General features: G+C 43.7%; 2 protein-coding genes and 1 long non-coding RNA gene across 4 annotated transcripts; all 3 read right to left on the bottom strand.

The window, feature by feature from the left end:
- Nucleotides 1–46,033: 46,033 nt before the first annotated feature.
- On the bottom strand, nucleotides 46,034–47,602 carry LOC115187758 (uncharacterized). Of its 2 annotated transcripts, none has more exons than XR_003876128.1 (3): nucleotides 46,885–47,602; nucleotides 46,426–46,519; nucleotides 46,034–46,309 (listed from the first exon to the last, which is right to left on the bottom strand). It is a non-coding gene; the product is annotated as an uncharacterized LOC115187758 (long non-coding RNA). The 2 variants fall into 2 exon arrangements; XR_003876129.1 differs by having other exon boundaries at nucleotides 46,034–46,219.
- Nucleotides 47,603–49,218: 1,616 nt separating this feature from the next.
- LOC115187754 (E3 ubiquitin-protein ligase NHLRC1-like) lies at nucleotides 49,219–51,341 on the bottom strand. The gene has a single exon (XM_029746779.1). It carries the CDS (start codon nucleotides 50,569–50,571, stop codon nucleotides 49,324–49,326), a length of 1,248 nt encoding a protein of 415 aa, XP_029602639.1. The 5' UTR covers nucleotides 50,572–51,341; the 3' UTR covers nucleotides 49,219–49,323.
- A 2,059-nt stretch (nucleotides 51,342–53,400) lies between these two features.
- Nucleotides 53,401–61,623, bottom strand: LOC115187599 (phosphatidylserine synthase 1). The gene is made up of 4 exons (XM_029746552.1): nucleotides 61,457–61,623; nucleotides 60,126–60,194; nucleotides 56,872–56,932; nucleotides 53,401–55,709 (listed from the first exon to the last, which is right to left on the bottom strand). The coding sequence occupies exons 1-4, from the start codon at nucleotides 61,511–61,513 to the stop codon at nucleotides 55,615–55,617; spliced, it is 282 nt and encodes a 93-aa protein (XP_029602412.1). The 5' UTR covers nucleotides 61,514–61,623; the 3' UTR covers nucleotides 53,401–55,614.
- Nucleotides 61,624–72,089: the final 10,466 nt, after the last annotated feature.

Below are 72,089 nucleotides of genomic sequence, written 5' to 3'. Positions count from 1 at the left end.
GAGGTAGATAGTATAGGGGTAAGGTGACTATATACAGGGTCAGTTCAGTACCATATTAACAATGTACAGGGATACTGGAGTGATAGAGGTATATAGTATAGGGTAGGTGACTATAGTACAGGGTCAGTACCATATTAACAATGTACAGGGATACTGGAGTGATAGAGGTAGATATGATAGGGGTAAGGTGACTATATACAGGGTCAGTACCATATTAACAATGTACATGAGTGATGGAGGGTAGATATGTATAGGGGAAGGTGACTATATACAGGTCATTTCAGTACCATATTAACAATGTACAGGGATACTGGAGTGATAGAGGTAGATATGTATAGGGGTAAGGTGACTATATACAGGGTCAGTTCAGTACCATATTAACAATGTACAGGATACTGGAGTGGAGTAGATATGTATGGGGTAAGGTGACTATTACGGTCAGTACCATATTAACAATGTGCAGGGATACTGGAGTGATAGAGTAGATATGTATAGGGTAAGGTGACTATATACAGGGTCAGTTCAGTACCATATTACAATGTACAGGGATACTGGAGTGATGGAGGTAGATATGTATAGGGGTAAGGTGACTATATACCGGGTCAGTACCATATTAACAATGTGCATGGATACTGGAGTGATGGAGGTAGATATGTATGGGTAAGGTGACTATATACAGGGTCAGTTCCAGTACCATATTAACAGTGTACAGGGATACTGGAGTGATGGAGGTAGATATGTATAGGGTAAGTGACATACATGGTCAGTTCAGTACCATATTAACAATGTACAGGGATACTGGAGTGATAGAGGTAGATATGTATAGGGGTAAGGTGACTATATACAGGGTCAGTTCAGTACCATATTAACAATGTGCAGGGATACTGGAGTGATAGAGGTAGATATGTATAGGGGTAAGGTGACTATATACAGGGTCAGTACCATATTAACAATGTACAGGATACTGAGTGATAGAGGTAGATATGTATAGGGGTAAGGTGACTATATACAGGGTCAGTCAACCTATTAACAATGTACAGGGATACTGGAGTGATGGAGTAGATATGTATAGGGTAAGGTGACTATATCAGGGTCAGTACCATATTAACAAGGCAGGGATACTGGAGTGAGGAGGTAGATATGTATAGGGGTAAGGTGACTATATACAGGTCAGTACCATATTAACAATGTGCAGGGACTGGAGTGATAGAGGTAGATATGTATGGGGTAAGGTGACTATATACAGGGTCAGTACCATATTAACAATGTGCAGGGATACTGGAGTGATAGAGGTAGATATGTATAGGGGTAAGGTGACTATATACAGGGTCAGTTCAGTACCATATAACAATGTACAGGGATACTGGAGTGATAGAGGTAGATATGTATAGGGGTAAGGTGACTATATACAGGGGTCAGTACCATATTAACAAGTGCAGGGATACTGGAGTGATGGAGGTAGATATGTATAGGGGTAAGGTGACTATATACAGGGTCAGTACCATATTACAATGTACAGGGATACTGGAGTGATAGAGGTAGATATGTATAGGGGTAAGGTGACTATATACAGGGTCAGGTCAGTACCATATTAACAATGTACAGGGATACTGGAGTGATGGAGGTAGATATGTATAGGGTAAGGTGACATATACAGGGTCATTCAGTACCATATTAACAATGTACAGGGATACTGGAGTGTGGAGTAGATATGTATAGGGGTAAGGTGACTATATACAGGGTCAGTACCATATTAACAATGTACAGGGATACTGGAGTGATGAGAGGTAGATATGTATAGGGGTAAGGTGACTATATACAGGGTCAGTTCAGTACCATATTAACAATGTACAGGGATACTGGAGTGATGGAGGTAGATATGTATAGGGGTAAGGTGACTATATACAGGTCAGTACCATATTAACAATGTGCAGGGATACTGGAGTGATGGAGGTAGATATGTATAGGGGTAAGGTGACTATACCAGGGTCAGTCAGTACCATATTAACAATGTACAGGATACTGGAGTGATGGAGGTAGATATGTATAGGGGTAAGGTGACTATATACAGGGTCAGTTCAGTACCATATTAACAATGTGCAGGGATACTGGAGTGATAGAGGTAGATATGTATAGGGGTAAGGGGACTATACAGGGTCAGTTCAGTACCATATTAACAATGCAGGGATACTGGAGTGAAGGTAGATATGTATAGGGGTAAGGTGACTATATACAGGTCAGTACCATATTAACATGTGCAGGATACTGGAGTGATGGGTAGATATGTATAGGGTAAGGTGACTATATACAGGGTCAGTTCAGTACCATATTAACAATGTACAGGGATACTGGAGTGATGGAGGTAGATATGTATAGGGTAAGGTGACTATACAGGGTCAGTTCAGTACCATTAACAATGCAGGGATACTGGAGTGATAGAGGTAGATATGTATAGGGGTAAGGTGACTATATACAGGGTCAGTTCAGTACCACATTAACAATGTACAGGGATACTGGAGTGATAGAGTAGATATGTATAGGGGTAAGGTGACTATATACAGGGTCAGTTCAGTACCATATTAACAATGTACAGGATACTGGAGTGAGGAGGTAGATATGTATAGGGGTAAGGTGACTATATACAGGGTCAGTTCAGTACCATATTAACAATGTACAGGGATACTGGAGTGATGGAGGTAGATATGTATAGGGGTAAGGTGACTATATACAGGGTCAGTTCAGACCATATTAACAATGTGCAGGGATACTGGAGTGATAGAGGTAGATATGTATAGGGGTAAGGTGACTATATACAGGGTCAGTACCATATTAACAATGTGCAGGGATACTGAGTGATGGAGGTAGAGATGTATAGGGGTAAGGTGACTATAACAGGGTCAGTACCATATTAACAATGTACAGGATACTGGAGTGATGGAGGTAGTAGTATAGGGGTAAGGTGACTATATACAGGGTCAGTCAGTACCATATTAACAATGTACAGGGATACTGGAGTGATGGAGGTAGATATGTATAGGGGTAAGGTGACTATATACAGGGTCAGTTCAGTACCATATTAACAATGTACAGGGATACTGGAGTGATGGAGGTAGGATATGTATAGGGGTAAGGTGACTATATACAGGGTCAGTACCATATTAACAATGTACAGGGATACTGGAGTGATGAGGTAGATATGTATAGGGGGTAAGGTGACTATTATACAGGGTCAGTACCATATTAACAATGTACAGGGATACTGGAGTGTAGAGGTAGATATGTATAGGGGTAAGGTGACTATATACAGGTCAGTACCTATATACAATGTACAGGGATACTGGAGTGATAGAGGTAGATATGTATAGGGGTAAGGTGACTATATACAGGGTCCAGTACCATATTACAATGTGCAGGGATACTGGAGTGATAGAGGTAGATATGTATAGGGGTAAGGTGACTATATACAGGGTCAGTAACCATATTAACAATGTACAGGGATACTGGAGTGATAGGAGGTAGATATGTATAGGGGTAAGGTGACTATATACAGGGTCAGTTCAGTACCATATTAAACAATGTACAGGGATACTGGAGTGATGGAGGTAGATATGTATAGGGGTAAGGTGACTAGATACAGGGGTCAGTTCAGTACCATATTAACAATGTACAGGGATACTGGAGTGATGAGGTAGATATGTAATAGGGGTAAGGTGACTATATACAGGGTCAGTTCAGTACCATATTAACAATGTGCAGGGATACTGGAGTGATGGAGGTAGATATGTATAGGGGTAAGGTGACTATATACAGGGTCAGTACCATATTAACAATGTACAGGGATACTGGAGTGATGAGGTAGATGTATAGGGGTAAGGTGACTATATACAGGGTCAGTACCATATTACAATGTACAGGGATACTGGAGTGATGAGGTAGATATGTATAGGGGTAGGTGACTATATACAGGGTCATACCATATTAACAATGTACATGTACTGGAGTGATAGAGGTAGATATGTATAGGGGTAAGGTGGACTATACAGGGTCAGTTCAGTACCATATTAACAATGTACAGGGATACTGGAGTGATGGAGGTAGATATGTATAGGGGTAAGGTGACTATATACAGGTCAGTTCAGTACCATATTAACAAGTACAGGGATACTGGAGTGATGGAGGTAGATATGTATAGGGTAAGGTGACTATATACAGGGTCAGTTCAGTACCATATTAACAATGTACAGGATACTGGAGTGATAGAGGTAGATATGTATAGGGGTAAGGTGACTCTATACAGGGTCAGTTCAGTACCATATTAACAATGTACAGGATACTGGAGGATGATGGTAGGGGTTAATGTATGTAGTAGGGGTAAGGTAGACTAGGCATCAGGATATATGATAAACAGAGTAGCAGCAGTGTAAATGATGACTGTGTGTGTGTGTGTAGAGTCAGTATAAATGTGTGTGCATGTTGTGTGTGTGTGAGCAGAAAGAGAGGGAGAGAGAGAGAGAGAGAGAGAGAGAGAGAGAGAGAGAAGAGACAGCAGAGAGATCAGAATAGATATGTGAGATGAGAGTGAAAAGGGAAAAGAGAAAGGGAGAGGAGAGAGGGAGAGAGAGAGAGAGAGAGAGAGAGAAAGGGAAAGAGAAATAGAGAGGAGAGAGAAAGAGAGAGAGAGAGTGAGAGAGCAGCTGCAACTCTCACAGTAGGAATCCTCTGTTGTCTATGTTGACCCAAAAGATCACACTGAATGGAAGTGTATTAGTCTCTAGCCAGGCTATACATTGGGACATAGACAACTAAGTGACATCACAATAGAGCAGGTGTTTACAACATACCTGTATAGAGCTATGTCATTAACCACATAGAAAACTAGTGACATCACAATAGAGCAGGTGTTTACAACATACCTGTATAGAGCTAGTCATAACCACATAGAAAACTAAGTGACATCACAATAGAGCAGGTGTTTACACATACCTGTATAAGCTATGTCATAACCACATAGAAAACTAAGTGACATCACAATAGAGCAGGTGTTTATAACATACCTGTATAGAGCTATGTCATAACCACATAGAAAACTAAGTGACATCACAGTAGAGCAGGTGTTTACAACATACCGGGTATAGAGCTATGTCATAACCACATAGAAAACTAAGTGACATCACAATAGAGCAGGTGTTTACAACATACCTGTATAGAGCTATGTCATAACCACATAGAAAACTAAGTGACATCACAATAGAGCAGGTGTTTACAACATACCTGTATGAGCTATGTCATAACCACATTGAAAACTAAGTGACATCACAATAGAGCAGTATTTAGAGCATACCGGTATAGAGCTATGTCATAACCACATAGAAAACTAAGTGACATCACAATAGAGCAGGTGTTTACAACATACCTGTATAGAGCTATTGTCATAACCACATAGAAAACTAAGTGACATCACAATAGAGCAGGTGTTTACAACATACCGGTATAGAGCGATGTCATAACCACATAGAAAACTAAGTGACATCACAATAGAGCAGGTGTTTACAACTTACCGGTATAGAGCTATGTCATAACCACATAGAAAACTAAGTGACATCACAATAGAGCAGGTGTTTACAACATACCGGTATAGAGCTATGTCATAACCACATAGAAAACTAAGTGACATCACAATAGAGCAGGTGTTTACAACATACCTGTATAGAGCTATGCCATAACCACATAGAAAACTAAGTGACATCACAGTAGAGCAGGTGTTTACAACATACCGGTATAGAGCTATGTCATAACCACATAGAAAACTAAGTGACATCACAATAGAGCAGGTGTTTACACATACCGGTAATAGAGCTATGTCATAACCACATAGAAAACTAAGTGACATCACAATAGAGCAGGTGTTTACAACATACCTGTATAGAGCTATGTCATAACCACATAGAAAACTAAGTGACATCACAATAGAGCAGGTGTTTAGAGCATACCTGTATAGAGCTATGTCATAACCACATAGAAAACTAAGTGACATCACAATAGAGCAGGTGTTTACAACATACCTGTATAGAGCTATGTCATAACCACATAGAAAACTAAGTGACATCACAATAGAGCAGGTGTTTACAACATACCGGTATAGAGCGATGTCATAACCACATAGAAAACTAAGTGACATCACAATAGAGCAGGTGTTTACAACATACCGGTATAGAGCTATGTCATAACCACATAGAAAACTAAGTGACATCACAATAGAGCAGGTATTTACAACATACCGGTATAGAGCTATGTCATCACCACATAGAAAACTAAGTGACATCACAATAGAGCAGGTGTTTACAACTTACCGGTATAGAGCTATGTCATAACCACATAGAAAACTAAGTGACATCACAATAGAGCAGGTGTTTACAACATACTGTATAGAGCGATGTCATAACCACAATAGAAAACTAAGTGACATCACAATAGAGCAGGTATTACAACTTAACCGGTATAGAGCTATGTCATAACCACATAGAAAACTAAGTGACATCACAATAGAGCAGGTGTTTACAACATACCTGTATAGAGCTATGTCATAACCACATTTAAAAAATTCACTCATCCATCCAACTACCTCATAATTCACTTCACACATCACTGCTGTAGTCATTTTTCTTCTTGCATTCCTCTCGTTCATTCATTCACATGCCTCGTTCCTTCATTGAGGTCTAGGCAGGCGTTGTTTTCTGGTGCTGCTGCTGTGAAAGGCCTCAATAAATTGGGGCGGTGGAGCGTGAGGAAGGGAAGAGATTTAGGATTCAATGTCCCACTGACTCTGTTGGGTAAACTAGACTAAAGCCTGGGGACTTAACCAGGGAGGCTGGGGAAGGGAGGGGAGGGAGGCTGGACTCAGCTCTGTGTGTGTGTGTGTGTGTGTGTGTGTGTGTGTGCCTGCCAGGGAGGTTAGGCTAGGATAGAGGATGGATGTAGATTACCACTACACAGAATATGTCCAGTGACACCCAGCAGTCAGGAATATAAGGAATATGGAATATAGTGTGTCTAATATCAAAACAGACCTCGGCTACGAGATGACATCCACATTCCCAAGGTGTAAACATAAACTAGGACTTGTCTACTATTCTGACCAATAACATTGTAAGGTTCTGCTTTCTTTTCTTAGTCAACCTTATGTTCTTTTTCTTTGTGTTCTGGAACGTAGCCCTGCTTCTTTGTGTTCTGGAACGTAGCCCTGCTTCTTTGTGTTCTGGAACGTAGCCCTGTTTCTTTGTGTTCTGGAACGTAGCCCTGCTTCTTTGTGTTCTGGAACGTAGCCCTGTTTCTTTGTGTTCTGGAGCGTAGCCCTGCTTCTTTGTGTTCTGGAACGTAGCCCTGCTTCTTTGTGTTCTGGAGCGTAGCCCTGTTTCTTTGTGTTCTGGAACGTAACCCTGTTTCTTTGTGTTCTGGAACGTAACCCTGTTTCTTTGTGTTCTGGAACGTAGCCCTGTTTCTTTGTGTTCTGGAACGTAGCCCTGCTTCTTTGTGTTCTGGAGCGTAGCCCTGTTTCTTTGTGTTCTGGAACGTAGCCCTGCTTCTTTGTGTTCTGGAACGTAGCCCTGTTTCTTGTGTTCTGGAGCGTAGCCCTGCTTCTTTGTGTTCTGGAACGTAGCCCTGTTTCTTTGTGTTCTGGAGCGTAGCCCTGTTTCTTTGTGTTCTAGAACGTAGCCCTGTTTCTTTGTGTTCTGGAACGTAGCCCTGCATCTTTGTGTTCTAGAACGTAGCCCTGCTTCTTTGTGTTCTGGGCGTAGCCCTGCATCTTTGTGTTCTGGAACGTAGCCCTGTTTCTGTGTTCTGGAACGTAGCCCTGTTTCTTTGTGTTCTGGAACATAGCCCTGTTTCTTTTTAGTTCTGGAGCGTAGCCCTGTTTCTTTGTGTTCTAGAACATAGCCCTGTTTCTTTGTGTTCTGGAACGTAGCCCTGCTTCTTTGTGTTCTGGAACGTAGCCCTGTTTCTTTGTGTTCTGGAACGTAGCCCTGTTTCTGTGTTCTGGAACGTAGCCCTGTTTCTTTGTGTTCTGGAACGTAGCCCTGCATCTTTGTGTTCTAGAACGTAGCCCTGCTTCTTTGTGTTCTGGGCGTAGCCCTGCATCTTTGTGTTCTGGAACGTAGCCCTGTTTCTGTGTTCTGGAACGTAGCCCTGTTTCTTTGTGTTCTGGAACATAGCCCTGTTTCTTTTTAGTTCTGGAGCGTAGCCCTGTTTCTTTGTGTTCTAGAACATAGCCCTGTTTCTTTGTGTTCTGGAACGTAGCCCTGCATCTTTGTGTTCTAGAACGTAGCCCTGCTTCTTTGTGTTCTGGGCGTAGCCCTGCATCTTTGTGTTCTGGAACGTAGCCCTGTTTCTGTGTTCTGGAACGTAGCCCTGTTTCTTTGTGTTCCGCAGCGTAGCCCTGTTTCTTTGTGTTCTGGAACGTAGCCCTGTTTCTTTGTGTTCTAGAACGTAGCCCTGCTTCTTTGTGTTCTGGGCGTAGCCCTGCATCTTTGTGTTCTGGAACGTAGCCCTGTTTCTTTGTGTTCTGGAACGTAGCCCTGTTTCTTTGTGTTCTGGAACGTAGCCCTGTTTCTGTGTTCTGGAACGTAGCCCTGTTTCTTTGTGTTCTGGAACGTAGCCCTGCATCTTTGTGTTCTAGAACGTAGCCCTGCTTCTTTGTGTTCTGGGCGTAGCCCTGCATCTTTGTGTTCTGGAACGTAGCCCTGTTTTCTTGTGTTCTGGAAACGTAGCCCTGTTTCTTTGTGTTCTGGAACATAGCCCTGTTTCTTTGTAGTTCTGGAGCGTAGCCCTGTTTCTTCTTTGTGTTCTAGAACATAGCCCTGTTTCTTGTGTGTCTGGGAACGTAGCCCTGCTTCTGTGTGTTCTAGAACGTAGCCCTGCTTCTTGTGTTCTGGACGTAGCCCTGCAGTCTTTGTGTTCTGGAACGTAGCCCTGTTTCTGTGTCTGGAACGTAGCCCTGTTTCTTTGTGTTCTGGAACATAGCCCTGTTTCGTATGTGTTCTGGAACGTAGCCCTGTTTCTTTGTGGTTCCGGAAGCGTAGCGCTGCTGTTTCTTTGTGTTATGGAACGTAGACCCAAATGTTCTTGTGTTCTAGGAAATGTAGCCCTTTCTTTCGGTGTTCTGGGACGTAGCCCTGTATCTTTGTGTTCTGGAACGTAGCCCTGTTTCTTTGTTGTTCGGGAACGTAGCCCTGTTCTGTGTTCTGGAACCGTTAGGCCCTTGTTTCTTCTGTGTTCCTGGAACGTAGCCATAGTTTCGTTGTGGTTTCTGGAACGTAAGCCTGTTCTTCTTTGGGTGTTCTGGAAACGTAGCCCTGTTCGTTTGTGTTCTGGAACGTAGCCCTTGGGGTTTTTTGTGTTCTGGAACGTTAGCCCTGTTTCTTTGTGTTCTGGAACGTAAAGCCCTGTTTCTTGTGTTCTGGAACGTAGCCCTGCTTCTTGTGTTCTGGACGTAGCCACTGTTTCTTGTTGTTCTGGAACGTAGCCCTGTTTCTTTGTGTTCTGGAACGTAGCCCTGTTTCTTTGTGTTCTGGAACGTAGCCCTGTTTCTTTGGTGTTCTGGAACGTAGCCCTGTTTCTTTGTGTTCTGGAACGTAGCCCTGTTTCTTTGTGTTCTGGAACGTAGCCCTGTTTCTTGTGTTCTGGACGTAGCCCTGTATTCTTGTGTTCTGGAACGTAGCCCTGTTTCTTTGTGTTCTGGAACGTAGCCCTGTTTCTTTTGTGTTCTGGAACGTAGCCCTGTTCTTTGTGTGCTGGAACGTAGCCCTGTTTCTTTGTTTTCTTGGAACGTAGCCCTGTTTTCTTTGTGTTCTGGAACGTAGCCCTGTTTCTTTGTGTTCTGGAACGTAGCCTGTTCTTTGTGTTCGGGAACGTAGCCCTGTTTCTCTTGTGTTCTGGAACGTAGCCCGGTTTCTTTGGTGTTCTGGAACGTAGCCCTGTTTCTTTGTGTTCTGGAACGTAGCCCTGTTTCTTTGTGTTCTGGAACGTAGCCCTGTTTCTTTGTGTTCGGGAACGTAGCCCTGTTTCTTTGTGTTCTGGACGTAGCCCTGTTCTTGGTCTGGTAGCCCCTGTCTTTTGTGTTCTGGAACGTAGCCCTGCTTCTTTGTGTTCTGGAACGTAGCCCTGTTTCTTTGTGTTCTGGAACGTAGCCCTGTTTCTTTGTGTTCTGGAATGTAGCCCTGTCTTTCATTTTTGTTCATTGATTTCACCTGTTTGTTTCTCACCTGGTCTCATCAGCTCCCTGTTTAGTTCAGTTCTTTCTGTTTGTATGTTGTGAGGAATTATTTGTTTTTGACTGCCTACCTGTGTTTGACCATTGGCTGCCTGTGACCACGATTCCTGCCTTCTGGGAAGGCTTAATAAACATCTGCCGCGCTCTGTGTGTGAATCTACTCCTTGTTCTCTCTGAGTATGCATTACAAAGATGACAAACACAGGACTTACTGTTCTTCACTTGGAAGCTGAACTCACAAGATGCTGGTATCTGGGATGAGAGATAACGTCACAGCAAAAACAACTGCTCTAACCCAGGCTTCATGGTGTGAAGAGATTGTTTTCTGTCATCAGTGATACCTGAAGAACGACCCTATGAACAAACTATTAGAACTACTAGGCTGTTACTAATAACAGATATGAATCAGCGTGTACAGTATGTCTCTCAGTCCCATGGACAGGCTGTGTGAATAGAGTCTACCTGGCAGCACCGACATGCTCCACGACAGTAATAACATTCCCCAGCTGACAGTCACCTGCGGGCATCGCCCCGACCCCTCAGTGACCCTACAGTTGGCACACACGGGTGGCCAATCGGCAGAGCCCTCCAGAAGAGAGAGAAACAGAGAGAGAGAGAGAGAGTGACAGAGATGGAGAGGGGGGGGTGACGAGAGAGAGAAATAGGGGGAGAGAGAGAGAGAGAAAGAGAGATGAGAGAGAGGAGGGATGGAGAGAGGGGATAAGATCCTGGCAGTGCCACACAGGTGGGCATCACCTTCACTAAGCAACACAGCAGAGCTGGCAGCCACCACGGCAAGAAATAAACACTGGAATGTAGCCAGCCACATGGACTGAACTCAACCAGGTAGACTAGTCAGCCAGGTTGGCAGAGTGTACACAGTACATCACACACCTCATAATAAACGGCTTGGTGCTGTATCAGACCATACTGCTCCATGGGTGTATGGTTTCTACTGAGGGCAGATAGAAAGTAGTACTGACACTAAAAACAGAGCAACAATAAAAACCAACTGGCTGGAGCTGTCAACAGTAACATCTGTCTCTCTGGGCTGGAGCTGTCAACAGTAACATCTGTCTCTCTGGGCTGGAGCTGTCAACAGTAACATCTGTCTCTCTGGGCTGGAGCTGTCAACAGTAACATCTGTCTGTCTGGGCTGGAGCTGTCAACAGTAACATCTGTCTCTCTGGGCTGGAGCTGTCAACAGTAACATCTGTCTCTCTGGGCTGGAACTGTCAACAGTAACATCTGTCTGTCTGGGCTGGAGCTGTCAACAGTAACATCTGTCTGTCTGGGCTGGAGCTGTCAACAGTAACATCTGTCTCTCTGGGCTGGAGCTGTCAACAGTAACATCTGTCTCTCTGGGCTGGAACTGTCAACAGTAACCTCTGTCTGTCTGGGCTGGAGCTGTCAACAGTAACATCTGTCTGTCGTCTTGGAGCTGCAACAGTAACATCTGTCTGTCTGGGCGGGAGCTGTCAACGTAACATCTGTCTGTCTGGGGCTGGAGCTGTCAAACAGTAATATCTGTCTGTCTGTGGCTGGAGCTGTCAACAGGAAGCATCTGTCTGTCGGGGCCGGAGCTGGTCAACAGTAACATCTGTCGGTCTGGGCTGGAGCTGTAAACAGTAACATCGGTCTGTCTGGGCTTGGAGCTGGTCAACGAGTAACATCTTGTCGGTACTGGGGCTGGAGCTGTCAACAGTAATATCTGTCTGTCTGGGCTGGAGCTGTCAACGAGTAACAATCTGTCCTGTCTGGGCTGGAGCTGTCACAGTACCCTCTGTACTGTCTGGGCGGGAGCTGTCAACAGTAACATCTGTTCTGCTCTGGGCTAGGAAGCTGTACAACGTAACATCTGTCTGTCTGGGCTGGAGCTGTCAACAGTAACATCTGTCTGTCTGGGCTGGAGCTGTCAACAGTAACACCTCTGTCCTGTCTGGGCTGGAGCTGTCAACAGTAACATCTGTCTGTCTGGGCTGGAGCTGTCAACAGTAACATCTGTCTCTCTGGGCTGGAGCTGTCAACAATAACATCTGTCTGTCTGGGCTGGAGCTGTCAACAGTAACATCTGTCTGTCTGGGCTGGAGCTGTCAACAGTAGCCTCTGTCTGTCTGGGCTGGAGCTGTCAACAGTAACATCTGTCTGTCTGGGCTGGAGCTGTCAACAGTAACATCTGTCTGTCTGTGGACGATATGAGGGAGGGCCATTCTCTGTGAGTGAGTGAGACAGAGATACAGAAAGAGAGAGAGAGAGATATAGAGATATTTCCTTAAAAATCAGCCTTTTCCAGTTACAATAGTCAAACAAGGACATTTCTAAGTGACCACAAACTTTTGAATGGTTGTGTATGTGTGTGGACTAGCCCCAGCAGTCAGTCCACATGGCCAGAACCCAGGGGAACACCTACCCCAGCAGTCAGTCCACATGACCAGAACCCAGGGGAACACCTACCCCAGCAGTCAGTCCACATGACCAGAACCCAGTGGAACACCCACCCAGCAGTCAGTCCACATGACCAGAACCCAGGGGAACACCTACCCCAGCAGTCAGTCCACATGACCAGAACCCAGGGGAACACCTACCCCAGCAGTCAGTCCACATGGCCAGAACCCAGGGGAACACCTACCCCAGCAGTCAGTCCACATGACCAGAACCCAGGGGAACACCTACCCCAGCAGTCAGTCCACATGGCCAGAACCCAGGGGAACACCTACCCCAGCAGTCAGTCCACATGGCCAGAACCCAGGGGAACACCTACCCCAGCAGTCAGTCCACATGACCAGAACCCAGGGGAACACCCACCCAGCAGTCAGTCCACATGACCAGAACCCAGGGGAACACCCACCCAGCAGTCAGTCCACATGGCCAGAACCCAGGGGAACACCTACCCCAGCAGTCAGTCCACATGGCCAGAACCCAGGGGAACACCTACCCCAGCAGTCAGTCCACATGGCCAGAACCCAGGGGAACACCCACCCAGCAGTCAGTCCACATGACCAGAACCCAGGGGAACACCCACCCAGCAGTCAGTCCACATGACCAGAACCCAGGGGAACACCCACCCAGCAGTCAGTCCACATGACCAGAACCCAGGGGAACACCCACCCAGCAGTCAGTCCACATGACCAGAACCCAGGGGAACACCCACCCAGCAGTCGGTCCACATGACCAGAACCCAGGGGAACACTCACCCAGCAGTCAGTCCACATGACCAGAACCCAGGGGAACACCCACCCAGCAGTCAGTCCACATGACCAGAACCCAGGGGAACACTCACCCAGCAGTCAGTCCACATGACCAGAACCCAGGGGAACACCCACCCAGCAGTCAGTCCACATGACCAGAACCCAGGGGAACACCCACCCAGCAGTCAGTCCACATGACCAGAACCCAGGGGAACACCCACCCAGCAGTCAGTCCACATGACCAGCCTTCCATTAGCTCCAGTGCTGGAAAAGGGATGGGGTTAATGTGGTTCCCTGTGTGTATCTGTGTGTGTGTGTGTGTATTACTGGTTATGGGGGCCTTACTGTATGTGTAGTCATCAGCATGGTGAGGTTCAGTCAGTCTGTCCTAGGGAACCTCATGGGTGACTGATTTCACTTTGGACAGAGTAGCATACTGTATTCATGAGGAGAAGTCCCTGTGGTTATGTGTTTAGGATTAAGGCCAGTGGGTTATTATGGCACACAGAGCTCTACTCTGATTTATGCCCCTGCAGAAAATGGCCCAGATTATATGATCACTGAGTGGCCCACCTGCCGAGAGAGAGAGAGCGAGAGCGAGAGAGAGAGAGAGAGACATTATTTGTCTTTGACCAGCTGCCAAAACCTGCCTTCAGTCTAAATGGTGACAAAGTAATAACTTCTGGATTTAACCAACTATATGCTTTAGAGGTCGACCGATTATGATTTTTCAACGCCGATACCGATTATTGGGGGACCCAAAAAAGCCCGATGCCGATTAATCAGCCAATTTTTTTATTTCTTTATTTGTAATAATGACAATTACAACAATACTGAATGAACACTTATTTTAACTTAATATAATACATCAATAAAATCAATTTAGCCTCAAATAAATAATGAAACATGATCAATTTGGTTTAAATAATGCAAAAACAAAAAGTGTTGGAGAAGAAAGTAAAAGTGCAATATGTGCCATGTAAGAAAGCTAACGTTTAAGTTCCTTGCTCAGAACATGAGAACATATGAAAGCTGGTGGTTCCTTTTAACATGAGTCTTCACTATTCCCAGGTAAGATGTTTGAGGTTGTAGTTATTATAGGAGTTATAGGACTATTTCTCTCTATACGATTTGTATTTCATATACCTTTGACTATTGGATGTTCTTATAGGCACTTTAGTCTTGCCAGTGTAACAGTATAGCTTCCGTCCCTCTCCTCGTTCCTACCTGGGCTCAAACCAGGAACACATCGACAACAGCCACCCTCGAAGCAGCGTTACCCATGCAGAGCAAGGGAAACAACTACTCCAAGTCTCAGAGCGAGTGACGTTTGAAACGCTATTAGCACGCACCCCGCTAACTAGCTAGCCATTTCACATCGTTTACACCAGCCTAATCTCGGGAGTTGACAGGCTTGAAGTCATAAACAGCGCAATACATTGCAAAGGACTGCTGGCAAACGCACGAAAGTGCTATTTTGAATGAATGCTTACGAGCCTGCTGGTGCCTACCACCGCTCAGTCAGACTGCTCTATCAAATCATAGATGTGATTATAATATAATAAACACACAGAAATACGAGCCTTAGGTCATTAATATGGTCGAATCCGGAAATTATCACGTTTATTCTTTCAGTGAAATACGGAACCGTTCCGTATTTTACCTAACGGGTGGCATCCATAAGTGTAAATATTCCTGTTACATTGCACAACCTCCAATGTTATGTCATAATTACGTACAATTCTGGCAAATTAGTTCGCAACGAGCCAGGCGGCCCAAACTGTTGCATATACCCTGACTCCGCGTGCAATGAACGCAAGAGAAATGACACAATTTCACCTGGTTAATATTGCCTGCTAACCTGGATTTCTTTTAGCTAAATATGCAGGTTTAAAAATATATACTTCTGTGTATTGATTTTAAGAAAGGCATTGATGTTTATGGTTAGGTACAGTCGTGCAACGATTGTGCTTTTTTCCGCAAATGCGCTTTTGTTAAATCATCCCCCGTTTGGCGAAGTTGGCTGTCTTTGTTAGGAAGAAATGGTCTTCACACAGTTCACAACGAGCCAGGCTGTCACGTCCTGACCAGTATAGGGGTTATTTGTATTGTAGTTTGGTCAGGACGTGGCAGGGGGTATTTGTTTTATGTGGTTTGGGGTGGTTGGTTGTGTTTGATTTATTTTTCCGGGTTTTGGGCTATGTTATATGTTTTGTATTTCTATGTTCATTCTAGTATTAGTATTTCTTTGTTTAGGTCATTGGGTGTTGGACTCTCAATTGGAGGCAGGTGTTTCTAGTTGCCTCTGATTAAGAGTCCTATATATAGGTATGTGTTTGTGTTGGTAGTTTGTGGGAGATTGTGCTAGGTATAGCCTTTATGCCTTACCGGCCTGTTATTCGTCATTGTGTTTTGTGTACGTGTTTATTTTGTTTTTTTCCTTCTTTGCCAATTTAATAAAAGAAGATGAGTACACATAACCCCGCTGCGTTTTGGTCCGACAATGATTTCTCTTTATCATCTGACGAAGAAGATTGTGACACAGGCGGCCCAAACTGCTGCATATACCCTGACTCTGTTGCAGAGTTGACACATTTTCCCTAGTTAAAAGAAATTCATGTTAGCAGGCAATATTAACTAAAGATGCAGGTTTAAAAATATATACTTGTGTATTGCTTTTAAGAAAGACATTGATGTTTATGGTTAGGTACAAGTTGGAGTAACGACAGTCCTTTTTCGCAAATGCGCACTGCATCGATTATATGCAACGCAGGACAGGCTATATAAACTAGTAATATCATCAACCATGTGTAGTTAACTAGTGAGTTTGATTGATTGATTGATTGTATTTATAAGATAAGTTTAATGCTAGCTAGCAACTTACCTTGGCTTCTTACTGCATTCGTGTAACAGGCAGGCTCCTCGTGGAGTGCAATGTAAAGCAGGTGGTTAGAGCGTTGGACTAGTTAACCTTAAGGTTGCATCCCCAAGCTGACAAGGTAAAAATCTGTCTTTCTGCCCCTGAACAATGCAGTTAACCCACCGTTCCTAGGCCATCATTGAAAATAAGAATGTGTTCTTAACTGACTTGCCTAGTTAAAAAAAAAAAAAAAAAATTAAAAAAATGTTAAATCGGCAAATCGGTAGCCAAAAATACCGATTACCGATTGTTATGAAAACTTAAAATCGGCCCTAATTAATCGGCCATTCCGATTAATCGGTCGACCTCTAATATGCTTAATTTTAATCAAATGAAATAACACCCATGGTGTGTCTCCACGTCTCCTTTTCTATCACGTGCTGTAGTGTAGTGCACTACTTTAGACCAGGACCCATTTGGGAATGTAGGGAATAGGAAGCCATTGGGAATGCAGGCTTTGTGTCCTGGTGTCAAATTCAGCAGTACCATGTTGCAGAGATCTGGGAGACTCAGACTGTCTCTGGTGTTCTAAAGCTTTATGACAGAGCTCTGGGAGGCTCAGACTGTCTCTGGTGTTCTACAGCTTTATGACAGAGCTCTGGGAGGCTCAGACTGTCTCTGGTGTTCTACAGTTTCATGACAGAGCTCTGGGAGGCTCAGACTGTCTCTGGTGTTCTAAAGCTTTATGACAGAGCTCTGGGAGGCTCAGACTGTCTCTGGTGTTCTACAGCTTTATGACAGAGCTCTGGGAGGCTCAGACTGTCTCTGACGTTCTACAGCTTTATGACAGAGCTCTGGGAGGCTCAGACTGTCTCTGGTGTTCTACAGTTTCATGACAGAGCTCTGGGAGGCTCAGACTGTCTCTGGTGTTCTAAAGCTTTATGACAGAGCTCTGGGAGGCTCAGACTGTCTCTGGTGTTCTACAGCTTTATGACAGAGCTCTGGGAGGCTCAGACTGTCTCTGGTGTTCTAAAGCTTTATGACAGAGCTCTGGGAGGCTCAGACGGTCTCTGGTGTTCTACAGCTTTATGACAGAGCTCTGGGAGGCTCAGACTGTCTCTGGTGTTCTACAGCTTTATGACAGAGCTCTGGGAGGCTCAGACTGTCTCTGGTGTTCTACAGCTTTATGACAGAGCTCTGGGAGGCTCAGACGGTCTCTGGTGTTCTACAGCTTTATGACATAATTCTGTTACATTTCCTTCCCCAGACTGAGTCCCAAATCTAATATGTACAACAGAGCCCCCCCACGTAGAGTTACACACAAACGACATACATGTGTAACTGAAAGCAGCACGCCATGGGCAGAGAGTTACTGTGGCCTGGCACACCACATCCAGAGCTGGCATTGCCCTCCCCAGTGTGTGTGCCCTTCCCCCAGATGTAGTAATGCCCATCCCAATCTGTAGCCGATTATTATCCACAAATACCCTACCCCCAGATTTACTATGCCTCCAACCCCCTTTAACCTCCTGTGAACCACACACACACACACACACACACACACACACACACACACACACACACACACACACACACACACACACACACACACACACACACACACACACACATTTTCCCCTCTGCTTGGCTGTCAACATGGCTCTAATTCTCTGATTCTACACCACCAATTAGGAGTGGTGTAAGTGTGTGTGTGTGTGTGTGTGTGTGTGTGTGTGTGTGTGTGTGTGTGTAGCCTTAGTGTTGGGTTACAGATGTCTGTCCTCTTTAGTTTCAAGCTGATATTTCAGATGGTCTTCCAGAGTGCATTGTCCAGAACAGAGCTCAGTGCTCCCCACCCACTCAAGCCATAGGTCACCTTGTGGTAGTGCTGTGTGTGTGTGTGTGTGTGTGTGTGTGTGGTGTGTGTGTGTGTGTGTGTGTGTGTGTGTATGTGTATGTGTATGTGTATGTGTGTGTGTGTGTGTGTGTGTGTGTGTGTGTGTGTGTGTGTCTGTTAGTGCTGTGCAAGTTAGTCACACTCTAGAACTCAGTCCTAAAAGTCCATTAGAGTCTATTCCATGTTATGATGTAGTGTTGAGTCTTTGTTTTGGATGTAATGTAAGTGTCTTAATGTGTTTGGACCCCAGGAAGAGTAGCTGCTGCCTTGGCAACAGCTAATGAGGATCCTAATAAACATAGCCAAAGAAACCCAACTGGACTGATAAACAAATATCACTAATCTGATGTAAAGCTAAATGTATTGGACTGACTTTAATATGTTGTTCACAGGTTTGAACCTTTATTTAACCAGGCAAGTCAGCTAACAACTCATTCTTATTTACAATGACGGCCTAGGAGGGAACAGCCGACCACTGCAGTCGCACCGGTCCCCCCTTCAGCAGTGAGGTAATGGGAGCTGCTACCTGACCAAAGCCCCAGATAAACCTCCGGTAGTAGTTGGCAAACCCTAGAAACCGCTGCACTTCCTTTACCGTGGTGGGAGTCGGCCAATTACACACGGCTGAAATGTGGTCACTCTCCATCTAACCGTTCAGTTACTGGCCCAACACTCTAACCACTAACCTGCCGTCACAGGTTTAGGATATGTTGCACACATCCCAAATGGAACCCTATTCCCTATATAGGGCACTACTTTAGACCAGGGCCCATATGGCTCTAGTCAAAAGTAGTGCACTATATAGGGAATAGGGTGCCATTGGGGCAGATATTCCTCTGGTCTGGATACCAGTCTGTTTCAACATTAGCCCTAGTCAGTCCTTCATTACTAGACAGGGCCAAAGGAACAGAATGATAGCAGAAACACTAACTGCAGCATGATCCACTGTTAAAGCTTTATGGAAACAGCTAACAGGCTCAGACCTACCTAACTCTTTTATGAAGCTGAGCCCTCATTTCAAACCAAGGTAGATGAAGGTTGGGAAAAGTTAACATCAATCCACAGAAAGTTGTTTCAGACTAATGAAACAATGTGAATGTCAACCTCAGGGGAGTCAGGGGGGAATGAGGTGTTTTGGTGGTGATTCACCGTAGAGATGTCAACCTCAGGGGAGTCAGGGGGGAATGAGGTGTTTTGGTGGTGAGTCACCGTAGAGGTGTCAACCTCAGGGGAGTCAGGGGGGAATGAGGTGTTTTGGTGGTGAGTCACCGTAGAGATGTCAACCTCAGGGGAGTCAGGGGGGAATGAGGTGTTTTGGTGGTGAGTCACCGTAGAGATGTCAACCTCAGGGGAGTCAGGGGGGAATGAGGTGTTTTGGTGGTGAGTCACCGTAGAGATGTCAACCTCAGGGGAGTCAGGGGGGAATGAGGTGTTTTGGTGGTGAGTCACCGTAGAGATGTCAACCTCAGGGGAGTCAGGGGGGAATGAGGTGTTTTGGAGGTGATTCACCGTAGAGATGTCAACCTCAGGGAAGTCAGGGGGGAATGAGGTGTTTTGGAGCTGAGTCACCGTAGAGATGTCAACCTCAGGGGAGTCAGGGGGGAATGAGGTGTTTTGGAGCTGAGTCACCGTAGAGATGTCAACCTCAGGGGAGTCAGGGGGGAATGAGGTGTTTTGGTGGTGAGTCACCGTAGAGATGTCAACCTCAGGGGAGTCAGGGGGGAATGAGGTGTTTTGGTGGTGAGTCACCGTAGAGATGTCAACCTCAGGGGAGTCAGGGGGAATGAGGTGTTTTGGAGGTGAGTCACCGTAGAGATGTCAACCTCAGGGAAGTCAGGGGGGAATGAGGTGTTTTGGAGCTGAGTCACCGTAGAGATGTCAACCTCAGGGGAGTCAGGGGGGAATGAGGTGTTTTGGTGGTGAGTCACCGTAGAGATGTCAACCTCAGGGGAGTCAGGGGGGAATGAGGTGTTTTGGTGGTGAGTCACCGTAGAGATGTCAACCTCAGGGGAGTCAGGGGGGAATGAGGTGTTTTGGTGGTGAGTCACCGTAGATCAACATGTTTTGATCAGATGGAAGATATGCAACTGTGATTCATAACCAATCCTGCTGGTAGAATCCTGCCCAAAACTAAGTCTCCGTCCCAAAACGGAACCCTTTTCCCTCTATAGTGCACTACTTCTGACCAGGGCCCTAGAGTTCTATGTGGGGAATGCGGTGTCACTTGGGATGTGACCAAAATAAGCTCAGGAGGGCTATTTCTCTGCACAGTCATAGTTCATGTTTAAAAGTAGCCTTCTGTGAAAGAGCTGAAAAGGGCAGAAAAGAGACGAGGGTGTCTCTCTCTGGCATGTGACTGTTTTATATGGTGTTGGGGCAGTTAGGCTCCTGACTTGGTTCTCATAATTCCAGAACTCTGCTGAATCCTGGCTGCTGAAGCTGTTGCCAGGCAACTGATAAACATAGAACCCAGACAAGGAGGTCGGAGCTATGAGTCAAAGTTCCAACAGAAAAGTCAAGCAGCACAGGATCCCCCAGCAGGCCTAACAAACAGCAGTTCCCTGAGCAGTGAACACTTCACATTAGGCCCCTACAACTACACAGGCCTGTTACACCAGCAGGTTACCACAATAAACAACGTCTAACACCAACATTAGCAACGTTCTGTCAGCATAGACAATACAGTTCAGTTATGCCAAGCAACAGACAGACAGCTATCATCTGCCCCTATCATCGCCAAGCCTATCTCTGACCTTTTAAACGTGTCTCTCCTCTCTGGGGAGGTTCCCATTGCTTGGATGGCAGCCACGGTTCCTCCTATTTAAAGGGGAATCAAACTGATACTAACTGTTAGAGGCCTATTTCTATTTTGCCCTGTTTATCAAAAGCGTTGGAAAAACGTTCTTGATGTCTATAGTATTCTCTCTGGTGTGCAATCTGGTTTCCGATCAGGTTGTGGATGTGTCACTGCAACCTTAAAGGTCCTCAATGATGTCACCGTTACCCTTGATTCTAAGCAATGTTGTGCTGATATTTTTATTGACTTGGCCAAAGCTTTTGATACGGTAGACCATTCCATTCTTGTGGGCCGGTGTAGTGGTCTGGCTGTAGCTGGTGCAGAGCAGTCAGGCGCAGGACAGCATAGATGAGTAACACAAGTAACTTTACTCAAATATTCCAATAACATGTCGTAATACCGAACATACATAAAACAATCCTGCACAAAAACCATGGGGAAGACAGAGGGTTAAATAATGAACATGTAATTGGGGAATTGAAACCAGGTGTTTAAAACAAAGACAAAACAAATGGAAAATGAAAAGTGGATCGGCGATGGCTAGAAGGCCGGTGACGTCGACCGCCGAGCGCTGCCCGAACAAGGAGAGGGACCGACTTCGGCGGAAGTCGTGACAGCCGGCTAAGGAGTATTGGTGTCTCTGAGGGGTCTTTGGCCTGGTTTGCTAACTACCTCTCTCAAAGATGTGCAGTGTATCAAGTCAGAACATCTGCTGTCTCAGCCACTGCCTGTCACCAAGGGAGTACCCCAAGGCTCGATCCTAGGCCCCACACTCTCCTCAATTTACATCAACAACATAGCTCTGGCAGTAGGAAGCTCTCTCATCCATTTATATACAGATGATACGGTCTTATACTCAGCTGGCCCATCCCTGGATTTTGTGTTAAACGCTCTACAACAAAGCTTTCTTAGTGCCCAACAAGCTTTCTCAACCCTTAATCTTGTTCTGAACACCTCCAAAACAAAGGTCATGTGGTTTGGTTAGAAGAATGCCCCTCCTCCCACAGGTGTGATTACTACCTCTGAGGGTTTGGAGCTTGAGGTAGTCACCTCATACAAGTACTTGGGAGTATGGCTAGACAGTACATTGTCCTTCTGTTCCTCTCAGCACATATCAAAGCTGTAGTCTAAAGTTAAAACTAGACTTGGTTTCCTCTATCGTCATCGCTCCTCTTTCACCCCAGCTACCAAACTAACCCTGATTCAGATGACCATCCTACCCATGCTAGATTCTGGAGACGTAATTTATAGATCGGCAGGTAAGGGTGCTCTCGAGTGGCTAGAAGTTCTTTAACATTCAGCCATCAGATTTGCCACCAATGCTCCTTATAGGACACATCACTGCACTCTATACTCCTCTGTAAACTGGTCATCTCTGTATACCGTCGCAAGACCCACTGGTTGATGCTTAGTTATAAAACCCTCTTAGGCCTCACTCCCCCCTATCTGAGATACCTACTGCAGCCCTCATCCGCCACATACAACACCCGTTCTCCCAGTCACATTCTGTTCAAGGTCCCCTAAGCACACACATCCCTGGGTCGCTCCTCTTTTCAGTTCACTGCAGCGAGCGACTGGAACGAGCTGCAACAAACACTCAAACTGGACAGTTTTATCTCAATCTCTTCATTCAAAGACTCATGGACACTCTTACTGACAGTCGTGGCTGCTTGGCGTGATGTATTGTTGTCTCTACCTTCTTGCCCTCTGTGCTGTTGTCTGTGCCCTATAATGTTTGTAAAATGTTTTGTGCTGCTACCATGTTGTGTTTCTACCATGTTGTTGTCATGTTGTGTTGCTACCATGTTCATGTCATGTTGTGTTGCTACCATGTTGTTGTCATGTTGTGTTGCTACCATGTTGTTGTCATGTTGTGTTGCTACCATGTTCTTGTCATGTTGTGTTGCTACCATGTTGTTGTCATGTTGTGTTGCTACCATGTTGTTGTCATGTTGTGTTGCTACCATGTTGTTGTCATGTTGTGTTGCTACCATGCTGTGTTGTCATGTGTTGCTACCTTGCTATGTTGTTGTCTTAGGTCTGTCTTTATGTAGTGTTGTGTTGTCTCTCTTGTCATGATGTGTGTTTTGTCCTATATTTATATATGTATATAATCCTGAGGGGGAGAGAGAGACAGGCTTGATGTCACTGGAATCCTGAGGGGAGAGAGAGACAGGCTTGACATCACTGGAATCCTGAGGGGGAGAGAGAGACAGGCTTGATGTAACTGGAATCCTGAGGGGAGAGAGAGACCACGCCCCTCTCTGACCCTCCCTATCCCCTATTACTGCCAGACCACGCCCCTCTCTGACCCGCCGTCTCCTATTACTGCCAGACCACACCCCTCTCTGACCCTCTCTGTCCCCTATTACTGCCAGACCACGCCCCTCTCTGACCCTCCCTGTCCCCTATTACTGCCAGACCACGCCCCTCTCTGACCCTCCCTGTCCACTATTACTGCCAGACCACGCCCCTCTCTGACCCTCCCTGTCCACTATTACTGCCAGACCACGCCCCTCTCTGACCCTCCCTGTCCCCTATTACTGCCAGACCACGCCCCTCTCTGACCCTCCCTGTCCACTATTACTGCCAGACCACGCCCCTCTCTGACCCTCCCTGTCCACTATTACTGCCAGACCACGCCCCTCTCTGACCCTCCCTGTCCACTATTACTGCCAGACCACGCCCCCCTGACTGTTGGACGAATCAGAAGAATAGATTAGAAACACAGGGTGGGCCAGACCAGAACCATACATTTAGTCTAGTAAATATATAGCTTTGTGATGGGCCATTCATAGAGACATTACACAAGTCAGGTATGGCTGCATCCCAAATACTATCCTATTCCCTATATAGTGCAGTGCACTACTTTTGAACAGAGCCCTGTGCTATATAGGGAAAAGGGTGCCATTTGGGAGGAATCCTATATTGAATGGTCCTTACTTCAATGGGCAAAAATGTGTACTTTATGTGCCATGCTTACTTTGCTTAGGCAATGGAAATCAATCTGAACAGCACACATTTAGTACCATCCAAGTGTCTTCCAGTACCTTCTCAGACAGAGACAACGTGAACCTGGTTTGCACTGTTTGTGTCTGGCTCCATTCAGACCCAATAAGGCTGAGGGTAACAGAACAACCACAATGCTATTTCCCAACTACCAACTCCATCTCAACACCGTACTAAAATCAACCTAAACACTAAATAAAACTAAGAAAACTTCAAAAGCTCCAATTCAATTAGGAGAATCATCTAAGTAGGAAAACCAAAGTAGTTATCATAACACACTGAAACAAATACGCTGATGAAATGGTTTTATTAAAGTCTGTCTTCAGAAAGTATAATCACATCTGAAGTAGAAGACAGTCAGGCTTGACATCACTGGAATCCTGAGGGGAGAGAGAGACAGGCTTGACATCACTGGAATCCTGAGGGGAGAGAGAAAGACAGAGAGAGAGAGAGAGATAGAGAGAGAGAGAGAGAGAGAGAGAGACAGGCTTGACGTCACTGGAATCCTGAGGGGAGAGAGAGACAGGCTTGACGTCACCGGAATCCTGAGGGGAGAGAGAGACAGGCTTGACATCCCTGGAATCCTGAGGGGGAGAGAGAGACAGGCTTGACGTCACTGGAATCCTGAGGGGAGAGAGAGACAGGCTTGACATCACTGGAATCCTGAGGGGGAGAGAGAGACAGGCTTGACATCACTGGAATCCTGAGGGGAGAGAGAGACAGGCTTGACATCACTGGAATCCTGAGGGGGAGAGAGAGACAGGCTTGACATCCCTGGAATCCTGAGGGGGAGAGAGAGACAGGCTTGACGTCCATGGGAAAGGTGGATTATTGGTACTATCAGAGAGGGAGAGACAGGGGAAAGGTGGATTATTGGTACTATCAGAGAGGGAGAGACAGGGGAAAGGTGGATTATTGGTACTATCAGAGAGGGAGAGACAGGGGAAAGGTGGGTTATTGGTACTATCAGAGAGGGAGAGACAGGGGAAAGGTGGATTATTGGTACTATCAGAGAGGGAGAGACAGGGGAAAGATGGATTATTGGTACTAGCAGAGAGGGAGAGACAGGGGAAAGGTGGGTTATTGGTACTATCAGAGAGGGAGAGACATGGGAAAGGTGGATTATTGGTACTATCAGAGAGGGAGAGACAGAGGAAAGGTGGATTATTGGTACTATCAGAGAGGGAGAGACAGGGGAAAGGTGGGTTATTGGTACTATCAGAGAGGGAGAGACAGGGGAAAGGTGGATTATTGGTACCATCAGATAGGGAGAGACAGGGGAAAGGTGGATTATTGGTACTATCAGAGAGGGAGAGACAGGGGAAAGGTGGATTATTGGTACTATCAGAGAGGGAGAGACAGGGGAAAGGTGGATTATTGGTACTATCAGAGAGGGAGAGACAGGGGAAAGGTGGATTATTGGTACTATCAGAGAGGGAGAGACATGGGAAAGGTGGATTATTGGTACTATCAGAGAGGGAGAGACAGGGGAAAGGTGGATTATTGGTACTATCAGAGAGGGAGAGACAGGGGAAAGGTGGATTATTGGTACTATCAGAGAGGGAGAGACAGGGGAAAGGTGGATTATGGTACTATCAGAGAGGGAGAGACAGGGGAAAGGTGGGTTATTGGTACTATCAGAGAGGGAGAGACAGGGGAAAGGTGGATTATTGGTACTAGCAGAGAGGGAGAGACAGGGGAAAGGTGGATTATTGGTACTATCAGATAGGGAGAGACAGGGGAAGGTGGATTATTGGTACTATCAGAGAGGGAGAGACAGGGGAAAGGTGGATTATTGGTACTATCAGAGAGGGAGAGACAGGGGAAAGGTGGATTATTGGTACTATCAGAGAGGGAGAGACAGGGGAAAGGTGGATTATTGGTACTAGCAGAGAGGGAGAGACAGGGGAAAGGTGGGTTATTGGTACTATCAGAGAGGGAGAGACAGGGGAAAGGTGGATTATTGGTACTATCAGATAGGGAGAGACAGGGGAAAGGTGGATTATTGGTACTATCAGAGAGGGAGAGACAGGGGAAAGGTGGATTATTGGTACTATCAGAGAGGGAGAGACAGGGGAAAGGTGGATTATTGGTACTATCAGATAGGGAGAGACAGGGGAAAGGTGGGTTATTGGTACTATCAGAGAGGGAGAGACAGGGGAAAGGTGGATTATTGGTACTATCAGAGAGGGAGAGACATGGGAAAGGTGGATTATTGGTACTATCAGAGAGGGAGAGACAGGGGAAAGGTGGATTATTGGTACTATCAGAGAGGGAGAGACAGGGGAAAGGTGGATTATTGGTACTATCAGAGAGGGAGAGACAGGGGAAAGGTGGATTATTGGTACTATCAGAGAGGGAGAGACAGGGGAAAGGTGGATTATTGGTACTATCAGAGAGGGAGAGACAGGGGAAAGGTGGATTATTGGTACTATCAGAGAGGGAGAGACAGGGGAAAGGTGGGTTATTGGTACTATCAGAGAGGGAGAGACAGGGGAAAGGTGGATTATTGGTACTAGCAGAGAGGGAGAGACAGGGGAAAGGTGGATTATTGGTACTATCAGATAGGGAGAGACAGGGGAAAGGTGGATTATTGGTACTATCAGAGAGGGAGAGACAGGGGAAAGGTGGATTATTGGTACTATCAGAGAGGGAGAGACATGGGAAAGGTGGATTATTGGTACTATCAGAGAGGGAGAGACAGGGGAAAGGTGGGTTATTGGTACTATCAGAGAGGGAGAGACAGGGGAAAGGTGGATTATTGGTACTATCAGAGAGGGAGAGACAGGGGAAAGGTGGATTATTGGTACTATCAGAGAGGGAGAGACAGGGGAAAGGTGGATTATTGGTACTATCAGATAGGGAGAGACAGGGGAAAGGTGGATTATTGGTACTATCAGATAGGGAGAGACAGGGGAAAGGTGGGTTATTGGTACTATCAGAGAGGGAGAGACAGGGGAAAGGTGGATTATTGGTACTAGCAGAGAGGGAGAGACAGGGGAAAGGTGGATTATTGGTACTATCAGAGAGGGAGAGACAGGGGAAAGGTGGGTTATTGGTACCATCAGAGAGGGAGAGACAGGGGAAAGGTGGATTATTGGCACATACTAGCAGTCAAAGAGGGAGAGAAAAGAGACTAACATGGAAAGACAAAGGGATGCATTCCTGAGGGAAGCCACTGGACAACAGGCCCTCACTGTGACAGAGAGAGAGAAAGAGGGAGGGAGAGAGGGAGAGAGGGAGGGAGAGAGAGAGAGAGAGAGAGAGAGAGAGAGAGAGAGAGAGAGAGAGAGAGAGAGAGAGAGAGATTGTGAATCACTAAAACAATACAGAAATACACTAAGGAAAAAGAAGGAACAGCACGTCAGAAATAAGCTCAATGTAATTGAAGAATCAATAGACCAAACCACTTCTGGGAAAATTGGAAAACACTAAACAAACAACAACACGAAGAATTATCTATCCAATACGGAGATGTGTGGGTAAACCACTTCTCCAATCTTTTTGGCTCTATGACAAAGAACAAACAGCAAAAACATATACAGGATCAAATACAAATCTTAGAATCAACTATTAAAGACTACTAGAACCCACTGGATTCTCCAATTACATTGAATGAACTACAGGACAAAATACAAACCCTCCAACCCAAAAAGGCCTGTGGAATTGATGGTGTCCTCAATGAAATTATAAAATATACAGACCACAAATTCCAATTGGCTATACTAAAACTCTTTAATATCATCCTCAGCTCTGGCATCTTCCCCAATATTTGGAACCAAGGACTGATCACCCCAATCCACAAAAGTGGAGATAAATTTGACCCCAATAACTCCCATGAGAAATGGTCAACAGCAACCTTGGGAAAATCCTCTGCATTATCATTAACAGCAGACTCATACATTTCTCGTACAAATGTCAAATTGGCTTTTTACCAAATGATCGTACGACAGACCACATATTCATCCCGCACACCCTAATTGACAAACAAAAAACCCAAAACAAAGGCAGTCTTCTCATGCTTTGTTGATTTCAAAAAAGCCTTCGGCTCAATTTGGCATGAGGGTCTACAATACAAATTGATGGAAAGTGGTGTTGGGGGAAAAACATACGACATTCTAAAATCCATGTACACATACAACACGTCTGTGGTTAAAATTGGCAAAAAAAACACACATTTGTTTCCACAGGGCTGTGGGGTGAGACAGGGATGCAGCTTAAACCCCACCCTCTTCAACATATACATCAACGAATGGCGAGGGCACTAGAACAATCTGCAGCACCCGGGCTGACCCTACTAGAATCTGAAGTCAAACGTCTGTTTGCTGATGATCTGGTCCTTCTGTCCCCAACCAAGGAGGGCCTACAGCAGCACCTAGATCTTCTGCACAGATACTGCCAGACCTGGGCCCTGACAGTAACTCTCAATAAGACCAAAATAATGGTGTTCCAAAAAAGGTCCAGTCGCCAGGACCACAAATACAAATTCCATCTAGACACCGTTGTCCTAGAGCACACAACACAACTTTTCATACCTCAGCCTAAACATCAGCACCACGGGTAACTTCCACAAAGCTGTGAACGATCTGAGAGACAAGGCAAGAAGGGCCTTCGATGCCATCAAAAGGAATATCAAATTTGACATACCAATTGAAAAATACTTGAATCAAACCATTGCTCATTATGGTTGTGAGGTCTGGGGTCCGCTCACCAACCAAGAATTCACAAAATGAGACAAACACCAAATTGAGACTGCATGCAGAATTCTGCAAAAATATCCTCTGTGTACAACGTAAAACACCAAATAACGCATGCAGAGCAGAATTAGGCCGTATACCCGCTAATTATCAAAATCCAGAAAAGAGCCGTTAAATTCTACAACCACCTAAAAGGAAGCGATTCCCAAACTTTCCATAACAAAGCCATCACCTACAGAAAGATGAACCTGGAGAAGAGTTCCCTAAGCAAGCTGGTCCTGGGGCTCTGTTCACAAACACAAACACACCCCACAGAGCCCCAGGACAGCAACACAATTAGACCCAACCAAATCATGAGAAAAAAAAAAAAAACTGAGCAAACTAGAGAGTACACAGTGGCAGAATACCTGACCACTGTGACTGACCCAAACTTAAGGAAAGCTTTGACTATGTACAGACTCAGTGAGCATAGCCTTGCTATTGAGAAAGGCTGTCGAAAGCAGACCTGGCTCTCAAGAGAAGACAGGTTATGTGCACACTGCCCACAAAATGAGGTGGAAACTGAGCCACACTTCCTAACCTCCTGCCCAATGTATGACCATATTAGAGACACATATTTCTCTCAGATTACACAGATTCACAAAGAATTGGAAAACAAACCCGATTTTGTGCCATTTGGGACACAGCCCAACTTACTCTAAACAACATTAGTTATCGCCTTACTTCCCTCCAGCTCTGCTCCACTCACACAAAGACATCAATGTTCACAAGCAATCAGCACTTCCTGGTAGCTGGATGGTGCTGAGGGCTTTGACACCTCGGGCCTGGGCTGAGTCCCAAGTAGCAACCTATTCCCTATATAGTGTATAGGCATAGGTATCCTGAGCGTCTTCTTAAATGTATTTAAGCAGCGCAATACGTCCACCATCTTTGTTTAGCCCTATTTGGCTATCCTTTAGACATCTCCTTGACATTGCAGGTTTCTGAGAAAAAGCTTCTGGTCAAAACGCTGAGGAACATCTGTACCAGGGTCAAGAACGCCACGCCAGAATGAAGCATGACAAACAGATCTTCAAGCTTCCAGTCTGCGTTTGACTGGGTGAAAAGCATGACTCACAAAAGCTCTGAAGTAGAGGTCGGCCGATTAATCGGAATGGCCAATTAATTAGGGGTGATTTTCCGTTTTCATAACAATCGGTAATCGGTATTATTGGCTACCGATATGCCGTTTTTTTTTTTTTTTTTTTACACCTTTATTTAACTAGGCAAGTCAGATTAAGAACACATTCTTATTTTCAATGACGGCCTAGGAACGGGGGTTAACTGCCGTGTTCAGGAGGGATTAGGGGGTTTGTTTTTGCAACCTTCTGGTTACTAGTCCAATGCTCTAACCACCTGCCTTACATTGCACTCCACGAGGAGCCTGCATGGCAGGCTGACTACCTGTTACGCGAGGGAAGCAAGAAGCCAAGGTAAGTTGCTAGCTAGCATTAAACTTATCTTATAAAAAAACTATCAATCTTAACATAATCACTATGTTAACATGGTTGATGATATTACTAGTTTAACTAACATGTCCTGCGTTGCATATAATCGATGCGATGCCTGTTAATTTCTCATCGAATCACAGCCTACTTCGACAAACGGGAGATGATTTAACAAGCGCATTTGCGAAAAAAGCACTGTCGTTGCACCAATGTACCTAACCATAAACATCAATGCCTTTCTTTAAAATCAATACACAAGTATATATTTTTAAACCTGCATATTTAGTTACTACTGCCTGCTAACATGAAATTGTGTCACTGTTCTTGCGTTCATTGCCTGGCTCGTTGCGAACGAATTTGCCAGAATTTTACGTAATTATGACATAACATTGAAGGTTGTGCAATGTAACAGGAATATTTAGACTTAGGGATGCCACCTGTTAGATAAAATACGGAACGGTTCCGTATTTCACTGAAAGAAAAAACTTTTGTTTTCGAGACGATAATTTCCGGATTTGACCATATTAATGACCTAAGGCTCGTATTTCTGTGTGTTTATTATATTATAATTACACCTATGATTTGATAGAGCAGTCTGACTGAGCGGTGGTAGGTACCAGCAGGCTCGTAAGCATTCATTCAAACAGCACTTTACTGCGTTTTGCCAGCAGCTTTCGCAATGCATTGCGCTGTTTATGACTTCAAGCCTGTCAACTCCCGAGATTAGGCTGGTGTAACCGATGTGAAATGGCTAGCTAGTTAGCCGGGTGCGCACTAATAGCGTTTCAAACGTCACTCGCTCTGAGACTTGGAGTAGTTGTTCCCCTTGCTCTGCATGGGTAACGCTGCTTCGAGGGTGGCTGTTGTCGATGTGTTCCTGGTTCGAGCCCAGGTAGGAGCGAGGAGAGGGACGGAAGCTTTACTGTTACACTGGCAATACTAAAGTGCCTATAAGAACATCCAATAGTCAAAGATATATGAAATACAAATCATATAGAGAGAAATAGTCCTATAATTCCTATAATAACTACAACCGAAAACTTCTTACCTGGGAATAGTGAAGACTCATGTTAAAAGGAACCACCAGCTTTCATATGTTCTCATGTTCTGAGCAAGGCACTTAAACATTAGCTTTCTTACATGGCACATATTGCACTTTTACTTTCTTCTCCAACACTTTGTTTTTGAATTATTTAAATCAAATTGAACATGTTTCATTATTTATTTGAGGCTAAATTGATTTTATTGATGTATTATATTAAGTTAAAATAAGTGTTCATTCAGTATTGTTGTAATTGTCATTATTACAAATATATATATATTTAAATCGGCCGATTAATCGGTATCGGTTTTTGGCCCTCCAATAATCGGTATTGGTCGACCTCTACTCTGAAGACTACTAACTAAGACGCTGTCTTACTTCAGATAGCGCAACGATTCAAATAGCCTAACGAGTCCTTAAAAAAAGGGCTATTTTTGGATACACTTAACTTCACTAAACTGACCTGTGCTGTGTCTAGTCACTTCAGGACAACACATCAATCAGATTACAATAATATGTCCGTCGAGGAAGCCGGCACAGTTAAGTAAGTAGAGATATGATATACAGGAGCCCCTCGGCTGAAGTACACTTCATCACCAAAAGTATGTGGACACCTGCTATAACAGCCTCCACTCTTCTGGGAAGTCTTTCCACTAGATGTTGGAACATTGCTGCGGGGACTTGCTTCCATTTAGCCACAAGAGCATTAGTGATGTCGGGCATGGATGTTGGGCGTTTAGGCCTGGCTCACAGTCTGTGTTCCAATTCATCCCAAAGGTGTTCGATGGGGTTGAGGTCAGGGCTCTGTGCAGGCCAGTCAAGTTCTCCCACACCGATTTCGACAAACCATTTCTGTATGGACCTCACTTTGTGCACAGAGGCATTGTCATGCTGAAACAGGAAAGGCCCTTCCCCAAACTGTTGCCACAAAGTTGGAAGCACAGAATTGTCTAGAATGTCATTGTATGCTGTAGCGTTAAGATTTCACTTCACTGGAACTAAGGGGCCTAGCCCGAACCATGAAAAACAGCCCCAGACAATTATTCCTCCTCCACCAAACTTTAGAATTGTCTCTATGCATTGGGGCAGGTAGCGTTCTCCAGGCATCCACCAAATCCAGATTTGTCCTGTCTGACTGCCAGATGGTGAAGCGTGACTCATCGCTCCAGAGAACACGTATCCACTGCTCCAGAGTCCAATGGCGGCGAGCTTTACACCACTCCAGGGGACACTTGGCATTGCGCATGGTGATCTTAGGCTTGTGTGCTCGGCCATGGAAACCCATTTCATGAAGCTCCCGACGAACAGTTATTGTGCTGACATTGTTTCCAGAGGCAGTTTGGAACTCGGAAGTGAGTGTTGCAACCAAGGAAAGACGATTTTTACGCACTACGTGCTTCAGCACTCGGTGGTCCCGTTCTGTGAGCTTGTGTGGCCTACCACTTCACGGCTGAGCCGTTGTTGCTCCTAAATGTTTCCATTTCACAATAACAGCACTTACAGTTGACCGGAGCAGCTCTAGCAGGGCAGAAATTTGACGAACTGACTTGTTGGAAAGGTGGCATCCTATGACAGTGCCACGTTTAAAGTCACTGAGCTCTTCAGTAAGGCCATTCTACTGTCAATGTTTGTCTATGGAGGTTGCATGGCTGTGTGCTCGATTTTATACACCTGTCAGCAATGGGTGTGGCTGAAATAGCCGAATTCACTCATTTGAATGGGGAGTCCACATACTTTTGTATGTATAGTGTACTTATGTGAACTTAACTGAAGTAGTTCTGTGAACTCAACTGAAGAAGTTCTGTGAACTCAACTGAAGTAGTTCTGTGAACTCAACTGAAGAAGTTCTGTGAACTCAACTGAAGAAGTTCTGTGAACTCAACTGAAGCAGTTCTGTGAACTCAACTGAAGCAGTTCTGTGAACTCAACTGAAGTAGTTCTGTGAACTCAACTGAAGTAGTTCTGTGAACTCAACTGAAGCAGTTCTGTGAACTCAACTGAAGAAGTTCTGTGAACTCAACTGAAGAAGTTCTGTGAACTCAACTGAAGAACTGAAGAAGTTCTGTGAACTCAACTGAAGAAGTTCTGTGAGCTCAACTGAAGCAGTTCTGTGAATTCAACTGAAGAAGTTCTGTGAACTCAACTGAAGAAGTTCTGTGAACTCAACTGAAGCAGTTCTGTGAACTCAACTGAAGAAGTTCTGTGAACTCAACTGAAGAAGTTCTGTGAACTCAACTGAAGTAGTTCTGTGAACTCAACTGAAGAAGTTATGTGAACTCAACTGAAGTAGTTCTGTGAACTCAACTGAAGAAGTTCTGTGAACTCAACTGAAGCAGTTCTGTGAACTCAACTGAAGAAGTTCTGTGAACTCAACTGAAGCAGTTCTGTGAACTCAACTGAAGAAGTTCTGTGAACTCAACTGAAGCAGTTCTGTGAACTCAACTGAAGAAGTTCTGTGAACTCAACTGAAGAAGTTCTGTGAACTCAACTGAAGCAGTTCTGTGAACTCAACTGAAGAAGTTCTGTGAACTCAACTGAAGCAGTTCTGTGAACTCAACTGAAGTAGTTCTGTGAACTCAACTGAAGTAGTTCTGTGAACTCAACTGAAGCAGTTCTGTGAACTCAACTGAAGCAGTTCTGTGAACTCAACTGAAGAAGTTCTGTGAACTCAACTGAAGAAGTTCTGTGAACTCAACTGAAGCAGTTCTGTGAACTCAACTGAAGAAGTTCTGTGAACTCAACTGAAGCAGTTCTGTGAACTCAACTGAAGTAGTTCTGTGAACTCAACTGAAGAAGTTCTGTGAACTCAACTGAAGAAGTTCTGTGAACTCAACTGAAGAAGTTCTGTGAACTCAACTGAAGTAGTGAAGTGTGTGATAAGGAAGAGATTGTGTACAGAACAGAAGATAAAGCGGTAAATGACAAGCTTGGTTACAGTTGTAATCAGATAGAGACAAACATATTTAGCATCCCAAATGGCACCCTATTCCCTTTATAGTGCCCTATGGACCCCGGTCAAACATAGTGCACTGTATAGAGGATAGGGTGCAATTTGAGACAAAGCCATACACTAATCACCTTGCCCTGTGCTGTAGAGGCAGGGAGTGGTGAGAAACAAAGTGGCTGTCTCCTCAGTCCTGCAGCCCTGCCTAGATGTTGGAAATGAGTCTGCTCCACAGTAACCTGCTGTACTAGATATCACCGCCCTGCAACATCAATCAACTACAGTGGTTTTCTTTCTCTACACTGAATAGACTTAGTAGTCCCACTCATCTGGGGAAAAACACATTTCAAACATCCCCAGCGAATTCAATGGTTGATGGAGCTCCATTCATTTATGGCTTCAGTTCAATGGTACAGTGGGTGGTATCATATTTGTAAGGAGCTAACCTACCATTACCTAAATCCTACCATAAACTAGGTTTCTATTGTTCTGGGTGGATGGACACGTTAGGGCATGAAAGCTGTAATTTGGCCCTATTGTGGGAGCTCAAGGGTATTTCCCTTGCTGCTAATCCCTCTCTCTCTCTCTCTCTCTCTCTCTCTCTCTTGCTCCCCCCTTCTCTCTCCAGACAGCCACCAAAGTGATTCTCTCTCTCTCTCTCTCTCTCTCTCTTGCTCCCCCCTTCTCTCTCCAGACAGCCACCTAAGTGATTCTCTCTCTCTCTCTCTCTCTCTCTCTCTCTTGCTCCCCCCTTCTCTCTCCAGACAGCCACCAAAGTGATTCTCTCTCTCTCTCTCTCTCTCTCTCTCTTGCTCCCCCCTTCTCTCCCCAGACAGCCACCTAAGTGATTCTCTCTCTCTCTCTCTCTCTCTCTCTCTCTCTTGCTCCCCCCTTCTCTCTCCAGACAGCCACCAAAGTGATTCTCTCTCTCTCTCTTGCTCCCCCCTTCTCTCTCCAGACAGCCACCTAAGTGATTCTCTCTCTCTCTCTCTCTCTCTCTCTCTCTCTTGCTCCCCCCTTCTCTCTCCAGACAGCCACCTAAGTTATTCTCTCTCTCTCTCTCTCTCTCTTGCTCCCCCCCTTCTCTCTCCAGACAGCCACCTAAGTTATTCTCTCTCTCTCTTCACTCCATCATTGGGTATAATGCTCTGATGGAAGCAGACTGTGGTTTGAAAACAAAATTGCTTTCCCAGATTCACATTTGAAATCTGCCACTCGTGCCTGTCCAGGATAAGAGGTAGACTGAAAGCTGTGAATGTGAGCATCACTAGCTGCTCGGTGAGGAAATGTAACCTCCATCGCCCTGCAGTCACCTTCAATGTTCCAAGCCGACATCACTGAGATTACAGTTCATGTTTCAGGGGGAGAGAAACAACAGGGAGGGTCACAAGTGCCGATGCAATGAATCATAGTGCCAAAACATACCCCAATGTTCCTAGGACCTGAGCCATCAAAGGAAAAATCTGTATATTTGACACATTCCTTACATAGCTTCCATGTTCACATGGTGCCTGTGGCTTGGTGCTCTTAGAGCAGAAAACTAGAAGCTAAGACCCACAATGGGATCCCTAGGGAAAGGCACCCAATTAACAATGTTCAACCCAATTCACATTGTACAAGACAGCGTTTTACTGCATATAAATGTATTCAAAATATACAATGACTAGTTAGGTTAATTATCTGAGACTTAACCTTAATCCTACACACTCTTGTCAGGATGAAACTGAGTACTTTAATTGTGGAAGGAAGAATGCAATGCTGACGTTCCCATGATTGTGGCCCTGCCTGCATCCATATCTGGCATGCTGATCACCGATGTTGATACATATCAACCACATACAGCAGTCCTGAACAACAGAGACAGAGCCTGAGGGAGCAGCAGTCCTGAACGACAGAGACAGGGCCTGAGAGAGCAGCAGTCCTGAACAACAGAGACAGAGCCTGAGAGAGCAGCAGTCCTGAACAACAGAGACAGAGCCTGAGAGAGCAGCAGTCCTGAACAACAGAGACAGAGCCTGAGGGAGCAGCAGTCCTGAACAACAGAGACAGAGCCTGAGGGAGCAGCAGTCCTGAACAACAGAGACAGAGCCTGAGGGAGCAGCAGTCCTGAACGACAGAGACAGGGCCTGAGAGAGCAGCAGTCCTGAACAACAGAGACAGAGCCTGAGGGAGCAGCAGTCCTGAACAACAGAGACAGAGCCTGAGAGAGCAGCAGTCCTGAACAACAGAGACAGAGCCTGAGGGAGCAGCAGTCCTGAACAACAGAGACAGAGCCTGAGGGAGCAGCAGTCCTGAACAACAGAGACAGAGCCTGAGAGAGCAGCAGTCCTGAACAACAGAGACAGAGCCTGAGGGAGCAGCAGTCCTGAACAACAGAGACAGAGCCTGAGGGAGCAGCAGTCCTGAACAACAGAGACAGGGCCTGAGAGAGCAGCAGTCCTGAACAACAGAGACAGAGCCTGAGGGAGCAGCAGTCCTGAACAACAGAGACAGAGCCTGAGAGAGCAGCAGTCCTGAACAACAGAGACAGAGCCTGAGGGAGCAGCAGTCCTGAACAACAGAGACAGAGCCTGAGGGAGCAGCAGTCCTGAACAACAGAGACAGAGCCTGAGGGAGCAGCAGTCCTGAACGACAGAGACAGAGCCTGAGAGAGCAGGGTATCCTCTATCCTCTTCTATAGACACTAATCACAGGACAGGTTGGAGGACTCAGGAGGAAGAGTTAGAATAACTGAGCCAATCTCAACTCACTCAGCAAGTCAACATTAGCTGCCTTGGTTTTTCCACTTTCTTCATAGAATTCCTGACCTAGAAGTTATTTAAAACAGAGAGAAAGAACTACTACAGCTGAGAACTAAGTGAGTTATGACATGTGTTCATCTTGTTCTGAATCAGAGGGAAATAATACAGAACATAACATCCAGAGAATAATACTGGCTCAGAAAAATACAGTCCAACATCTCAAAACTTCAAAGTTTTTAAGTGACTTTCTAAATTCCAAGAAGAAGAAAGTGAATTGAGACTCTATGCCGGGACTTTAACTAGGCTAAATAACAACTATGAATGTTGGATGGTGAAATGACAAGCTTGCACAGCACATGTATCTTGTGTGACCAGTCCAGCTGTTCTGGGTAGAACCAGACAACAGCAGTCATCAACTCAACCCTGCATCACAACACATGTATCTTGTGTGACCAGTCCATCTGTTCTGGGTAGAACCAGACAACAGCAGTCATCAACTCAACCCTGCATCACAACACATGTATCTTGTGTGACCAGTCCAGCTGTTCTGGGTAGAACCAGACAACAGCAGTCATCAACTCAACCCTGCATCACAACACATGTATCTTGTGTGACCAGTCCATCTGTTCTGGGTAGAACCAGACAACAGCAGTCATCAACTCAACCCTGCATCACAACACATGTATCTTGTGTGACCAGTCCAGCTGTTCTGGGTGGAACCAGACAACAGCAGTCATCAACTCAGCCCTGCATCACAACACATGTATCTTGTGTGTCCAGTCCAGCTGTTCTGGGTGGAACCAGACAACAGCAGTCATCAACTCAGCCCTGCATCACAACACATGTATCTTGTGTGACCAGTCCAGCTGTTCTGGGTAGAACCAGACAACAGCAGTCATCAACTCAACCCTGCATCACAACACATGGAAGGGACATTGGCTTTAGCCTTTCTGAATGGTTGAGAAGTGCAATAGGCCAATGACCTTGCAAGGAAATTCTGACATCTAACATAACGCGGTGGGTGATGTTAACTTAGCCTACATACTGCATGGATAGGAAACAGACTTTTACATCATCAAAATGGGACAACAAATCATACCAGACACTAAATAAACATACAACCCTGGACCCACTAGAAAGCATTGTTCAATATAACGGTGGTAAGATCCCACAGTATTCAATGGTCCATGACAGACAGTCAGTAAGTAGACTAATTGACTATGACCCCCCAGTTAATGTTAACTTTCATTTCCTTGACCCCTGACCCAGACACATGGCTTGTGTTCTATTGTTGCATACTCTAGTCTTGTTCCATGAATGTTAGCTTTAAAGCCTCATTTGCTTAATTGCCTGAAATGGGGCAGTTCTGTGGCAATTTCAGATCTGATAAGGGCCTTAAATATAGTTTAACATGTGGTTAACGTGTGGTTAACGTGTGGTTAACGTGTGGTTACCGTGTGGTTAACGTGTGGTTAACGTGTGGTTAACGTGTGGTTAACGCGTGGTTAACGTGTGGTTAACGTGTGGTTAACATTAACGTGTGGTTAACGTGTGGTTACCGTGTGGTTAACGTGTGGTTAACGTGTGTTTAACGTGTGTTTAACGTGTGGTTAACGTGTGGTTACCGTGTGGTTAACGTGTGGTTAACGTGTGGTTAACGTTAACGTGTGGTTAACGTGTGGTTAACGTGTGGTTAACATTAACGTGTGGTTAACGTGTGGTTAACATGTGGTTAACGTGTGTTTAACGTGTGGTTAACATTAACGTGTGGTTAACGTGTGTTTAACGTGTGTTTAACGTGTGGTTAACGTGTGGTTACCGTGTGGATAACGTGTGGTTAACGTGTGGTTAACGTGTGGTTAACGTTAACGTGTGGTTAACGTGTGGTTAACGTGTGGTTAACATTAACGTGTGGTTAACGTGTGGTTAACGTGTGGTTAACGTGTGGTTAACGTTAACGTGTGGTTAACGTGTGGTTAACGTGTGGTTACCGTGTGGTTAACGTGTGGTTAACGTGTGGTTAACGTGTGGTTAACGTGTGTTTAACGTGTGGTTAACATGTGGTTAACGTGTGGTTAACGCGTGGGTAACGTGTGGTTAACGTGTGTTTAACGTGTGGTTAACGTGTGGTTAACGTGTGGTTAACGCGTGGTTAACGTGTGGTTAACGTGTGGTTAACGTGTGGTGGGCTCTTGAGGCTGGAGCAGAAAGCTCATTACTGGTTAATGTAGAGCTGCTGATTACAAGAGCCACATCAGATGTAGCGTTAGGCTACAGATGAACAAACAGTCTGTCTTCAAGCCCTGCTTACTAGACAGGGCTTTCACTGCTAGATGACGTGTCTTCAAGCCCTGCTTACTAGACAGGGCTTTCACTGCTAGATGACGTGTCTTCAAGCCCTGCTTACTAGACAGGGCTTTCACTGCTAGATGACGTGTCTTCAAGCCCTGCTTACTAGACAGGGCTTTCACTGCTAGATGACGTGTCTTCAAGCCCTGCTTACTAGACAGGGCTTTCACTGCTAGATGACGTGTCTTCAAGCCCTGCTTACTAGACAGGGCTTTCACTGCTAGATGACGTGTCTTCAAGCCCTACTTACTAGACAGGGCTTTCACTGCTAGATGACGTGTCTTCAAGCCCTACTTACTAGACAGGGCTTTCACTGCTAGATGACGTGTCTTCAAGCCCTGCTTACTAGACAGGGCTTTCACTGCTAGATGACGTGTCTTCAAGCCCTACTTACTAGACAGGGCTTTCACTGCTAGATGACGTGTCTTCAAGCCCTACTTACTAGACAGGGCTTTCACTGCTAGATGACGTGTCTTCAAGCCCTACTTACTAGACAGGGCTTTCACTGCTAGATGACGTGTCTTTTGAGTCATTTGAGAAACCAAGGCTATTGAGTCTGCCAATGAGGATGTGGTGATTGACAGAGTCGAAAGCTTTGGCCAGGTCAATGAATACGGCAGCACAGTATTGTTTCTTATCGATGGCGGTTATGATATCGTTTAGGACCTCGAGCGAGGCTGAGGTGCACCCATGACCAGCTCGGAAACCAGATTGCATAGCGGAGAAGGTGCGGTGGGATTCGAAATGGTCGGTAATCTGTTTGTTGACTTGGCTTTTGAAGACCTTAGAAAGGCAGGGTAGGATAGATATAGGTCTGTAGCAGTTTGGGTCAAGAGTGTCACCTCCTTTGAAGAGGGGGATGACAGCAGCTGCTTTCCAATCTTTGGGAATCTCAGACGACACGAAAGAGAGGTTGAACAGGCTAGTAATAGGGTTTGCAACAATTTTGGCAGATAATTTTAGAAAGAAAGGGTCCAGATTGTCTAGCCCGGCTGATTTGTAGGGGTCCAGATTTTGCAGCTCTTTCAGAACATCAGCTGAATGGATTTGGGAGAAGGAGAAATGGGGAAGGCTTGGGCGAGTAGCTGTGGGGGGTGCAGTGCTGTTGACCGGGGTAGGGGTAGCCAGGTGGAAAGCATGGCCAGCCGTAGAAAAATGCTTATTGAAATTCTCAATTATAGTGGCTTTATCGGTGGTGACAGAGCTTTCATGGAACAATTGAGTGAGATAGGTTAGATACAGTATGATAGGTTAGATACAGTATGTCAGATAGGTTAGAAACAGTATGATAGATAGGTTAGAAACAGTATGATAGATAGGTTAGATACAGTATGATAGATAGGTTAGATACAGTATGTCAGATAGGTTAGATACAGTATGTCAGATAGGTTAGATACAGTATGTCTGATAGGTTAGAAACAGTATGATAGATAGGTTAGATACAGTATGATAGATAGGTTAGATACAGTATGTCAGATAGGTTAGATACAGTATGTCAGATAGGTTAGATACAGTATGTCAGATAGGTTAGAAACAGTATGATAGATAGGTTAGATACAGTATGATAGATAGGTTAGATACAGTATGATAGATAGGTTAGATACAGTATGATGGATAGCTTAGATACAGTATGTCAGATAGGTTAGATACAGTATGTCAGATAGGTTAGATACAGTATGATAGGTTAGATACAGTATGATAGATAGGTTAGATACAGTATGATAGATAGGTTAGATACAGTATGATAGATTGGTTAGATACAGTATGATGGATAGCTTAGATACAGTATGTCAGATAGGTTAGATACAGTATGATAGGTTAGATACAGTAGGATAGATAGGTTAGATACAGTATGATAGATAGGTTAGATACAGTATGATAGGTTAGATACAGTATGATAGATAGCTTAGATACAGTATGTCAGATAGGTTAGATACAGTATGATAGGTTAGATACAGTATGATGGATAGGTTAGATACAGTATGATAGATAGGTTAGATACAGTATGATAGGTTAGATACAGTATGTCAGATAGGTTAGAAACAGTATGATAGATAGGTTAGATACAGTATGATGGATAGCTTAGATACAGTATGTTAGATAGGTTAGATACAGTATGATGGATAGCTTAGATACAGTATGTCAGATAGGTTAGATACAGTATGATGGATAGCTTAGATACAGTATGTTAGATAGGTTAGATACAGTATGATAGATAGGTTAGATACAGTATGATAGGTTAGATACAGTATGTTAGATAGGTTAGATACAGTATGATGGATAGGTTAGATACAGTATGTCAGATAGGTTAGATACAGTATGATAGATTGGTTAGATACAGTATGATGGATAGGTTAGATACAGTATGATGGATAGGTTAGATACAGTATGATGGATAGGTTAGATACAGTATGATGGATAGGTTAGATACAGTATGATAGATAGGTTAGATACAGTATGATAGATTGGTTAGATACAGTATGATGGATAGGTTAGATACAGTATGATGGATAGGTTAGATACAGTATGATGGATAGGTTAGATACAGTATGATAGATAGGTTAGATACAGTATGATGGATAGCTTAGATACAGTATGTCAGATAGGTTAGATACAGTATGATGGATAGGTTAGATACAGTATGATAGATTGGTTAGATACAGTATGATAGATAGGTTAGATACAGTATGATATATAGGTTAGATACAGTATGATAGATAGGTTAGATACAGTATGTCAGATAGGTTAGATACAGTATGATATATAGGTTAGATACAGTATGATAGATAGGTTAGATACAGTATGTCAGATAGGTTAGATACAGTATGATAGATAGGTTAGATACAGTATGATAGATAGGTTAGATACAGTATGATAGATAGATAGGTTGGTTGATTATATCCCTCACCATAACTAAGGAACAAAACATTGGGAGAAAAACTTGAGAGCCAGATGCATATTTCCCTCCAGTCTGATGTGTGTTTAGACGGATGGCTGTTTATGTCTGTCTAGGCCATATTATATGGTTTCCCTTTAGAAAGTCACGTTGTGGTGGAACGTGGAAGTGCATCTACTAAAAATAAAAAATACAAAAATTGGCTTAAGCTCTCCTCTTTGGCACCTCAGACACCGGCCACACCGGGCCTTTTAAAACAGAGGTTCTTACTTTCTGCTGATCCACTTCCCCTCGTTCTCCTGTTTCCTGACCGACTGTTGATAAAGCTTCATAGAGAGACAGAGAGACCCAGGGAGCATCCCAAATGGAACCTTGTTCCATATATAATGCACCATATAGGGAATAGGGTGCAATTTGGGGTGGAGACTGGGTTGTACACTCACTCCCAGCATGTGAAACATGAGAGGATGCTTACCTGTCTGTTTACTAGTTTACCTGGCTGGTGCAGCACGGTGCTATAGTGTGCTAGTTTACCTGGCTGGTGCAGCTCGGTGCTATAGTGTACTAGTTTACCTGGCTGGTGCAGCTCGGTCCTATAGTGTACTAGTTTACCTGGCTGGTACAGCACGGTGCTATAGTGTACTTGTTTACCTGGCTGGTGCAGCTCGGTGCTATAGTGTACTAGTTTACCTGGCTGGTGCAGCTCGGTGCTATAGTGTACTAGTTTACCTGGCTGGTGCAGCTCGGTGCTATAGTGTACTAGTTTACCTGGCTGGTGCAGCTCGGTGCTATAGTGTACTAGTTTACCTGGCTGGTGCAGCTCGGTGCTATAGTGTACTAGTTTACCTGGCTGGTGCAGTGCTATAGTGTACTAGTTGACCTGGCTGGTGCAGCACGGTGCTATAGTGTACTAATTTACCTGGCTGGTGCAGCACGGTGCTATAGTGTCCTAGTTTACCTGGCTGGTGCAGCTCGGTGCTATAGTGTACTAGTTTACCTGGCTGGTGCAGCTCGGTGCTATAGTGTACTAGTTTACCTGGCTGGTGCAGCGCAGTGCTATAGTGTACTAGTTTACCTGGCTGGTGCAGCACGGTGCTATAGTGTACTAGTTTACCTGGCTGGTGCAGCTCGGTGCTATAGTGTACTAGTTTTGACTATAGGGCCTGTGTTGTTCTGTATTTGTCTGACCTCATATAACTAGGAAATGAAGCTTCTGTCTGTGAGCAGCATGTGCCTCTGGGTAGGAGGCAGTAGTCTTGCTGAGGAGAAGGATGATACTCTGTGTGCTACTGTTGATACTAGCTACTGTATAATAGGCCAGTGCGTTGATATGGTGTGAGGGATTTCCTTTAGTCATGGTCCTTCTCACTCCATGTACTGTCAGATGATCACTGTTTTAACCACGCTGTCGTAATATAACTCCAATAGACACTATGTATGCATTAGGCTGGCCTACTGAGATTACACGTTGGGGAAATAATCCAGGTTAGTGGCTTGGGGTGGTAGAGCGGTGTTAGCAACTGCCTCGGGATCCCATGTAGAGCTGTGACTATGGGTTTGTATCTGACACACTGCTTTAACACTCTCTCTGCCGTCCTTTCCTCTCTACCTCTCTCTCCTGTTCAATACACATCAAAAATACCAAAAGCATGGCACTACCACTCCTTCAAAAAATTAATCAAGGTTAGCTGCCAACTTCAATATTTACGTAGCATAAAATGCAAGATGCTTCCTCCCTCTCAGCCAATAGCAAGTGGAGGATAATTACTATGGCATGTTAAACTAGTTGTCCATCCCTAAACCACAGCCCCTTTAACACCAAATGTGAAACTCACATGAAAAGTAATGGTGAAGAGAGAGTCATGCCAAGGGTGGTCAGCTGGTATGGAATTGTTTAGCTCTAGAATGAGTAGTTATTATGCTTTGGGTTCTGACTGAGACCACAAATTCGGTTTTGTTGGACACAATATGATATAATAGTATATTGAAATTGGCTTAATTAGCGTAATTTATGTTTCCAGGTCCCGTAGACAATTATTCAATAGATGATTTACATAACAATGGTAAAAAATGATGATGAGGAAAACAGCAAGTCCAGTAAACAGGTAGGGCTGTAATTCAGCCAGCGATGGCCTCTAGTTACTGCATCTATTTATACAGGCTGTTGCGTTGGAATTTTGTCACAGTGCCAGCAGTTGGTTCGCTGTTGATTACTTTGTTGAGGAAAAGGTTGTGATCAGGTCCCCGTCATTCTCAAAGAAAGAAGCAGGGGATTCCACAGGACATTAAAACATCTGGACAATCTAACATAGAATGATCTTAGTTCACTTGCTTGATTTTTAGGAGATCACAACAGAATATAAATACTTCAATCAGCTACAGCGTAGCTACAACAGCAGGCTTCGGGTCCATGGGATGTTATTAGGGCGTTATAGCGGGGCAACGCTGCAGGAAACTTTCTTAAAGAGACAGTGTCGAGAGGAAGTCTAAATGGGGTGCTTGAGACGTCCCAACTCTGAGGTCACCACATTGAAGTTGAAATGTGAAACGGTTAAGGTAAGGGTTAGGTAAGGGGTATGTTTAGGGTTAAGGTAAGGGTTAGGTAAGGGGTATGTTTAGGGTTAAGGTAAGGGTTAGGTAAGGGGTATGTTTAGTGTTAAGGTAAGGGTTAGGTAAGGGGTATGTTTAGGGTTAAGGTAAGGGTTAGGTAAGGGGTATGTTTAGCGTTAAGGTAAGGGTTAGGTAAGGGGTATGTTTAGCGTTAAGGTAAGGGTTAGGTAAGGGGTATGTTTAGCGTTAAGGTAAGGGTTAGGTAAGGGGTATGTTTAGGGTTAAGGTAAGGGTTAGGTAAGGGGTATGTTTAGGGTTAAGGTAAGGGTTAGGTAAGGGGTATGTTTAGTGTTAAGGTAAGGGTAAGGTAAGGGGTATGTTTAGGGTTAAGGTAAGGGTTAGGTAAGGGGTATGTTTAGCGTTAAGGTAAGGGTTAGGTAAGGGGTATGTTTAGCGTTAAGGTAAGGGTTAGGTAAGGGGTATGTTTAGGGTTAAGGTAAGGGTTAGGTAAGGGGTATGTTTAGGGTTAAGGTAAGGGTTAGGTAAGGGGTATGTTTAGTGTTAAGGTAAGGGTTAGGTAAGGGGTATGTTTAGGGTTAAGGTAAGGGTTAGGTAAGGGGTATGTTTAGCGTTAAGGTAAGGGTTAGGTAAGGGGTATGTTTAGCGTTAAGGTAAGGGTTAGGTAAGGGGTATGTTTAGGGTTAAGGTAAGGGTTAGGTAAGGGGTATGTTTAGCGTTAAGGTAAGGGTTAGGTAAGGGGTATGTTTAGGGTTAAGGTAAGGGTTAGGTAAGGGGTATGTTTAGGGTTAAGGTAAGGGTTAGGTAAGGGGTATGTTTAGCGTTAAGGTAAGGGTTAGGTAAGGGGTATGTTTAGCGTTAAGGTAAGGGTTAGGTAAGGGGTATGTTTAGTGTTAAGGTAAGGGTTAGGTAAGGGGTATGTTTAGGGTTAAGGTAAGGGTTAGGTAAGGGGTATGTTTAGCGTTAAGGTAAGGGTTAGGTAAGGGGTATGTTTAGTGTTAAGGTAAGGGTTATGTTAGGCAGCGTTTCCCAAACTCGGTCCTCGGGACCCCAAGGGGTGCACGTTTTAGTATTTGCCCTAACACTACACAACAAATTCAAATGATCAACACTTGTGATTAGTTGATTATTTGAAACGGCTGTGTAGTGGTTGGGCAAAAGACCACAACGTGCAGCCCTTGGGGTCCCGAGGACCGAGTTTACCCTGGGTTAGGATAGGGACGTCCCATGGATCCCGGATAGTACTAACCCTGCCGCGCCGCGAGGTGAAAGAACAAGTGAGCGTTTCATCCCGGGGAGAAAAACATATTTTATTTGAAATTACACAGTGACGATTAATTAATTTTTTACTGTTTTAAAGCTTGAAAAACTTCCCGGGAAAACTCTCCAAAAGTCTACTTTCAGTCCAGTTTCAGCCGGTGTTGAAAGTGTGCGTATGTCCTAATAACACAATCCCAGAAGAGTCCAGTCCAGAAGACTGAGAAAATAAAAAGTGAACATTGTCTTTATATCCATCAAGTTAACTGGGAAAAGTTGGTGCCTCGCAGGACAGGGCTTGAGACGCTCCCTAAATAATAATGTCACACCAAAATAAAAGAAGACGTTCTTCAAATGGGCCACAGGCACAAACAATATATAATAAAGACAGATCACAATGTTGAATAACTGTAAATGTGTTTTTACCTGCTGTTTTCTCCTTTATTGTTTGAAGGCGGTGGATGCAGAACAGTTTGGTTATCCTCCATATCCACCACACATTTCGTATGCAGTTCCGTTTCTGCAGAGTTCAGAGCAAAGATGTCTGTCTTGTTGAGAAAGTTTCCATCCATTTCTAATCAAAGTAGCTAGCTAGTTAGCCTAATGATGTATCTACTTAAACTCCATCTGACTGACACTTGGCCAGTTGGATTTATTTGCCCTTATTTAAGATTAGCGGTAGCTAGCTAACGGTACACTAGCCACATATAAGCAGCCTGTCATTGGGCTAGAGGACCTGGTTACTAACTTTCTATCTGCAGCAAAACATCTATTTGGGATAAAAGGCTAAAGAAGGGGGACTAAAAACAAAAACTAGTTGGCACGTATTAAATACAACTGGAACGTTCGCTGAATTCGGGTTATTTTTCAGTTCTGTTAACTTACCTCTCCGGTTCATGGGTCGGACTCTGACTGCAACTTTTACCTTGGTATCCGACATTTTCATCCACTGTCCTCCCACCCTGGACTACCATCAATGTGTTAGCTAGCAAGCTATGCGCAGGCTATGGCTAGCCGTCTAGCTGTCCCCGGCCCCGAAAACACCACTTTCACTCCACTTTCAGCCGGTGTTGAACGTGTGCGTATGTCCTAATAACACAATCCCAGAAGAGTCCAGTCCAGAAGACTGAGAAAATAAAAAGTGAACATTGTCTTTATATCCATCAAGTTAGCGTCCTATGCAGCTCCAGCACTGTGCTCCGGTCCCAGACAGCATCACAACCGCCATCTTCAAGTGGGAGCAGTTCTCTGGCTGCTGGAAATCCTGCGGTGCCTTAAGGCTATGCAACAACAAAAAGGATTTCTCATAACCCGAACCGAACTGGCCAATATTGGGAAACCCAGCATGGGTGATCGGGAAAAGTCGGAAACAGTATCAATGCACGCGTTTATGGAGTTCCAAGATATTGTGAAATGTGAAATGCAGACTGTGTAAAATATGTAAGAAGAAGAAGAAGAGGAGGAGATAGTAGCCCTCCTCATCAGTGGCCTGAAGTGACTAAACTTTTACTGATGCCCATCAAATATGCTTTCTGTCTGGGACTGGACCGGATAGCTTAGCCTACTTAGTCGATACACCAGGACTATAATCATTAGTCCAAAACGTTTTGCAAAGGAAACCGTTTACTCCAAACGGAAAAAGTTTTACAATGAAAACGAGAGTTTCAATTGGACAAATTCAGGTTGCGTTCCGTTTGGATCAGTTTGGTTCGTAGTGAATGAAACAGAAAATGTGCAAATGACCTCCAAAACAACAATTACATTTACAATATCAAACAAGATAATATAAATCATAAGACAGTTATGTATATTCTTCTGTATATCAAATTATATATACATGAACTTAATTTCCTTTAAAGACTCAGATATTAGTTAGAATCTAAATCTAAATAAATAAAAGCGTTCAAACAAATAGACGTCATTATAAATGAAATAAATTAACCTTACAAGGTCTCCCTTGTAAAATAGATCTTCTGACCTCAATGGGACTTCCTGGATAAATAAAGATTAATGCAATTAAATGTATTGTCTAATTAGCACCAAGCTGTCAATGAAAACATAACCAGAGATGAGCAATGTTCCTTAAATGTTCCTAAAATATGTAATGACATAGGTGCAGTCAGTGTAATCACAGTACAGTTTACAATTAGTAGGCCTAGTTTATTTGCAAATCTCAGAAGTAATTATCCACCTGTCATGACCATGTTATTATGCACCTGTCATTACCATGTCATTATCCACCTGTCATTACCATGTTATTATCCACCTGTCATTACCATGTCATTATCCACCTGTCATTATCATGTCTTTATCCACATGTCATTACCATGTCTTTATCCACATGTCATTACCATGTTATTATCCACCTGTCATTACCATGTCATTATCCACATGTCATTACCATGTTATTATCCACATGTCATTACCATGTCATTATCCACCTGTCATTATCATGTCTTTATCCACATGTCATTACCATGTTGTTATCCACATGTCATTACCATGTCATTATCCACATGTCATTACCATGTCTTTATCCACATGTCATTACCATGTCATTATCCACATGTCATTACCATGTCATTATCCACATGTCATTACCATGTTGTTATCCACCTGTCATTACCATGTCATTATCCACATGTCATTACCATGTCATTATCCACATGTCATTACCATGTTGTTATCCACCTGTCATTACCATGTCATTATCCACATGTCATTACCATGTCATTATCCACATGTCATTACCATGTTGTTATCCACCTGTCATTACCATGTCGTTATCCACCTGTCATTACCATGTCATTATCCACATGTCATTACCATGTCATTATCCACATGTCATTATCATGTTGTTATCCACCTGTCATTATCATGTCATTATCCACCTGTCATTGCCTGGTTGTTATCCACCTGTCATTACCATGTCTTTATCCACCTGTCATTACCATGTTGTTATCCACCTGTCATGACCATGTCATTATCCACATGTCATTATCATGTTATTATCCACCTGTCATTATCGTGTCATTATCCACCTGTCATTACCATGTCATTATCCACCTGTCATTACCATGTTATTATCCACATGTCATTATCATGTTATTATCCACCTGTCATTACCATGTCATTATCCACATGTCATTATCATGTAATTATTCACCTGTTATTACCAGTGCTGTTCACACTCAAAAAAATCCTCTTAAAACATTTGTATAATTTTTATCTGGATTTTATTGTGTTACATCACAACAGGTGGAATCACCAGTCACCAGTATTTTTTCACAATACAAGTCAGCCAGACAGCCAACTCTTCCTACATCATTTTCGGACTAGAATAGCATCCGAGTGAACTGAATACATCTTCACTGCATGGTCTCCACTGTCTAAAACAATCAGCGTGTTCTGTGCTGTGGTGACCAGCCCCACCGGGCGAACCAAGTCTTCACTGACCAGGGGGGTTAGGACCGGGCCGTTCTGGAGCTTTCCCAAACTCCAAATCAACCCACGCTGGGAGTCTATCACCATCACATCCCCGGCCCTGTCAAAGGCCACGGCAGACATGCAGGGCCACACTGAGGCCCCCAGGCTCAGAGTAAAGCTGTCTATCTGAGAGAGCATGTTAAAGTCTTTGTTGAATATTGTCAGTCTGGTAGGCCGGGGGCCATTTGGAGGTTGTGTGGTTGTGAGCCCCAGTGTCTCCACCAGGGCGATGTTCCCAGTCACCCGACAGCAGGCCACTGCCTTGGGCCGCTGGAGGTCGGTTATGACCGCTCGGTTCATCAGAGTCACGCCACGGGCAAAGTCCACCACAACCTGGGAGAGCGTGCCGGCCTGGATGTCAGTGACAAGGATATGTCCACAGCTGTCCACGTCCACCCCCCAGGGCGTCTGGAAGGAGTCCCACACCGCCAGAACAAAACTCCCCCTGGTGGTGAACACTTTCACTGCACTGTCACCGGCATCCGTCACAACCACATACCCGCTGGGAGTCACAGCCACATCCACCGGGTGACACACCTCCCCGTTGCCGCGACCCCTCCGCCCGAACCCGTGCAGCCGCCTGCCCTGAGGCCCGAATACCACCACCCTCCTTTCTCCATCGTGCACCACCACCATGGTCCCAGAGGACCCGAACACGGCCACCCCCGTGGGGTTGATCAGGGACCCCCAGCCCCCGAAGGCTGAGCGAAGTCGCAGAGCTCCAGAGCCCAGACCTCCGACCCAGCCGCTGCCTCCTCTGACCCGATGAGGGACAGGTGACCTGGGGGAGCGGGAGAGCAGAAGATCCTGGAGGTCTGTCAGCGCCTGGCAGTGGGAGGTGCTGTCAACGTCACACAGCTGCCGGCAGAAAGGGCACTCAAGCTTCTTGAGGACGGGGTGGGAGAGCACCCGGACACATTCCAGACAGAGTACATGGCCGCAGGACAGGTTCTGAGGCCGGCGTTCCTTCTGCCGTGGGTTATACTTCTCGAAGCAGACTTTACACTCCAGCAGGTTGACGTGGATCTCTCTCAGGAGGATCCCCTCTGTTCTCAGTGAGGAAGGAGGAACAGGAACATCAGCCATAATAGTGTAGATATCCTCTCTTTTACTTTACCCAACGGCAGTCACAGTGTCAGCTCTGCTGCAGTCTCTTTACCCAACGGCAGTCACAGTGTCAGCTCTGCTGCAGTCTCTTTATCCAACGGCAGTCACAGTGTCAGCTCTGCTGCAGTCTCTTTATCCAACGGCAGTCACAGGGTCAGCTCTGCTGCAGTCTCTTTACCCAACGGCAGTCACAGTGTCAGCTCTGCTGCAGTCTCTTTACCCAACGGCAGTCACAGTGTCAGCTCTGCTGCAGTCTCTTTACCCAACGGCAGTCACAGTGTCAGCTCTGCTGCAGTCTCTTTATCCAACGGCAGTCACAGTGTCAGCTCTGCTGCAGTCTCTTTACCCAACGGCAGTCACAGTGTCAGCTCTGCTGCAGTCTCTTTACCCAACGGCAGTCACAGTGTCAGCTCTGCTGCAGTCTCTTTACCCAACGGCAGTCACAGTGTCAGCTCTGCTGCAGTCTCTTTACCCAACGGCAGTCACAGTGTCAGCTCTGCTGCAGTCTCTTTACCCAACGCAGTCACAGTGTCAGCTCTGCTGCAGTCTCTTTACCCAACGGCAGTCACAGTGTCAGCTCTGCTGCAGTCTCTTTACCCAACGGCAGTCACAGTGTCAGCTCTGCTGCAGTCTGCTACGGCTGGAAAGTATTTTGGAGAAAACACGGAGAAAATATGTTGAAAGTCAGAGAGGGAAAGAGAGAGGAGGAAAGAGACAGAGAGAGTAAAACACAACACCAGTGACATTTTGAAAGTCTGAGAGCACTGGCCTCCTGTAGGCCTAGGCTGTCATGTGACTTTGTGACGCAGTGGGCAGGCTCACTCTGAGGCCCTCTGCTGCCCTCTAGTGGAAAGAGGTGTCACACAGGTCTGAGGAACAATTCAGTGACTTGTGGAATCTCTGAGCCATGCAGTAAAACTTTAACACTAGTCTGGATGGTAATGGGTAGCTTCTGAAAGGACTTCTGTTTGTCAGAATGGACACAAGTACTCAGTGATTTAGAGGGCCCTCTGCTAGTTACTCCACATTACTCTGTGTGACTTCAAAACCATCATCCTGTCATTTCTAGTCTATCGTCAAAGTCATCGCTTTAACTTCTTCCTGACTTGGCAGCAGCATCAATTAACAGTTTGATATCTCTCTCTTTATAAATCAGAACATGGAGGCTATTTCTGTCTGTTCCCTGGTGTGCCGAACGAGTGAAATCGGATCCCTCTGTCTGCTTCTCAAATGGCACCCTACTACCTTTATAGTGCACTACCTCTGACCGGCACCCAACGGGTCCTGGTCAAAAGTGGTGCACTGTATAGGGACTAGGGTGCCGTTTGGGACAGGTTGGTTGAGTGGTGAGGAAGGACAGCTCCAGGATCCAGAGCAGGCCCACTTCCCTCTCCTGCTAGAGAGCAGAGGTCAATCCAGGTAATTACACCTCTTCTACTGGACTAATCTCAGCAACCCAAAAACCAATCTCACTTGAGTGCTGGCCAAGCTACTTCATCGCCACGAGACTCCGGTTTTGTCGACCCAAGGGCCTAATTGGACAGTGGCAAGCAAGTTAAAATAAATACCTGGAGTTGGACAAGCTATTAACTGTAGTGCTTTATACTTAGTGATTAGGCCTGTATGCAGATACTGGACCCTGGATAACAAAAATACAGCTTTGGTGTTTGGAGGAACCCAAAGTAGGGTCCCAAATGTGTTGTATAATTCTTGTGTAAATAGCTCAATATTTTGGACTCACCATGTGTGGCGAACCAGGAAGCATTCCACTATACATTACAATCATTCAGCCCTATTAACCTTTTCAACTCTGTACCCTGAGTCACAAGGGGAGTTAGAGAGAATGGATAAGAACACATAACAAAGGCCTTTATACAAAGGCTATAGGTTTTAACCTCATTAACACAGCACAAGGTATTTCTAATGAGACATACACATATAGTCTACAAGACAATTCAAGAGGAAATACAAAACATTTTTAATAAAGTTTTATTAATTCAGAGTGAAAAAACAAACAAAACACAAGTCTCCTTTTCGAGAGGGATTGTTTTGGCAAACTGTCCTCTTCCTTCCAGAAACAACGTGTATAGAGCCAGGGAGTCTGGTCCATGCTACCTGGGGGTGAGTGTCAGGGGTGGAGATTCACATGAGAGAAATATTTCTGTTGAGATGATGGCTATGGTTGAATACTTCTAAAATGCACCCTTTTATCCTCCCTCGAAATATTCACTTATCTGACAACTGGACGAGTGATAAGAGCTCAGAGTGCCATCGCTAAACTCCATTCGTCAAACCACATTTCTCAGTAATTATATGCAATCTTGTATGCAAAAAAAGTAGCTTAAAAAGACAGTTATGTCAGAACAGCGTTTACTCCAAGGGAGCTATGGCGGAAGGATGGATGCATTCCAAGAGTATTGACCAGACCCAGTGACTGACAAACCTTTACTTAAGCAATAAGGCACGAGGGGGTGTGGTATATGGCCAATATACCACGGCTAAGGGCTGTTCTTAAGCACGACGCAACACGGCGCTTAGCCGTGGTATATTGGCCTTATACCACAAACCCCCAAGGTGCCTTATTGCTATTATAAACTAGTTACCAACGGAATTATACCTGTGGTATACGGTCTGATATAGCACGGCTGTCAGCCAATCAGCATTCAGGGCTCTAACCACCCAGTTTATAATCATCAATAGAACACTGGAATAAGAACTCAAGGAGAAATGTAGTAGGCTGAATACAAACTGCAAAAAAGTGTGAAGTGTAAAAAAGAACAAAACCACATACATACAGGCACAAAGGCGTTGAATTAAAAACGTTTACAGCAACACTGAAAAAAGACATGGTGTGAATACTGGCTTACTGATGTGGTGTGACAGTGACGCAAAGAGCATTTGTTTTCACTACTACTGTAGTAAATCTGTAGCATCCCCCAGTCCCTCAGACACTCAGATCCATTTCCACACTTAGCCATGCTAAATGCCATGAAGGTGATAACGAGAGCGTCCACATCGTAGTAAAACAAAGCTACCTGCCTGCACAGACAGACCAAGCTCCAACTATGACCGACTGGCCTCGTCATTTACTGTAAAAAGACAGCAGCCCGGATGTGAAGGGTGAGGAAGGCTGCATCCTAAATGGCATCAAAATCCCTTTATATAGTGCACTACTTTTCAACCAGGGCCCATAGGACTCTGGTCAAAGGTAGTGCACTATACAGGGAATAGGGTGCCATTTTGGACGTCACATAATAATCACACAAAGGTCATGACGATGATTTCACAAAACACGCAAAACAAAACATTACAGTAAATGTACGGCATCTCCAAAACAACGGAAGTCAACAGCTCGTACGGAGCTGGTGGAGCACAAAGCCAATGTTTTGACCCAGGAGGTCAAACACAAAAAAATTCTAAAACATCCGTCCTTCCATGCCAAAGCAGCTTTGCATTAAAATCCTGGTGCCATATGTACCAAGCATCTCTACTCCGACAGTAGAGTGCTGGTCTAGGATCAGTTTGAGTATTTTAGAGCATAATGAGTACGGTTACATTGACGGGGGTGACCTGATCCTAGATCAGCACTCCTACTCAGATGGTTGATACATATGGCCTCTTCACATTCCTCTCTTTGTTCAAGTCATAAAACCAAAAATGGTGAACACTTACAAATATGAAAACTGATGAAGAGTTGGCCTGATGGAGCAGAGAATAACAACAGCCTTCCAAGACAGTAGTCAACACACGAGTCCAACTTCTGGGATATTACACAGCTATATAATGTCTGCTTCCCAAATGGCACCCTATTGTCTTCTTAGTGCAGTACATTGGACTGGGGTCTGGTCAATCTTAGTGCACTACATAAAGAATAGGGTACCATTTACATACAGTAGTCTGATTGGGGGGGGGGGCTATGTCATAAACCCTCACATTTCCAGAATAGGGTGAATAATGGAAGCCATATTGGTCAGGGAGAAATCCAAACCAGTCTAACTGGAATGAATGGCAGTAGAGGCATAATCCTGATTTGACTTCTACAGGAAAATAAAAGGCATGTGATATCAGAAATGTCTAATGTAATCGTCAATCTAAAATAGTCATAATTATAAACAGTTTATACACATTCTAATATAGCCTCTATAATATATGTAAACCGACCATAGATGTCAAAATTGTTGTTGTTTTCTTGGAGAACTGAGTGCCACTATGATACAATATCAATAGCCAACTTGTTGCATTTACAACTAGCTGAAGTCCAACCAGCCAGCGTATGGACTGTTTGAATGGAATGTTGGCATATTGACAGTTAACTTGACAAATGAATTGAATCATTCCTCTAAAAGCTGTCCGGTGAGCTAGCTAACAAACATACACTGCAGACAAATTCTTCCAATTCATTATTTTACACAATATCTTACCACAGCACTGGCTAACCATGGTGGACCAACTCCCTGACCAAAATGGCTGACAGCCTGTATACCATCATAAGGTTCATAACCATTGTAGTATTCTAATTCCTAATTCAATGGGCTGAAGCACATGAAATATATATGGTATAGGATAAATGTAGTTCTCCAATCACAGTAGTTTACCAACTCCTGTACAATGGAACATGCATTCTTCTGCTCTGACTGAGGAGAAGCAATATTGCCATCACACACACATGCTTATGCAGACACACACAAACTGATCAGCAGTAGGGTAGGTAAGAGCTCTGACCGTGTCAACCACCAGTAGGTATCTGTGGTTCTCTGATCTATAGGCCACACATCCCCTCTCTCCTTCCTCTACAACCCTGCATGGACATGGTGTCTGTCTATCCTGTCCACTGACCATGCCTCTAACCTGGGCCCACTCTCCCCTCTTATGGATGGGTGCTTCTCCGTACGTTAAAATGCACAGGGAAAGTGTTGTCTATCCTTTCTCTTCCGTCTCTCCCAACATGCACCTCTTCCTCTGTGATCCAGGGTTCTGACAGGAGAAGAGGGCGGGACTCCACCCTGGGTGGCAGGGCTAGCATTACTTCTTCCCCAGCCCATTGGTGGATTTGTTCTTCCCTGAGCTCCGCCCACGCTGCCTGGTGGGAGGAGCCTCACCCTCAGAATGCAGTTCTCCTGCAAGGTTTAAGTTTAGGATTAGATAAGGTTTAAGTTTAGGATTAGGTTCAGGTGTATTAGAACATATTGGTACATATCTAGAAAACACATCAAATGTGATGTCATACAATATAAAACAGTAAAAAGATATTGACTGCGTCCTAAATGGCACCCTATTGCCTATAGAGTGCACTCATTTTGACCAGAGCACTATGGGTACTGTGCACTGTAGCGGGAAGAGGATGCCGTTTGAGACGCAACCAAGATGTCTAAATATAGAGACAGTGCACCATCATAAAGTCATACTCAACAATTAGGCATAGCCAAAGAACAGAGTGAGTGAGGGAAAGATTCTCATTGTTTTAATATTGTGTCTGTGTTGAACAATTCACAAAGACATCTCTAATGGATGATACATTTTGATGGTTGAACATAGTTGAAAGTAGAGGTGTGTTTCCATTGGATAAGAGTTCCCCAATCAAACCAGTAGAGGTCAGACTACTACCTAACTATATTTACACTCAACCCTCCCAGTCAACCACTAGAGGTCAGACTACTACCTAACTATATTTACAGTCAACCACTAGAGGTCAGACAACTACCCAACTAAATTTACACTCAACCCTCCCAGTCAACCACTAGAGGTCAGACTACTACCTAACTATATTTACACTCAATCCTCCCAGTCAACCACTAGAGGTCAGACTACTACCTAACTATATTTACACTCAACCCTCCCAGTCAACCACTAGAGGTCAGACTACTACCTAACTATATTTACACTCAATCCTCCCAGTCAACCACTAGAGGTCAGACTACTACCTAACTATATTTACAGTCAAGCACTAGAGGTCAGACTACTACCTAACTATATTTACACTCAACCCTCCCAGTCAACCACTAGAGGTCAGACTACTACCTAACTATATTTACAGTCAACCCTCCCAGTCAACCACTAGAGGTCAGACTACTACCTAACTATATTTACAGTCAAGCACTAGAGGTCAGACTACTACCTAACTATATTTACACTCAACCCTCCCAGTCTCAGATTGGATGAAACTCAAGTTACCCAACAATAGGAGGCATAAATAACAAAAAATGGCATATTACATATGAAAGCCATTCATAATCACCTGCATGTGTTTAACCCAAGAGGATGAAGAAACACCATAGTTACCTTTCCCTTGTTCTGACACAAAGTCCTCATTGTAGTTGCTGTCCTCACATTCAGAGTAGCTCTGTAAAACACAGGAGGGGTCAGAACAGACATGTCAGTGACATATGGCTGAGGGAACGCTACACAGCCAACACATCCAGCCACAGGCAGGAGCCCCAAATGGCATCCTCCCCCTATACTGTATAGTGCACTAGAGTCCTGGTGAAAAGTAGTGCACTAGGCTATATAGGGAGTAGGGTGCCATTTGGGACTATACCAAAGTCACTGGAGTGAAAACAAGGCTAATGATCTACAGATGAAAAACTGACATCCTGTCATATTCTCTACAGATGAAAAGCTGTGACATCATGTCATATTCTCTACAGATGAAAAGCTGTGACATCCTGTCATATTCTCTACAGATGAAAAGCTGTGACATCCTGTCATATTCTCTACAGATGAAAAGCTGTGACATCCTGTCATATTCTCTACAGATGAAAAGCTGTGACATCCTGTCATATTCTCTACAGATGAAAAGCTGTGACATCCTGTCATATTCTCTACAGATGAACCACAAGTCATTTTCCCTGAAGACTAAACTACAAAGTGAGTCAGCTAGTTCTCTAAAAACACAGGTGTGGAAACTGCCATTCACAGCGCGGTAAAAATGAGGGTTAAACAACATTCTACACAAATCATGGTTTCTGTAGAAAAGCCTTCCAGTTGGCTATGAGTATTTCTCAGAGAACTCTCTCAAACCCTCTCTCTGGCCCTGGGACTTTAGGCGGCAGCAAACTTGGCTAGGCAAACTGAACGAGTGTGCTCAGATACTCCCTTAAAAAGACCTTCACTTGAAATACAGCAATACTACCGTTTGTCCATCTTGAGATGCCGTAGCCAGATGCCTCAAAATAGTCTGAATTAATCTAAGAAACTCAAGAAATCTGTAATTAATTTAGACGTTTTTGCAGTAATCTTAGTCGCTCAATTAAGAAAACTAAGTTAGATATATCTATCAACCCCCCCACAAAAAATAAAATGCTAACCTCCCCTGTTATTGTAATGGTGAGAGGTTAGCATGTCTTGGGGGTATGATATAAAATGCTAACCTCCCCTGTTATTGTAATGGTGAGAGGTTAGCATGTCTTGGGGGTACGATATAAAATGCTAACCTCCCCTGTTATTGTAATGGTGAGAGGTTAGCATGTCTTGGGGGTATGATATAAAATGCTAACCTCCCCTGTTATTGTAATGGTGAGAGGTTAGCATGTCTTGGGGGTACGATATAAAATGCTAACCTCCCCTGTTATTGTAATGGTGAGAGGTTAGCATGTCTTGGGGGTATGATATAAAATGCTAACCTCCCCTGTTATTGTAATGGTGAGTGAGAGGTTAGCATGTCTTGGGGGTATGATATAAAAATGCTAACCTCCCCTGTTATTGTAATGGTTAGAGGTTAGCATGTCTTGGGGGTATGATATAAAAATGCTAACCTCCCCTGTTATTGTAATGGTTAGAGGTTAGCATGTCTTGGGGGTATGATATAAAATGCTAACCTCCCCTGTTATTGTAATGGTGAGAGGTTAGCATGTCTTGGGGGTATGATATAAAATGCTAACCTCCCCTGTTATTGTAATGGTGAGAGGTTAGCATGTCTTGGGGGTATGATATAAAATGCTAACCTCCCCTGTTATTGTAATGGTGAGAGGTTAGCATGTCTTGAGGGTATGATATAAAATGCTAACCTCCCCTGTTATTGTAATGGTGAGAGGTTAGCATGTGTTGGGGGTATGATATTTTAGCGTCCGACTTTCTCACTCATCATTATTTTCGATCTGTTCAAGATTATCCGTAATCATGGTAGCATCCAACCAAGTCACAAGCATGATGTGGTCATTGTGTGCTATGAATATGGGACCAAATGGTAAACTTTTGATTACTTTAATACACATAAGTGAATTTGTCCCAATACTTTTGTTCCCCTAAAATGGGGGGGACTATGTACAAAAAGTGCTGTACCTTTTTAACGAGTCACCCGATTCAGATGAAAATACCCTCAAATTAAAGCTGACAATCTGACCTTCAACCTCAGTCATTCGATCATTTCATAATCCAAAGTTCTGGAGTACAGAACAAAAATGTGTCACTGTCCCAATACTTTTGGAACTCACTGTTTCTTCTATTGCATTCCAGGAAACCAATACAACACTATCCCGTACACTACTAGTCTCCTCTTCCTGTTCGCCATGTGTGGTAATGTAACATGTCTGTCTGGTGTGTGGTAATAAAGTGTGGATTGTGTCCCTGTCTCCTGCTGCTCGTTCTACGTCCTCCAACAAGGACCCCAGGACAGTTACACCTACAGTCCATCTAAAGCGGCACCTCTATCAGAGTCCACCACCAGCTGGTGGCACTCTTTCAGTTTCTACAGAATAAAGAGCTGCTGAACAATGACAACAAGACACTACTAGTGCCTGTCATGGCCTGGGATAGTCACAGTTCCAGGGACATGTGTTCTAAATGGCCTGGGATAGTCACAGTTCCAGGGACATGTGTTCTAAATGGCCTGGGATAGTCACAGTTCCAGGGACATGCGTTCTAAATGGCCTGGGATAGTCACAGTTCCAGGGACATGCGTTCTAAATGGCCTGGGATAGTCACAGTTCCAGGGACGTGCGTTCTAAATGGCCTGGGATAGTCACAGTTCCAGGGACGTGCGTTCTAAATGGCCTGGGATAGTCACAGTTCCAGGGACGTGCGTTCTAAATGGCCTGGGATAGTCACAGTTCCAGGGACGTGCGTTCTAAATGGCCTGGGATAGTCACAGTTCCAGGGACGTGCGTTCTAAATGGCCTGGGATAGTCACAGTTCCAGGGACGTGCGTTCTAAATGGCCTGGGATAGTCACAGTTCCAGGGACATGCGTTCTAAATGGCCTGGGATAGTCACAGTTCCAGGGACATGCGTTCTAAATGGCCTGGGATAGTCACAGTTCCAGGGACATGCGTTCTAAATGGCCTGGGATAGTCACAGTTCCAGGGACATGCGTTCTAAATGGCCTGGGATAGTCACAGTTCCAGGGACATGCGTTCTAAATGGCCTGGGATAGTCACAGTTCCAGGGACATGTGTTCTAAATGGCCTGGGATAGTCACAGTTCCAGGGACAAGTGTTCTAAGCAATGAATAAAGGTGCATGTATATGGAGAATGGTTGCAGCAGGACCATCCTGTAGTCAACGAGGTGTAGTTCATATCTAGCCTGGTATGTCGGCATACCTTCTCTTTGGGGCCATAGATCTCTGCATACCACACCATCCCATACAGACACAGGAATGTGATTAAGGCCTGGGAGGAGAGGAGACAGAGTTAAGGACAGTCAGTTCAAGGTCAAGTTTCAGCTTTATTGTCCTAGAGGGAAATTGGTTGAAACAATAGTCAAAACATAAAATACAAAAATGTACATATAGATAGAGATAGATATATCTATGAATACATAGGGGGGAGGGGGGGGGGGACTGAATGCAATGGACTGAATACACCAACGTCAAGTAGTCCCTCATATAGCCAACATGTCAGCCACAAAATGAAAACACATTGACATGCCATAGATAAACTAGTAGACTGTTATCCTGTCACCATCTAATACCAAATACTAGGACAACTACAGCCCTGGTATGTTATCCTATCAATACCAAATACTAGGACAACTACAGCCCTGGTATGTTATCCTGTCAATACCAAATACTAGGACAACTACAGCCCTGGTATGTTATCCTGTCAATACCAAATACTAGGACAACTACAGCCCTGGTATGTTATCCTGTCAATACCAAATACTAGGACAACTACAGCCCTGGTATGTTATCCTGTCAATACCAAATACTAGGACAACTACAGCCCTGGTAGGTTGGTCCAACAGTCACGTGCGCTTAACGATGACTAAGCCATTTATGGTACATTAACTATGACTAGAAACGGACTGGTCTGCTAACATAAATAGTGATATGTACTTTTAGAGACCTGAACAACTGTGTGGAGACTGGTTTGTTTATGTACATAGTAAAACATGACAGCTGTGTGGAGACTGGTTTGTTTATGTACATAGTAAAACTACTTGGACAGGACAGCTGTGTGGAGACTGGTTTGTTTATGTACATAGTAAAACTACTTGGACATGACAGCTGTGTGGAGACTGGTTTGTTTATGTACATAGTAAAACATGACAGCGGTGTGGAGACTGGTTTGTTTATGTACATAGTAAAACATGACAGCTGTGTGGAGACTGGTTTGTTTATGTACATAGTAAAACATGACAGTGGTGTGGAGACTGGTTTGTTTATGTACATAGTAAAACATGACAGCGGTGTGGAGACTGGTTTGTTTATGTACATAGTAAAACATGACAGTGGTGTGGAGACTGGTTTGTTTATGTACATAGTAAAACATGACAGCGGTGTGGAGACTGGTTTGTTTATGTACATAGTAAAACATGACAGCTGTGTGGAGACTGGTTTGTTTATGTACATAGTAAAACATGACAGCGGTGTGGAGACTGGTTTGTTTATGTACATAGTAAAACATGACAGCGGTGTGGAGACCATTCTTACCACACACAGCAGCCACACCAGCACATAGAGGACCTGGGTCTTGGAGAACAGCTCCATTCCAAACTTTATACACGCCAAGGCCTCCAGGAACGCTATGGCCCTGTGATGTCAGAGACACAGACGTCACACACTACAGCTAAGGCTGCTGGGTAATCAGCCAGCTATAGCTGTGTCCCAAATGGCTCCCTATTCCCTCCATGGTGGATAACCTGGTCTAAAGTAGTGCACTATAAAGGGAATAGGGTTCCTGTTGGGATGCACACTATGACACCTGTCACCCGGCTGGGTGGTGACATGACAGAGTGAGGGAGAGGAGGGTGAGGGGTGAGAGACGCAGAGAGAATGTGACAGAGAGAGAGGTAAGCTGAGGCCCATGGAAACATGAAACCAGCCCATCTACATGGTCAGATGTTAACATTGCCAACAGCCTTTACTGTAGTGGGAGCTGGAGGGAATAAGTACGATATTCAGATCCCTGCGAAGCGCTAACCAAAATAAACATACTGACAACAGTACACATGCCACACGCACAATGGAAACATGGATAGACAGCATTTTAATGGGATATACATGGGGGGGAACAAATGATAAAATCACATTTCACAAATGTTTTGTCTACACAAGTTTCTACGATCCCTTATTCCTCTAAACATGTGAAAACACTAGAATATACACACCGAGGGTAGTGCCTATGACCCAGTACATCACTGGGGCCAAGCTTATACTAGGCGGTGTCAGAGGAAGGCCCCAAAAATGTGTCAAACACTCCAGTCCCCCAAGTCATAGACTGGTGTCTCTAAGTCTAGGTCCAGAAGGCTCCTTAACAGATTCTACCTCCAAATCATAAGACTGCTAAACAATGAATCAAATGGCCACCCGGACTATTTACACCAACCCCCCCCCCCCCCCCCCCCCCTGTTTTTACACTGCTGCTACTTACTGTTTATTATATATACATAGTCACTTTACCCCTACCTACATGTACAAATGACCTCCACTAACCCCTTACTGTTTATTATCTATACATAGTCACTTTACCCCTACCTACATGTACAAATGACCTCCACTAACCTGTACTCCTTACTGTTTATTATCTATACATAGTCACTATACCCCTACCTACATGTACAAATGACCTCTACTAACCTGTACCCCCTTACTGTTTATTATCTATACATAGTCACTTTACCCCTACCTACATGTACAAATGACCTCCACTAACCTGTACCCCCTTACTGTTTATTATCTATACATAGTACCTTTACCCCTACCTACATGTACAAATGACCTCCACTAACCTGTACCCCCTTACTGTTTATTATCTATACATAGTCACTTTACCCCTACCTACATGTACAAATGACCTCCACTAACCTGTACCCCCTTACTGTTTATTATATATACACATAGTCACTATACCCCTACCTACATGTACAAATGACCTCCACTAACCCCTTACTGTTTATTATCTATACATAGTCACTTTACCCCTACCTACATGTACAAATGACCTCTACTAACCTGTACCCCCTTACTGTTTATTATCTATACATAGTCACTTTACCCCTACCTACATGTACAAATGACCTCCACTAACCTGTACCCCTTTACTGTTTATTATCTATACATAGTCACTTTACCCCTACCTACATGTACAAATGACCTCCACTAACCTGTACCCCTTTACTGTTTATTATCTATACATAGTCACTTTACCCCTACCTACATGTACAAATGACCTCCACTAACCCCTTACTGTTTATTATCTATACATAGTCACTTTACCCCTACCTACATGTACAAATGACCTCCACTAACCTGTACCCCCTTACTGTTTATTATCTATACATAGTCACTTTACCCCTACCTACATGTACAAATGACCTCCACTAACCCCTTACTGTTTATTATCTATACATAGTCACTTTACCCCTACCTACATGTACAAATGACCTCCACTAACCCCTTACTGTTTATTATCTATACATAGTCACTTTACCCCTACCTACATGTACAAATGACCTCCACTAACCCCTTACTGTTTATTATCTATACATAGTCACTTTACCCCTACCTACATGTACAAATGACCTCCACTAACCTGTACCCCCTTACTGTTTATTATCTATACATAGTCACTTTACCCCTACCTACATGTACAAATGACCTCCACTAACCTGTACCCCCTTACTGTTTATTATCTATACATAGTCACTATACCCCTACCTACATGTACAAATGACCTCCACTAACCCCTTACTGTTTATTATCTATACATAGTCACTTTACCCCTACCTACATGTACAAATGAACTCCACTAACCCCTTACTGTTTATTATCTATACATAGTCACTTTACCCCTACCTACATGTACAAATGACCTCCACTAACCCCTTACTGTTTATTATCTATACATAGTCACTTTACCCCTACCTACATGTACAAATGACCTCCACTAACCCCTTACTGTTTATTATCTATACATAGTCACTTTACCCCTACCTACATGTACAAATGACCTCCACTAACCTGTACCCCCTTACTGTTTATTATCTATACATAGTCACTATACCCCTACCTACATGTACAAATGACCTCCACTAACCTGTACCCCCTTACTGTTTATTATCTATACATAGTCACTTTACCCCTACCTACATGTACAAATGACCTCTACTAACCCCTTACTGTTTATTATCTATACATAGTCACTTTACCCCTACCTACATGTACAAATGACCTCCACTAACCTGTACCCCCTTACTGTTTATTATATATACATAGTCACTTTACCCCTACCTACATGTACAAATGACCTCCACTAACCCCTTACTGTTTATTATCTATACATAGTCACTTTACCCCTACCTACATGTACAAATGACCTCCACTAACCCCTTACTGTTTATTATCTATACATAGTCACTATACCCCTACCTACATGTACAAATGACCTCCACTAACCCCTTACTGTTTATTATCTATACATAGTCACTTTACCCCTACCTACATGTACAAATGACCTCCACTAACCCCTTACTGTTTATTATCTATACATAGTCACTATACCCCTACCTACATGTACAAATGACCTCCACTAACCTGTACCCCCTTACTGTTTATTATCTATACATAGTCACTTTACCCCTACCTACATGTACAAATGACCTCCACTAACCCCTTACTGTTTATTATCTATACATAGTCACTTTACCCCTACCTACATGTACAAATGACCTCCACTAACCTGTACCCCTTAATGTTTATTATCTATACATAGTCACTTTACCCCTACCTACATGTACAAATGACCTCCACTAACCTGTACCCCCTTACTGTTTATTATATATACATAGTCACTTTACCCCTACCTACATGTACAAATGACCTCCACTAACCGCTTACTGTTTATTATCTATACATAGTCACTTTACCCCTACCTACATGTACAAATGACCTCCACTAACCTGTACCCCTTAATGTTTATTATCTATACATAGTCACTTTACCCCTACCTACATGTACAAATGACCTCCACTAACCTGTACCCCTTACTGTTTATTATCTATACATAGTCACTTTACCCCTACCTACATGTACAAATGACCTCCACTAACCTGTACCCCCTTACTGTTTATTATCTATACATAGTCACTTTACCCCTACCTACATGTACAAATGACCTCCACTAACCTGTACCCCTTTACTGTTTATTATCTATACATAGTCACTATACCCCTACCTACATGTACAAATGACCTCCACTAACCCCTTACTGTTTATTATCTATACATAGTCACTTTACCCCTACCTACATGTACAAATGACCTCCACTAACCTGTACCCCCTTACTGTTTATTATCTATACATAGTCACTATACCCCTACCTACATGTACAAATGACCTCCACTAACCTGTACCCCCTTACTGTTTATTATCTATACATAGTCACTTTACCCCTACCTACATGTACAAATGACCTCCACTAACCTGTACCCCCTTACTGTTTATTATCTATACATAGTCACTTTACCCCTACCTACATGTACAAATGACCTCCACTAACCTGTACCCCCTTACTGTTTATTATCTATACATAGTCACTTTACCCCTACCTACATGTACAAATGACCTCCACTAACCTGTACCCCCTTACTGTTTATTATCTATACATAGTCACTTTACCCCTACCTACATGTACAAATGACCTCCACTAACCTGTACCCCCTTACTGTTTATTATCTATACATAGTCACTTTACCCCTACCTACATGTACAAATGACCTCCACTAACCTGTACCCCCTTACTGTTTATTATCTATACATAGTCACTATACCCCTACCTACATGTACAAATGACCTCCACTAACCTGTACCCCCTTACTGTTTAATATCTATACATAGTCACTTTACCCCTACCTACATGTACAAATGACCTCCACTAACCCCTTACTGTTTATTATCTATACATAGTCACTTTACCACTACCTACATGTACAAATGACCTCCACTAACCTGTACCCCCTTACTGTTTATTATCTATACATAGTCACTTTACCCCTACCTACATGTACAAATGACCTCTACTAACCTGTACCCCCTTACTGTTTATTATCTATACATAGTCACTATACCCCTACCTACATGTACAAATGACCTCCACTAACCTGTACCCCCTTACTGTTTATTATCTATACATAGTCACTATACCCCTACCTACATGTACAAATGACCTCCACTAACCCCTTACTGTTTATTATCTATACATAGTCACTTTACCCCTACCTACATGTACAAATGACCTCTACTAACCTGTACCCCCTTACTGTTTATTATCTATACATAGTCACTATACCCCTACCTACATGTACAAATGACCTCCACTAACCCCTTACTGTTTATTATCTATACATAGTCACTTTACCCCTACCTACATGTACAAATGACCTCTACTAACCTGTACCCCCTTACTGTTTATTATATATACATAGTCACTTTACCCCTACCTACATGTACAAATGACCTCTACTAACCTGTACCCCCTTACTGTTTATTATCTATACATAGTCACTTTACCCCTACCTACATGTACAAATGACCTCTACTAACCTGTACCCCCTTACTGTTTATTATCTATACATAGTCACTTTACCCCTACCTACATGTACAAATGACCTCCACTAACCTGTACCCCCTTACTGTTTATTATCTATACATAGTCACTTTACCCCTACCTACATGTACAAATGACCTCCACTAACCTGTACCCCCTTACTGTTTATTATCTATACATAGTCACTATACCCCTACCTACATGTACAAATGACCTCCACTAACCTCTACCCCTTACTGTTTATTATCTATACATAGTCACTTTACCCCTACCTACATGTACAAATGACCTCCACTAACCCCTTACTGTTTATTATCTATACATAGTCACTTTACCCCTACCTACATGTACAAATGACCTCCACTAACCTGTACCCCCTTACTGTTTATTATCTATACATAGTCACTTTACCCCTACCTACATGTACAAATGACCTCTACTAACCTGTACCCCCTTACTGTTTATTATCTATACATAGTCACTATACCCCTACCTACATGTACAAATGACCTCCACTAACCCCTTACTGTTTATTATCTATACATAGTCACTTTACCCCTACCTACATGTACAAATGACCTCCACTAACCCCTTACTGTTTATTATCTATACATAGTCACTTTACCCCTACCTACATGTACAAATGACCTCTACTAACCTGTACCCCCTTACTGTTTATTATCTATACATAGTCACTTTACCCCTACCTACATGTACAAATGACCTCTACTAACCTGTACCCCCTTACTGTTTATTATATATACATAGTCACTTTACCCCTACCTACATGTACAAATGACCTCTACTAACCTGTACCCCCTTACTGTTTATTATCTATACATAGTCACTTTACCCCTACCTACATGTACAAATGACCTCTACTAACCTGTACCCCCTTACTGTTTATTATCTATACATAGTCACTTTACCCCTACCTACATGTACAAATGACCTCCACTAACCCCTTACTGTTTATTATCTATACATAGTCACTTTACCCCTACCTACATGTACAAATGACCTCCACTAACCTGTACCCCCTTACTGTTTATTATCTATACATAGTCACTATACCCCTACCTACATGTACAAATGACCTCCACTAACCTGTACCCCCTTACTGTTTATTATCTATACATAGTCACTTTACCCCTACCTACATGTACAAATGACCTCCACTAACCTGTACCCCCTTACTGTTTATTATCTATACATAGTCACTATACCCCTACCTACATGTACAAATGACCTCCACTAACCTGTACCCCCTTACTGTTTATTATCTATACATAGTCACTTTACCCCTACCTACATGTACAAATGACCTCCACTACCCCCTTACTGTTTATTATCTATACATAGTCACTTTACCCCTACCTACATGTACAAATGACCTCCACTAACCTGTACCCCCTTACTGTTTATTATCTATACATAGTCACTTTACCCCTACCTACATGTACAAATGACCTCCACTAACCCCTTACTGTTTATTATCTATACATAGTCACTTTACCCCTACCTACATGTACAAATGACCTCCACTAACCCCTTACTGTTTATTATCTATACATAGTCACTTTACCCCTACCTACATGTACAAATGACCTCCACTAACCTGTACCCCCTTACTGTTTATTATCTATACATAGTCACTTTACCCCTACCTACATGTACAAATGACCTCCACTAACCTGTACCCCCTACTGTTTATTATCTATACATAGTACCTTTACCCCTACCTACATGTACAAATGACCTCCACTAACCTGTACCCCCTTACTGTTTATTATCTATACATAGTCACTTTACCCCTACCTACATGTACAAATGACCTCCACTAACCTGTACCCCCTTACTGTTTATTATCTATACATAGTCACTTTACCCCTACCTACATGTACAAATGACCTCCACTAACCTGTACCCCCTTACTGTTTATTATCTATACATAGTCACTTTACCCCTACCTACATGTACAAATGACCTCTACTAACCTGTACCCCCTTACTGTTTATTATCTATACATAGTCACTATACCCCTACCTACATGTACAAATGACCTCCACTAACCCCTTACTGTTTATTATCTATACATAGTCACTTTACCCCTACCTACATGTACAAATGACCTCTACTAACCTGTACCCCCTTACTGTTTATTATATATACACATAGTCACTTTACCCCTACCTACATGTACAAATGACCTCTACTAACCTGTACCCCCTTACTGTTTATTATCTATACATAGTCACTTTACCCCTACCTACATGTACAAATGACCTCTACTAACCTGTACCCCCTTACTGTTTATTATCTATACATAGTCACTATACCCCTACCTACATGTACAAATGACCTCCACTAACCCCTTACTGTTTATTATCTATACATAGTCACTTTACCCCTACCTACATGTACAAATGACCTCCACTAACCCCTTACTGTTTATTATCTATACATAGTCACTATACCCCTACCTACATGTACAAATGACCTCCACTAACCTGTACCCCCTTACTGTTTATTATCTATACATAGTCACTATACCCCTACCTACATGTACAAATGACCTCCACTAACCCCTTACTGTTTATTATCTATACATAGTCACTTTACCCCTACCTACATGTACAAATGACCTCCACTAACCCCTTACTGTTTATTATCTATACATAGTCACTTTACCCCTACCTACATGTACAAATGACCTCCACTAACCCCTTACTGTTTATTATCTATACATAGTCACTTTACCCCTACCTACATGTACAAATGACCTCCACTAACCTGTACCCCCTTACTGTTTATTATCTATACATAGTCACTTTACCCCTACCTACATGTACAAATGACCTCTACTAACCTGTACCCCCTTACTGTTTATTATCTATACATAGTCACTATACCCCTACCTACATGTACAAATGACCTCCACTAACCCCTTACTGTTTATTATCTATACATAGTCACTTTACCCCTACCTACATGTACAAATGACCTCTACTAACCTGTACCCCCTTACTGTTTATTATATATACATAGTCACTTTACCCCTACCTACATGTACAAATGACCTCTACTAACCTGTACCCCCTTACTGTTTATTATCTATACATAGTCACTTTACCCCTACCTACATGTACAAATGACCTCTACTAACCTGTACCCCCTTACTGTTTATTATCTATACATAGTCACTTTACCCCTACCTACATGTACAAATGACCTCCACTAACCCCTTACTGTTTATTATCTATACATAGTCACTTTACCCCTACCTACATGTACAAATGACCTCCACTAACCTGTACCCCCTTACTGTTTATTATCTATACATAGTCACTATACCCCTACCTACATGTACAAATGACCTCCACTAACCTGTACCCCCTTACTGTTTATTATCTATACATAGTCACTTTACCCCTACCTACATGTACAAATGACCTCCACTACCCCCTTACTGTTTATTATCTATACATAGTCACTTTACCCCTACCTACATGTACAAATGACCTCCACTAACCTGTACCCCCTTACTGTTTATTATCTATACATAGTCACTTTACCCCTACCTACATGTACAAATGACCTCCACTAACCTGTACCCCCTTACTGTTTATTATCTATACATAGTCACTATACCCCTACCTACATGTACAAATGACCTCCACTAACCCCTTACTGTTTATTATCTATACATAGTCACTTTACCCCTACCTACATGTACAAATGACCTCTACTAACCTGTACTCCTTACTGTTTATTATCTATACATAGTCACTTTACCCCTACCTACATGTACAAATGACCTCCACTAACCCCTTACTGTTTATTATCTATACATAGTCACTTTACCCCTACCTACATGTACAAATGACCTCCACTAACCCCTTACTGTTTATTATCTATACATAGTCACTTTACCCCTACCTACATGTACAAATGACCTCCACTAACCCCTTACTGTTTATTATCTATACATAGTCACTTTACCCCTACCTACATGTACAAATGACCTCCACTAACCCCTTACTGTTTATTATCTATACATAGTCACTTTACCCCTACCTACATGTACAAATGACCTCCACTAACCTGTACCCCCTTACTGTTTATTATCTATACATAGTCACTATACCCCTACCTACATGTACAAATGACCTCCACTAACCCCTTACTGTTTATTATCTATACATAGTCACTATACCCCTACCTACATGTACAAATGACCTCCACTAACCCCTTACTGTTTATTATCTATACATAGTCACTTTACCCCTACCTACATGTACAAATGACCTCCACTAACCTGTACCCCCTTACTGTTTATTATCTATACATAGTCACTATACCCCTACCTACATGTACAAATGACCTCCACTAACCTGTACCCCCTTACTGTTTATTATCTATACATAGTCACTATACCCCTACCTACATGTACAAATGACCTCCACTAACCTGTACCCCCTTACTGTTTATTATATATACATAGTCACTATACCCCTACCTACATGTACAAATGACCTCCACTAACCCCTTAATGTTTATTATCTATACATAGTCACTTACCCCTACCTACATGTACAAATGACCTCCACTAACCCCTTACTGTTTATTATCTATACATAGTCACTATACCCCTACCTACATGTACAAATGACCTCCACTAACCTGTACCCCCTTACTGTTTATTATCTATACATAGTCACTATACCCCTACCTACATGTACAAATGACCTCCACTAACCCCTTACTGTTTATTATCTATACATAGTCACTTTACCCCTACCTACATGTACAAATGACCTCCACTAACCTGTACCCCCTTACTGTTTATTATCTATACATAGTCACTTTACCCCTACCTACATGTACAAATGACCTCCACTAACCTGTACCCCCTTACTGTTTATTATCTATACATAGTCACTTTACCCCTACCTACATGTACAAATGACCTCCACTAACCCCTTACTGTTTATTATCTATACATAGTCACTTTACCCCTACCTACATGTACAAATGACCTCCACTAACCCCTTACTGTTTATTATCTATACATAGTCACTATACCCCTACCTACATGTACAAATGACCTCCACTAACCCCTTACTGTTTATTATCTATACATAGTCACTTTACCCCTACCTACATGTACAAATGACCTCCACTAACCTGTACCCCCTTACTGTTTATTATCTATACATAGTCACTTTACCCCTACCTACATGTACAAATGACCTCCACTAACCTGTACTCCTTACTGTTTATTATCTATACATAGTCACTTTACCCCTACCTACATGTACAAATGACCTCCACTAACCCCTTACTGTTTATTATCTATACATAGTCACTTTACCCCTACCTACATGTACAAATGACCTCCACTAACCTGTACCCCCTTACTGTTTATTATCTATACATAGTCACTTTACCCCTACCTACATGTACAAATGACCTCCACTAACCTGTACCCCCTTACTGTTTATTATCTATACATAGTCA

The sequence above is a fragment of the Salmo trutta genome, unplaced genomic scaffold (assembly GCF_901001165.1).
Source record: "Salmo trutta unplaced genomic scaffold, fSalTru1.1, whole genome shotgun sequence".
Classification (NCBI taxonomy): Eukaryota; Metazoa; Chordata; class Actinopteri; order Salmoniformes; family Salmonidae; genus Salmo; species Salmo trutta.
The sequence above is the reverse complement of the archived record's forward strand: the minus strand, read 5'-3'. Positions and strand labels throughout refer to the sequence as shown.

What these genes read in the sequence shown, in the direction of transcription:
- LOC115187754 (XM_029746779.1), bottom strand. Translation starts at nt 50,571, where the DNA reads ATGGCTGATGTTCCTGTTCCTCCTTCCTCACTGAGAACAGAGGGGATC.
- LOC115187599 (XM_029746552.1), bottom strand. Translation starts at nt 61,513, where the DNA reads ATGGAGCTGTTCTCCAAGACCCAGGTCCTCTATGTGCTGGTGTGGCTG. An exon ending in TGGTGTGGCTGCTGTGTGTG is followed by an intron (nt 60,195 to 61,456) that starts GTAAGAATGGTC and finishes CTCTCCTCCCAG; the next exon opens with GCCTTAATCACATTCCTGTG. An exon ending in TCTATGGCCCCAAAGAGAAG is followed by an intron (nt 56,933 to 60,125) that starts GTATGCCGACAT and finishes TGTGTTTTACAG; the next exon opens with AGCTACTCTGAATGTGAGGA.